At 43.6% G+C, this 72,089-nt stretch overlaps 2 long non-coding RNA genes across 7 annotated transcripts; one reads left to right on the forward strand and one right to left on the reverse strand.

Moving 5' to 3' along the window:
- Positions 1-26,374: 26,374 nt before the first annotated feature.
- Gm31727 lies at positions 26,375-48,603 on the forward strand. 6 transcript variants are annotated; one of them, XR_870269.2, is made up of 6 exons: positions 26,375-26,468; positions 26,585-26,746; positions 32,966-33,111; positions 33,913-34,102; positions 47,033-47,131; positions 48,402-48,602. It is a non-coding gene; the product is annotated as a predicted gene, 31727 (long non-coding RNA). The 6 variants fall into 6 exon arrangements; XR_870270.2 differs by having other exon boundaries at positions 48,480-48,599; XR_870272.2 differs by lacking the exon at positions 33,913-34,102 and having other exon boundaries at positions 48,402-48,603.
- A 9,279-nt stretch (positions 48,604-57,882) lies between these two features.
- On the reverse strand, positions 57,883-71,960 carry Gm31784. The gene is made up of 4 exons (XR_378835.3): positions 71,613-71,960; positions 70,093-70,155; positions 67,974-68,082; positions 57,883-58,510 (listed from the first exon to the last, which is right to left on the reverse strand). It is a non-coding gene; the product is annotated as a predicted gene, 31784 (long non-coding RNA).
- Positions 71,961-72,089: the final 129 nt, after the last annotated feature.

Below are 72,089 nucleotides of genomic sequence, written 5' to 3' on the forward strand. Positions count from 1 at the left end.
CACACACGCGCACACACACACACACACACACACCTACACACACACACATGCACTCATGCACATTTGTAAAGCTACACATGCAGTATACATGCATGCACGATTGCATAGACATGTGCACACACATGCATGCACATGTGTGAATGAAAAAGAAGACATGGAGGAAGCTGGCCCTCTGTATGGTAGGTTTCACAGCTAAGGACTGGCCCAACTGCTGATGGAAAGTATTCATGGAAAAAGTGCATTGATGCCGAACACGTACAGACTGCTTTCATCTTTGTCCTCTAAGCCACGATATTATAGCTATTTACATAGCATTTACATTATAGGCAATAGAAATAATCTAAGATAATGTTAAATGGGAGAATGTGCATAGGTTATATACAAATACTACTGCATTTTATGACAAGAGGCTTGATCATCCAAGAATTATAGCATCTATGGAAGCGTCTAGTGTCAGTTCCTGAAGATATCAAGGAAAAATCACCATGTAATTTTTTTTTCTAATTCGGAAAAAGATTTGGGATGAGACCTTCAAGTACCTTTGCTAAGATAAAGTGCCAGGTCACATGGTTTTCTTCTACCCCCCAATCAAGCCATTTATTTGCATTTATCATCTTTTATTCTTGTTATTGTCGTCTGCGTCTACAGAAGGCACTTCACGTGACTTTAATGAATGTGTTGGGAAAATAAAATATCAATGAGTCTCCAGCCACACTTAACCGAGTAAGTCGTGTTTTAAGGGGGTAAAAATTCAAGGGAGAGATCTTTATGATGCATAATTGATGTCCCAAGGTTCTTTTTGAGAATTCACAGTCAAAAGGCCTAAGGAACCAGAATGGGGCCCAGAGAGCTTAAGTGCTTGGCTAGATGTCACATCGGGCTTTTACCCAACTGGTGACATCATCTAGTGGAGCCTGTTCTCTCTGGGTGTCGGGGTGCAGGAATCATATCTGCCTTCCCTACCAGCCTGGGTTCCAGGAGAGAGGAGGCAGCCAGCGACCACACTACTCTCACTAAGAGAAAACAGGCATGGATTCTAAGGCTGCTACACAAGTTTCTGATGCTGGTTTATCTGCCCATTGCTGGCCTTGGAGCCAGCCTTCTCCTTTTCTGTGGCCACAGCAGTGTCAGAAATAAGGTGAGGTAGGTGATCACCTATCGTGCAGACACTGAGGATCTATGTCTCCATCTCAGGATCCTTAAATTTCGTGCCCCAGATGTCTCCCTTGCATTCACCTTAATTGAGGCCCTGCATGATACATGTTTAACCTGGAAATGCCTTGGGAGGCAATGAAGAAGAAGCTACCATATCTTCCACTAACATTTTTGGAAAACGAGTGCATATGAGACTTTCACAGACACAGTGGACTCTGGGAGCAAGAAATGGTGTGAAGAAAGACAGGCAAAGGAGCCATGTATGGATATTAGTGGAGTTCCACAGCACACACTGGGATTCACTATTTAGAAAGACTGAAGGCAAAGCGGGAACGCACGACGGGAGAATTTACACAGGTCGAATCGATTCAGTAACATTTTCTCAAGATTTAGTCCTGGGCATGTGGTTTAACCCGATTCAGGAATGTAGGAATATGCTCACTGGGCACTTTACAATTTGGTATATCAAAGCCCAGTGAGACTTACACCAAAGCAGACAAACAGATGTTTATCCTAGAAAACAAAGTGGCTTTCAGGGGAAGCAACCAGCAGGCTCCCATTATGGAAGCCTGGAATGACAGTGCAGCCAACTAGGAAGGAGTGCCGCATTGCATTCTGGGTAAAGACTCTCCAAATCGAGGTGTGAGCACCTCAGACTCTTTCTTGTTCCTGACCAGTAGCTGTCCATCTACCCGCAACCACCCTGAGGCTCTCAGCTCCATGTTTCATATATATTTAAATTTTTCTCTGTTTTGGAACTTCCAATGCGTCAATATGCTGCATCGTACGTGAATTGGAATAAGCCAATAAATTCGGTAGGAAGGAGATGAGCCAGCCGCTCCCCGGCACTCAGGTGACGTCATATTAGATTCCTTAACACTATTTTATTCTTCACACACATTGGAGCACGCTCTGGTGGAGAGTTGGCAGGAAGGCAAAGACCTCATTGCTCCTAGTAAGGTAAGCACTGTAGTTAAGGGTCCTGTGCTCTTTTGCTCTAACAGCATCCCTATGATGACATCACTGCTGACCGAAGCTCTTCTCTTCTAGAACATTCCTGTGATTCTTTCTCATACAGACTTCCAGGCTCCATACACTCTGACACTGAGTGACATCGGTACCCTCCGGAACCACCTGCCATAGGAAGACTAGTGACATCTCAGATATTTAGTTTAACTTTGTTTGTTTGTAGAGTGGGTTTCCCTGTGTAGCCCTTACTGGACTGGAACTCACTTTGTAGACCAGGAAACCAGACTGGCCTTGATCTCACGGAAACCTGCCTGCCTCTCCCTGCTGGGATGAAGACATGTGCTAAGATGTCAGGAACACATCTCTTGTAGGTAACAAGTTGGCGTTCAGCCCCACTCTTACCTGGTTCCACTCCCCTAACAGGAACCCAGTACGACCCTGATGCAGTGACCTCCTGGTTTTGCTTAGGGGACTCCATTACTAAGTATGCAAGGCTTGTTGAGGTGACAGGCAAAGAGGAGGAGCCAAGGCTATGCCCTCTACCCCTCTCTCCTCCATCAGACCAACCCTGCTTTCTTCTGTGGCATATATGAGGCAGTGGCGTAAGGTTATCCTGGGGGGAAAGATTTCTGTGGTTATTGGTTTGAAAACCTCCCTCAAAGTTAGAACTTCAGGTCCTCAGAAAACACACAAAGAACATTCTTTTTCTTAGTTTCAAGACAGGTTTCCAGAGCCCTGGCTATGAGAGTAGCCAGGCTTCACCATTTGTACATTCTTCTTCACTCCTTAGTACCACTCCCCGAGGATGGTCTTTCAAATGTTCTTCCAACCTGTTGCTGAACTTAGAACGCTGAGACCCAGCATCCTTTGCGGCACAGTCCATGGCTATGATTAGACCCCAAACATCTATATCCCGGATGTCCACACTAATAGGACAAGGCTGAAAACAAGTGCCCTCACCAATCTCTCTTCTTTCCTCTTCCTCCTCTTCCCTTTACCCCTCTCTCTGAGATAGAGTTTACTATAGAGACCAGGCTGGTCTCAAACTCAGAGAGATTTACCACCTCTGGGAGCTTCCGGAGTGCTGGGATCAAAGACCTGAGCCACCATTCCTGGCTAAGTGAGTTTTTTGTCTTTGTTTTTTGTTTGTTTATTTTCTGAATGGCATTTTCAAGGTCCCTCAGCTTGTCACATCTTTTCTACCACACAGCTTCATTCTGAATTGGGAGCATTTCTGGAAGGATGCATGATCTCAGAACACAGGCAGCAGCATGTGGCTGCAATGTTAGTGTCTATACCATCGGGTGACACTCCAGATGGTGAGGCAACCCTCGTGCTTCATCGCAGATTAAATCTAAAATGCTTCTGGTCGCAACATTTCCTAACACTGGAATCCAAATTTGAGTAAACATTATGTTAGAAAGTTAGTCCAAGTTTAGAAGTCCAAAAATATTTCAAGCACATTTCAACTTGCATACTTGAGATGAAAAAAAAAGAAGGGAAGATTGTGTGTGTGTGAGTGTGTTTGTGTATGCGTGTGTGTGGGGGGTGGGGGTGGGAGGGCTGAAGGAAAATAAAAAGGAAAGAAAGAAAAGGGGGTTGAGAAAGGCCCAGACAAGAGAACACTAAATAAGAGAAAGAAGACGGACTCACAGAATAAGGGTGATCTCTAAATCCCATTTCCCTCCAATATAGTATCCAAACCCTTTTGATGTAAAATATGAAATGATGCACTCAGAAGCTGAGCCTCTTAGTTAAACATGCAAAGCGCACGTCTCTAGAGTCATCATCAGCAGGATAACCCTAGAATTTACACCTTTTCTTTAATCAGTGGGAAATTATTCTAATAGTATTACGTTGGATCACTCTTCACACAGGCCATGTGTTCTTAGACAGATTGTAGCTCAGCCTGAATTTGCATATTCCATTCCTGCCTTAGTGTCAAGAGACGGAGTCCACAGACACCCTTCTGAGGCAGTAGGAAGAAGAGAGGAACCCAGAGAAAGGCCATGAGGATATTTTTCCAGTTTGGAGACTTCAGGGACCGGGTGGAGGTGGGGGAGAGTCAACTTTTCACCTGAAAATTTCATAAAATTTTATGGATTTTAAAATCAACACAAATCATATTATTTCTTATATTGGTTTGTCCCAATGACCTACATTTTACCAGCGATATTTGTTTATTTGATAACCTTTCACCTGCCCATTGCAGTCGATGCATGTGTGTGTGTGTGCGTGTCTGTTCAGTAAATTTGAGAAAAAACCTACCAGGTAGAACATTTTAATGCCATTTACACCTGTGTTGTGTCTACCATACACTAACTGTGGAGAAAGGAGTTTGTAAAGGCACCTTGGGCTGTTTTGACTTACCCTTGTTTAAAATAAGAGTTTGTTCCACAGTTCCTCTTCTGGTTTCATCTGAATGTTGCAGGTTCTAAAACTCCATTTATTTGTTTATTTAGTACCAGAATGATGGGAAACTGAAATGTTAATAAGACCTAAGTTCACCTCCCACAAAAATAATGACAATAATATCAGCAGTAATCCAGGGAAAAATCTATAGCAAGTCAGATTAAATACACATATATCTCAAAAGTGTAAACTGGTAATATTTAGGGCACTGTGGCATGACATACTCCTCTGATCACCTGTGGAGGAAAAGAACCCTGGGAAGAGGGCTAGTTGTGGAAGAAGTGGGAATGAAGAAGGGGAGGGTATATTCTTTTATCCAGTGGAAAGGAAGAAATGGCAGGTTCGGTTACAGGTGAGTCATGTACCCTTGCAGATTGTACTTAGCATAGCCAGTGCAGAGAGAGATGGAGGAGGCATACAGTGCAGAGAGAGATGGAGGAGGGACACAGTGCAGAGAGAGATGGGGGAGGGACACAGTGCAGAGAGAGATGGAGGAGGGACGCAGTGCAGAGAGAAATGGAGGAGGGGCACAGTGCAGAGAGAGATAGAGGAGGCATACAGTGCAGAGAGATGGAGGAGGGACACAGTGCAGAGAGAAATGGAGGAGGGATGCAGTGCAGAGAGATGGAGGAGGGATGCAGTGTAGAGAGATGGAGGAGGGATGCAGTGCAGAGAGATGGAGGAGGGACACAGTGCAGAGAGAGATGGTGGAGGGATACAGTGCAGAGAGAGATGGTGGAGGGATACAGTGCAGAGAGAGATGGAGGAGGGATACAGTGCAGAGAGATGGAGGAGGCATACACTGTAGAGAGATGGAGGAGAGAAAAAGAGTTGAGAAGGGATAAAGAATCAGATTGGCTGCTGGGTATGGAAGCAGGATTGTCATGGATTCATGAAATAATGTCAGACTCTAAATTCAAAGCACAAGGACTGGAAATCCTAGTGAAGTTAGAGAGGAAGCACTCAGTATAAGGAACAGTGGGAGGGTGTGGGCGGAGAGTACTTACTGAACCTCAAGATTTCTGATGTGGGACATTGTCAGGAAGTGACAGCATTCAGGATATGACAGCAAAGCTGTTTGGAGGTGGAGGATCTTTGGGTATCGATCAGGAGAAGTGAGCCTGGGTGACAGAGTTGTAGACCATAAGGATGCTGTCAAAAAGAACAGCGGTGATGCAGTTCATTTAGAAAGAAAACGGTCTGGAATAGTGTGTGCATACGAGCGCACACTTTAGGGACATAACTCTATCATTAACTTCTTTTGCTAACATAACAGAAGTTTGTCACACAAACACACACACACACACACACACACACACACACACACACACCCACACACCCCAATTAATAAGCCTGCCCTTGTACACAGGATGCAAGGCTCTATCAGTGAGCGACCTCTCATCATGTATTAGAGCTTCTAAGCACTCATTATTGTTGGAATTGAATCATCAGTGTAGTGCCTATGACCAGGAGAAAAACCAGGGGCCTGAGGTCAGCTATTCCAGACAACAACCTGAGTTCTGTCTTATTAACAGTATGAACACCAAAAGACCCAGAGAACAGAGATGTCATAGCTAAGGTTAGAGATTGTTACAGGAGCTGGGAGAAAGGCCAGTCTCTTAATTCCCAATCTAGAACTGCTTCTAGTATGCCAGGGATCTTTACTATTAATTAGAAACCACTGAAGACCAAAGCATTTCCTCCACTGACTCAACAAAATAACATCTTTATCTCGACCATCGCCTATAGCCAGCACTCCAGTTTGTGCGTCTTGGAGTTCCTCTTTGCTTTTTTCTCACAAGCAGCTGGCCAGTGGGCCTAGTCTGCCCTCTGGAAGTTTACATTCTATGCCATTCCTCTCAGTACTATCTTCCACAAATAGCATTGTGTTTCTTCACCTCAGATGACAGATGAAACTATAAATGTAGAACGATTATCATCAGAGACGCACCAAGACATATGGGAAATATTAAAAAAGAGAGTCAGGCAAGTTCCTGCACTACACTCTGTTACTCTTAGCCCCCTGGCCAGCCTGTTCTAATCTCCTGGAGACTCTCTGGCTTGGAGCTCCTGAAAGGTCTCCACCAAGCTCACTAAGTTTCCACTGGTGGGTCATTACCACACCAACCCCTGCTTCAAATCCCTCATGGCCTCAGGCAAACCCGGGAGACACTCCTAGCTACATCCTGCCTTCAAGCTATCCTGTCCAAAAGGGCCTAACTCTCTCCTGTGTTCTCTCTTTCTCCTTCCAACCTGGAAGTTCCTCCTACTCACCCAGCCATTGGCTCCTTTATTCATTAGGGGATTGGTTCACAAGGAGTCACCTGAGTTTGACTCACTCCTTGTCTGCAGCCCTGCCCAGTAGAGCAGAATTAGCATCAGAATACAAACAGGACCAGGCCCCTCCACAACAATAAACAACCATCCCACAACTGGCATGGGGGGGGGGGGCAGAGTATCTCTGTACCCCCCACTCATCAGTCCATCTTTTGGAATAAATCTCTGTTAATTGATTTTGAACAAGGAAAAGTGGAAGCATACCACATTTGCTTAGCAGTTGACCAGAAAAGTGAGCCCACATTGTTTTGGAGGAGCTGGACATTTAATCTTATTCTACTGGATCTGGTGTGATAGGAGGAGAGCCCATTCCTTTGGTCCCCTTGAGTAGAAGATGGGTTAGTTTGAGGTACATTAAAGAAGCCTTCTACACATGGGCCTGAGCGGCTCTCAACCGTGGGGAGCAGAGACTGTAACTTGGTCAAATGCTGAGAATAAATGGCCTCAAGTGCTCAGAACTGAATGGGACATCTTTATCAATACAACCCCCTCCAACAACTGAGGCTTAGGGAACATCTCTGAAGAGGAGGCAGAAAGAATGTAGGAGCCGGAGAAGGGGTAGATCATCTAGACAGGGCTTGGCTGCTGCCCTTCTGAGTTGACACCAGCAGTAGTTACCTGCACAAGCCTGCTCAGGATTAAGCCAGCTGAAATTCCAGTATCCACTTGAAAGGAACTCACAGATCCCCACAGATCTGGGGGATATCAGGGATAGGCTGTTTCTGGGAGAGAGAGAATCATTACTTGAGTGCATGACCATTGGAAGATGTTCATATATTCACCATATGTATATATAGGCAGTACTAAGTGGACTAGGTGGGTTATTAGAAAAGTAACACAAGAGGACATGAAGTTGAGGTGTGTGTGTGTGTGTGTGTGTGTGAGAGAGAGAGAGAGAGAGAGAGAGAGATCAAACAGGGGTGGATATGGTCATATTTCATTGTATACACATATGAATTTCTCAAAGAATAAAAGAAATGAGATTTAAATAAAGAGAAGCCATTCCCATGGCTAGATGGTGGTTGAAATTGAAACTAATTTTACTATGAATTACCAGTGCACATGCCAGAGACATAGCAGGTATTTAATAACATGAATATTATGGTGTATTAGGAAGGGGTGTCTGGATAAAATCTGGTAGGCTGAAGTAGGCAGCCTTCCAAACTCCTAATTCAGGAACAGTGATAATAACATGGAAGCATTAAGACTTTCCCCACTTTTCATGTTCCAAAGTAAACCAGTCCACCGCTCCCTAGACTTCATCTTCAATGAAGTCATTTCCACCTGGGAATCACCCTGCTAACCTAACAAGAAAAGCTCAGCACATCTGCGAAACTAGGGCCCAGCCTTGTTCTTACGATGATGAGCTTGGTAAACTCAGCCTCCTTGTATCATTGATGCAACACAGAGAGGGAGGAAAGCCAATCATGTCTCCTCAAGTTGTTTTGTACAGTGGTTACGGTATCCCTTCATCACTGACATCTTTAATGACTTTGCATTATTGTGCAGTTTACAAGAAACTGTGTTACACAGAAAACACTTGTTACATTTGAATTGCAGGTGAATAAATTTTGGTGTAAATATTGTTTTGCTTTTGTTACAGTTACCTAGTAAATGATTAAAATGATATTCAAACCTGGCTCGTTTGACCCTAGACATAGGTTTCCAAATGTACAAATAAAAGAAACAAAACAGAAACGTTGATTTAAGTAAATTCATATAAAGAAAGCTTTGTCCGTTAAGCTTTGGTTGTGATGCAGTTGACTTTGTGGGAGCATGAGTTCTTGTAAAGAACTTTGGCAGGGACCAAGGAATCTGCCTCTCTCTCTCTGCCCCTCCTCTCCTCCTTCCCCCTCTCCCCCCCTTCCCTCCCCACTCATGTATTTAGAAGTTTACCTAGGTCATCTGCACTTCACTTCTTCTTCTTGTCCTCCTCCTCCCCTCTTCTTCCTCCTTCTCTTCCTCCTCCTCCTCCTTTTCTTTGCCTTCTTTTTTTACATTTTCATCATAGCAGCTTGTGATTGTGGCAGTTCCAAAGCTATGGCATCACACGTCCACTCAAGACGTAGCTGGTTGTTATGGAATCTCAAGTGTTTATTATTATTTTTTTATTTTCTTAAAATTTAATTAATTTATGTAGCCTTGGCTGGTCTGGAACTTAATATATACACTAGACTGACCTTGACCTTACAGAGATCTGTTTGCCTCTGTCTCCCACATGCTAGAACTAAAGGTGTTTGCCAGCCCATCAAGGCTCGGGTGTTAATTTTATGTACATGATGGGCTCAGCTGTGCAATGAAGAGCTCCTGAACAACTTAGGTACTAGAATGAGCAACAGGATTTGTGTTCCCAGAGATGGCTCTGCCACCTACAGCTTTAGCATTACGACAATTGAAGTCTTCTCTTAACAAACACTCCATCTAGAATGCTAAGTAAAGTCTAAGGCAAGACTTTACAAATAACAGTATTAAAAATGATGGAAACTCCTTGTTAGAAGCAAAAATGATAGTATGCCCAGAGACAGTGGATGATACTGGTGAATAGTTTGTAGTAACTATTGTATACAGATGAGAACCAAGACCCAAATTAGCCATCGAGTGGAAGGACTCTCCCACCTGGAAAGAGTAATGGAGTCTTTTCAATGAAAGCAAGAACATTTATCTTTGCTTATGAGTCCAGTTATGGGGTAGAAAGATGGCTCAGCAGTTAAGAGCACCGACTGCCCTGCGAGAGGTCATGAGTTCAATTCCCAGCAACCACATGGTGGTTCACAACCATCTATAATGGGATCTGATGCTTTCTTCTGGTGTGGCTGAAGAAAATAAATAAAATAAATAGATTTTATATCTATCTATCTATCTATCTATCTATCTATCTATCTATCTATCTATCTATCTATCTAAAGAGTCTAGCTACACTAAAATACCTAGAATGATAAGTTGGAACCCCAAGTTTATATCATGTGCAATGTAGTATCCAAGTTTTTATTGTATGTTAGTGGCTTATAACTTAGGAAGTATGCAATGAGGAAAATATATTTACAGACCAGCAACTAACTTCCTTCCTTCCTTCCTTCCTTCCTTCCTTCCTTCCTTCCTTCCTTCCTTCCTTTCATTCTCTCTTCCTTCCTTCCTTCCTTCCTTCCTTCCTTCCTTCCTCCCTCCCTCCCTCCCTCCCTCCCTCCCTCCCCCTCTCTCTCTCTCTCTCTCTCTCTCTCTCTCTCTCTTTCTTTCTTTCTTTCTTTCTTTCTTTCTTTCTTTCTTTCTTTCTTTCTTTCGCTGTCTTCAGACACACACCAGAAGAGGGCATCAGATCCCATTACAAATGGGTATGAGCCACCATGTGGTTGCTGGGAATTGAACTCAGGACCTCTGGAAGAGCAGCCAGTACTCCTAACCATTGAGCCATCCTGCTAGCCTGACCAGTAACATTTTTAATTAAAAAAAATATTGTGTGTATTTTTGTCTGTGCCTATGTACAAGTAGGCCATACTGTAATTGCAGAGGTCAGAGGATAACTTTGTGGCGTAAGTCTAGTAGTTCCACTTTCCATGGGTACTGAAGATGGAACCCAGAGCCTCAGGCCAGTGTAGCAAACCTTTACAGACTAAGTCCTAGACCAGTAACATTTTGATGTGACAAATAAAGAATCCTTTGTATAAATGATTGCTCCAATTTAGGGAGCATAGACCTCCACCAGGACTCCACCATATACAAATTACCATGCAGAAATCAGTAGACTTTCTGCAAAAATGATATAACATACTGAGCATGCCCAGAAAGAAATCACAGCAGTAGTATCACTCACAGAAGCCTAACTGACCTTGGGATAAACAAAAGCCTGAAGCGAAAGACTTTTTCAACAAAACATTTAAAACACCAGTGAAAAGACATTGAGGAGGTCATTATAAAATGGAAAAACTTCTCATACTTACGCAACTGAGGAATTAGTATTGTGGAAAAATGACCGTCCTAGCAAAAGCAATCTGCAGATCCCATGAAACCTCAATAAGAATGCACATGCCATTCTTCAAAGAAATAATAAAGACTCATACAGAAGCACGAATGATCACAGATAGCCAAAGGAGTCTTCAGAAGTACACTTCTGGAGGCGTTAGTATACTGGATTTCAAGCTTTGCTACAGAGCCATCATAATAAAAACATGGTTCTGCCTCAAAACCAGACATGTGAATCAATGGAACAGATTAAAAGACTTGTATATAAAAAAGTCTTTGTAACTGTAACCACCAGACATTTGGCAAATATGCAAAAAAAAATGCATCCTGGAGAAAAGACAGCATTGTAAAACACACACACACACACACACACACTCTCTCTGGAGAAAGGACAGCATTATCAACTAGTGGTGCTGAGAAAACTGGATATCTACGTGTAAAATAATACAATTAAAGCCTTAATTTTCACCCATGCTCCCAAATCAACTCTAAAGGGATCAAGAATCTTCATACAAGACTCTGAAACTGCTAGGGAAATCAGATTAATTAGGTGATATACATGCCCAAAGAAATTTTATTTAACTGGAAAGAAAAATGACATTATAACATTTACAGGGAAATTGAAGGAACAGAAAAAAAATACATATGCAAGTTATAAACATCTGAGGATTTAAATGCTTAAATAAGTTATAAGGGTCTAAGAAATGATTTAAGATATATAAATTCAAGTTATAGAGGTATAAAATAATGTAAAATAAAAATGGATCAGATTTCTTTCCTGAAATGCTAAGATCTCAAAAGTTCAAAGTTTTAACACCGATCAGTGGAGTTCTGACAAGCTGGTAAGGCACTGGCAACTGTTATCAGTCACAAGCTCAAGATTTTAAATTTCCTTTGGTTATCGTCTAAGTATAGACTTAAAAGTACTTCTTGCTATGCTTTTCATCATGTGGAAGACATCTCTGCCCAACCTGTGTGTACCCAGCCCTCTGAACAGAGGAGAGACTGCTCATGCCTTTTAAGTCAGAGCCATACATAGCTTTTGCTGTGACTCAAAGGCACGAGTCTACTCCAGCTGTTTACAGACAACTGTTAGATGATTTTTCTACAATACGAATTTTAATACAGATTATAATCAATGCTAATGCTAATATTCATAACCTTTTATTTTTTTATTTTTTTGTAAACTTAAAGACTCATATAAACTTCAGGGAGTTGCAACTTGAACGCACCTGTCACAGGTCAAATGGACTCCAAAAGATAAGATATTATTTTAATACTTTTATAACATATATGCCTTAAAAATTCTATCCAATTATTCACCATTAGACACAAGTGGTTGATTACTGAGAGCAGTCATTGCAAAGCAAGTTCTTTTAAATAAAGTAATAGTGAAAAAAAGTTACATTTGAAACCCATTTATTCTTTAATATGAAGCCTGTTAGCAAGGCCAACCAAGCTCCAAAGAGAAGACTTTCCTGTAGGTTTCTTTAACTTCAGTTCCTAGTCTCTATCTGTTCCAACAGATCTCCACTTGGCTGACAGACACCATTCAGGAGTCAGCTGCAGACTACAAATTGTTATGAAGACAATCTATACCAGGCAAGACCCAGGTAATCCTACAAAACTAGAGAACCCTGGACTTGCAGAAAGCTCATATGAACCATGACAACATTTGGCTTCTGGTCTTTCAGCTGAGTCAGTAAACCAGACGCTCTGATGAATGTCCCTTTGCCTAAATCTCCCCTGGCTTTTGACTAACATTCCAGCCTTCCTGGGTCCTAACAAAAACATCCTAATTGCAGCTGAAAAGCAGTTCCAGGAGAGACTATGTTTCTCCTTATCCTCAACAATGACTGGGATTTTCAGCTAGGAACTTTTTTTTTTTTTTTAAAGCTTTTTTTTTTTTTTTTTTTTTTTTTTTTTTAAAGCAGTGAAGTCTGTGAGACAAGCCCAAAAGCTTGGGTGCAGTCCTGGTGGCATAAAGTTTCACGGAAACTTGTCTCCTGGAAAGTTTCTGGCACTCCATAAACAGATGTGTTTCAGATTTGTCCTGCTATAGTTGGTGAATGGTTCTGTGTGCTTTCTTTCAGTCTTGTTTTATTATAGGTGCCTCCAAGGAATGATTTGACAAATACCTAAGTTAGATTGAACTTTGCTTCCTGGCCTTCACCAATGTCCCAGGCAGCCCTTGAGCCGACCCTGGGCTTGGAATTTCATAAGAATGCTACTCATTCAGATGAAATGCCTCCAGTGTTGCTAGTTAGAAATCAGGCATTGCAGTTTGCCAGATAGGAGCTAGAAAACTCAAGGCTAATTCAAAATAGTAAACTTAGAATTCTCATTACAGACATTATTGGAAGCCTACATCACATATTAGTAGAAAGAAGGTGGGTTGAGGTTTAAGGAGGAACTAGAGTATTGTATTATTTATGAAAAGGTTAGCAGAACAGAACTTCCCTGGCGCATGTTTTTCTCTAGGCCCAGAGGAACAGCATAATTAGGTATTTACTAAGGGACCCCTGGTAGTAGATTTAACAATAGACTAGTATTGCACCTGGATGTATTAGCTGACTTTAGATAGGGCTGATCTTATCCCAGTTGTAAACACTGCCTGCTTCCTGTTAGCTTTTATGTATGCATTTTCTCTGTTTTGTGTAAAGAGCCATTATGAATCTCTGATGTATCACCTAGCTTCCTTGTTTTTCTTCTGTATTATAAGTCTGATGCTTGTTTTAAGAAATTACATTCATATCAACACTTCCTTGTGTTCGAGTCTGTTTGTCATTTGCCGCCGCTGACTCCTTGCTCACCTGAGTACCCGAACCCTGATCCTCCCGCGGGTTGAGGGACCAACCGAGTCCAGTCCTTGGCAGAAACTGTAAGACAGTGAATGATGTTTGAAAGAAAAGCATCAAACACAGAAGAAGGTGGGGCTTATATTAGCCCCCAGACTGCAAGGCTAGAGGGTTTTCAAGGGCTTTTGGTTGTGTAGTAACTTGGCAGAACATCTAATAAGGGTGGAAGTCAGTGTATAAGGCATAGACATGTCAAATTCTAGAAAGTGGGTCAAGACACAGTCAAACTTAAGTTTTACAGAAAACAGGAATGAACTTGTAATGAGTCTTAAGATGGAGTCAGGCTGGTCCATCATATAACCTTCTCCAATGTTCTGGGACTATCACAGAAGAGAGAGAGAGTAGAAAGAATGTAAGAGTTGGAAGAAGCACTTTGAAATACTGTGGTCTGGATAGGACCCATCTGTTGTAGTCATGGACCCATCGTCATGGGCGGGGGTGGGGGTAGGGGTGGGTGGGGAGAGCTCATGATGCCACATCTCTCTCTGACGAGCTGCTGGCAGTTGCTGGGCTCCTTTGACCGGTTCCCAGAAGTGACTCATTTTCTTATATAATGTAATCACTAATAAGTTGCTCAAATTACCATAAATAGTGCCCTAGCCATGTTCATGCAAGAACCCATAATTAAACTAGTGGATCTTCCCTAAAATAAGTGAATACATCAAGGGGGAACTAGTTGAAAAAAAAAGAAGGGGTTCAATAGGACAGGAATAAAGACTAGAGAGAGCAAGAGGGGTGAATCTGACCCAAGTACACCTTATATGTGTAAAATAGCATTGTTAAAAATCTCTTCCATTGTAAACATGTATGAAAATGCTAAAAATACTGATAAAAATGGCCTAATTATAAACTCAAGGTGCTTACCATCAGTCTGTAAAGGAGTTTAGAGAAGTGGGTGCCTGCTTTCCTAGGAGAGCAGCAATCTCTGCTCGGATCTTAAGGATTGTTTCTTTCAGGCAATAGAGACAAAAGACCTGAAAGGTTACTTTTCTTCAGCTTCCGATTTGCATGCCTAAGGAGTACTGGCGAGAGAAGGAACCCAAGGGCTCCTGGGCTAAGGGAGGGAGGGTAGGAGGGAAGAAAGGCCTTCATGCTAATTAGGTTTGAAAGACAGCAGGATTGGTCCAGCCACAGCGTGCTGAGAAGACAGGAACCCTAGCAGCTGATGCTTAGTTCAGACTAAACTCACTGGAAGTCCCCCGGGGAAAGTCACAGGGTAAACCTGATAGTCCCTGTCATTTACAATCATTATCAGGCAGGCTGCTTCTGTAATTTTACTGGGGAGCCAATTAACAGCTCAGGAAACTTGAGGGGGGTGATTCCCCAGCCCTCTGCTTGTTTTGAAAAGAGAAAATAAGGGCGCTTTCAAGTGCCATCTGCAGTTGCTGTCTCTTCTAAAGACACAATGCCTTCATATAAGGTGGTCACTCCTCCCGTCAGACAATTGGTTGAAGTCAATTCCTCTGTCTTAATTTACTCTTCTCTCCAGCAACCTAAATTAGCTTCCAGATAGTCCAGTCAGCCTTGGTTCATTCTTTTCTAAGCCCTGGCAATGGTAACCCATCTTTTTACCCTAGCTTGTCTTCAAGAAAATGCCTTTGCTGCATGCCACTTTGTAAACGAGTTGGGAAAGGCCAGTTAATAAACGAAGGAGACAGACAAGGAAGACCATCCATATTGATCTCTCAGCTCCGCGGTTCCCTGCCGACATCCTCGCCCTTGCCTTCCTAGTGACGTTTAAAAAAAAAGTGACGTTAAAAAAAAAAGTTTATAAAAATTTATTTTATGTGTTTGGGTGTTTTAACCTGAGTGTATGTCTTAAGTCTGTGCACAACTTGCAGTCATGTGAGTTTATTTCTAGTGATATTTTATCAGCACCTAAGTAGGTGGTTTTTGTCAGCAAGTCCCAGACATCATGCTTTCTCCAACAATGCTTAGATTACAGGTTGGGCAGCTATGTCTGATTATACATATACATACATATACATATATAGACATATACATGAGGCCCAATAAATCACTAGTTATAAAAATATGAAAAAAAGCAAAGAGATGCAATAATGAAATTATTGAAAAATCAGTGACCCAGAGAGAGCTTAAAAGCATGCAGTGGGGGGGTTATATATTATAGCATATATGATATATGCATATATATATATACATATACAATCTGATATGTATATCAGATTATATAGATATGAGATTATATATAATCAGCTATATATCAGATTATTATATATGATATATATCATGATATACATATTCACATGATAATGTATATTAGATTATATAGATATGAGATTATATATATCAGCTATATATCAGATTATATATAATATGACATGTATATCAGATTATATAGATATGAGATTATATATATGATCAGCTATATATCAGATTATATATATAATATGATATGTATATCATGATATACATATCCACATGATATATAGATCAGATTATATAGATATGAGATTATATATAATCAGCTATATATCAGATGATTTATATACATACACATACAGCCACACACACATACACACACACACACACACACACATATGCACACGCATAGATATATGTGTGTGTACATATATATGTAAAATACCCAGACACATATAAAATAAAAATAGTTACAAAATTAAAAAAAACATACACACAGTAATTCTTGTATACTTCATGATTTTTGATGTGATGATAATTAGTATATTTACATTTTCAATTGTTCATTGTCTTCTGCTAGCTGATACCAGTGATTTGTATATATTAACCTTAGGAACTTCCAAATTCACCTATTTTAATATTTTTCAGATTTCCTGGAGGTTTTTACATAGGCATTTATATAATTCTTTTCTTTTTCTTTTTCTTTTCTTTTTTTTTTTTTTTTTTTTTAAATGAGTACAGTGTAGTTGTTTTCAGTCACACCAGAAGAGGGCATCAGATCCCATTACAGATGGTTATGAGCCACAAGTGGGTGCTGGGGATTGAACTCAGGTCCTCTGTAAGAGCAGTCAGTGCTCTTAACCACTGAGCCATGCAGCCAGCCCCTTTATGTCACTCTTGAATAAAAGCTTTCGACATCTTCACTTCCTGTTATGCCCGTTTTCTCCTTAAGGGAATGGCTGGAACCTTCATTACAGCTTGGAAAGTTAACAGGGCTGTCTGGTTTCGTTATAGTCCTCTGAAGATTTGGCTTATTGAGTGTCTTCTGAGTGTCTGATGGGGTGGGGGCTGTTGTAATTGTTGAGTTCAGTTTGCATCTGTGGGGTTCCCCCCTCTGGCTACCTTCATTAAAAAAATAACAGCAACTGATTATCAGCAATTTTACGTGTGTGTGTGTGTGTGTGTGTGTGTGTGTGTGTGTGTGTGTGAGAGAGAGAGAGAGAGAGAGAGAGAGAGAGAGAGAGAGAGAGAGAGAGTACTCTGTATCATTCTCTGGAATCTTGGATGTTGTCACTCATTAAATTTTAAACTTTGTATCCATTGCTTTGTCAAAATTCTTTCTGTCCCGCTTCCTCACTGTCTTCTGTCTCCCATCCAATCGAGAGTACTGGAAATCAGTCATCTGAGATGTTCAAGCTCCTTATATACAACAGCACTTGTGTATCATCTACTCACATCCTCTGTCCATTTCAAATCATCTCTAGATTGCTTACATCCCCTAGAACGGTAAGTCTGAGTGCTCACTATCGGTGCCATTTGGCTTTTCTTCCTGTGGTCAGTTCAGTCTCTGGGTGTAGAACAGATGTGGACAGCCAGCTGTTTTTGTAAGCTGTCAGCCAGCATTGCCCTACAAGTGCATGGTAGCCTGTGTCGGATCTATTCCTAAGGCCAGAGCTTAGGTGCTTACTGTTGGTTCAGAGCGAAGTTACCATTATAAGACAAGACCGAGAGAGGGGACCGCAGGGATATGCTAGCATTTTCCCTACTTCTCAGATGAGATATTTGAGAATATATCACTTGGCTGAGATTATTTTGAGAAGCATTTTCAAATGAAAACGTTAACTAGTTGATGGCTTAATTCCTAGTTGATCTTTCTATCTCCTAGCTCCATAGAAGCACTCGTTGCTCATGTCATTCGAGGGTGAGGAAGAGTTTCCTCACCTTCACTAACCTCTCAGTAGACTTTTACCTACGTGATCATCGCGCTTGGAAAACGCATTCCTCCCTTTCTTACTGCGAAGTTTGTGTTATCCGTTGTGGCCACTCAGAACTCTCAGGCGTATTAGACACATTCTGCTATCCAGATTCTTGGTTTCTCAGCATTACAGGGCTGAGTTAACAGCTTACTCAGGGCTGAGTAAAAGTGTGAGCCCTCCACACTTACTGTTCCTCCTCAGCAATTTCATCCGAGGTTACACATTTGAATACGTTCGAGAGGTAGATGGCTCCAAAATTCATCTCTACACCGAGATCCACGCATCCAAAGACTTTACCGCTGTGACCGCTGAAATGTCACGTGACCGAGACAGACCAATGGAGTCCACATTCCTTCGCCCCAGCCCTCCCCCATCTCAGTTCATGCTCTTCTCCTTCTGTACTCAGTTGTACCTGATCAACAGAAAGTTCCTTCCCTGAGCTCAAATCCAGCCTGAGCTTCGCCTCTAATGTAGATCCCGTGCACCTACTTACGGCCCCTTGCTTAATCAACTCGAGTTTGTTCGCCTCCGCTTCATCCCTCGCAACCAGATTATTTTCCTGACTTTTTGACAGGTCCTGTTTTAAGTCAGTTTATTATGAATGACATTTTGTAAAAAGATTCATTCCGTAAGGTATTACATTGTTGTCGCTCCAGTACTCTCAATGCACAGAATAGTACAGATACTGAATTTTAAATAGATGTTATTAGTTGAATAAAGAAAAAAAAGTGAACTTTTATAATCGAGGAATCTTCTAATAGTTTTATAAAACCTCTCTTAACTAAGTCACATATAAATTTATAAGTTTGTTTATTTTTTTTTATCAGAACATGGGCCATGCAGTTTTGAACCATCGACAAGAACAAAACAATTCTGAGTAAAAGCAGACCATTATTTTATGAAAGACGACTCCATTTAAGCATCCTGATGAGTAACATTCTAATATGAGACTCGGAAGAGATCTCCATAGCCTGCTGCCTAGGAATTAACACGCTAAGAGGTTTAAAAACATTAATATGGCTCTTTGAAAAGACTCTTCAGAAAGTAGGTCCCTTCTTAATCCGTGCATTTAGAGCAGCCTATTAAAAGTTGAGTAGTTAATAGAATTTACTGCTTAAAGTTATTCCGACATTTCCTAAACTCTTTCCTCGCCACATGGCTGCATTGTTATTTTTAATCCTGCCTTTTAGTAACCCTCTAAATAACCAAACTCCAGCCTCATTAGAAAACCGTTGTCCTACCCAGGTGGTGGTATGTGCCTATTATCCTAAATTGTGGGAGGAAGAAGCAGAATGACTGAGTTTTGGGCTAACCTGGGCTGTGTAGTGAGACCTCATCTCAACAAAACAAAACAAAACAAAACAAAACAAAGCAAAACAACAAGGAAGCCGGGAGTGGTGGCACATGCCTATAATCCCAGCACTTGGGAGGCAGAGGCAGGTGGATTTCTGAGTTCGAGGCCAGCCTGGTCTACAAAGTGAGTTCCAAAACAGCCAGGGCGACACAGAGAAATCCTGTCTCGAAAAACCAAAAAACAAAACAAAAACAAAAACAAGGGAGAGAGAAAAGGGGGAAGGGAGAGGGAAAGAAGAAAGGGAGGAGAGTGCTCTCTTCTGCTTGGGGCAATGAGCAGCTCTGCTGACTTCTGTGTGTGAAACACAATAGAAGCAGGAGACTAGAGGTGTTGACACTCCGGCTCGCTCAGTGGATCCTTGAGTGTAAGCTTAGAGAAGAAGCCTGGTTTCTTCTCTATTTTTCTTTTCTTTTCTCTACCCCAGAAAGATGGCTAATGATGCCTCTCTTTCACGCCAGTGCTTGTGGCATCTGGGGTGGTGCCTAGAGCAGGTCCCCATGCCTGGGTGGATCTTGAAAACTGTCTGGGTCTTCCCTGAAATGTTAGGGACCCTAACAAGGTGCTGCATAAAGGGATACTGAACAGGAAACGCTGGCTGTGAGTTAGCAGAAGGGCAGAGATTTGACTCTGAAGGAAGAATTCTTACTGGGTCAAGGCTGCCTTTGCATAATTCTATTATCAGCAGGGAGAGGAGACATAATCATATTAGGTGCGTCTTGTCCTGCCGGATGGGGCTTGTCTTTACCTTGCTTTTGAAGTCATACAGGTTTAAGTGCCTTCTGTGAGTGACGGCTCAGAAGTGCCCATCAAGAAGGCAGGTGCTGCCCGAGCAAAGCCGGGGAGTGTTTGATGTTGACAATGACATGCATTCCTGTGCAGACAGGAGTAATCCATTTGGACACAGTTTTGTGTGTGTGTGTGTGTGTGTGTGTGTGTGTGTGTGTGTGTTGCTTTCTGCAACAGAAGCAGTTCTGTCTGGGAGGTTGACTCCAGGTAAGTGGAGCACACATCTTCTATCCACAGAATAATGGGGAATTCATGTGTCAGAGCAGCTGCATGTGCCTTCCTGTCCTCTGTATGGAAAACGGGCATTCTCTCATTCAGTTACTAAGAGTATTGACCTCACTTCATCTGCCTATAGAACCCCGGTCTCTCACCAGTTTGCCCTGAGTCTCTGACCAGCTTGCCTCTTTCTGGAGACCAATGTGGTCCACAGAGGAGTTTGTGCTCATCCCCGAGTCTTCTGACATGAGCTGGGACTTAGACGATTATGTTATAGTGGCCTAGAGGTGACTAGGGAATGTTTCAGCTCTTGTTTCATTTATTCACATTGGGTATTGCCATAATAGAGGCCAGGTGACAGAGACAGTGTAAAGGAGGAGAGAACCTCAGGGGGTTGGGGTGGGGGGAAGGACTGGGTTCCTCATGCTCTTCCCTTGAAAAAAATATAAAAGAAAAAAGTCAACTCTTTTTAAAGATACAGGCACACTTTTTAAAATTAGAGTATGTGTATGTGTGCACGCGCAAACGCATGTGTTTTCTGGGGGGTGGGATATTTATTTATTTATGAAACAGGTTGTTAAACATTTGCTTATGTTACAATGACTGAGCATAAGGTACCAGAAAAAGAGGAAGAGGAAGAGGAATTCTAAGTTCTCAATTACACGCCCCATTAGCTAATCACGGTTAGACCGACTATTCAGGCTAACCAGTTTACAAAGAGAAAATGTTTAATTTGGGTCAGTTTTAAACAGGTCTAGCCTAGGCTACTTGCCTTTGTTGCTTTGGGCCTGTTGTGGTACATCACGGGAGGAAGCTATATCAGAAAAAGGGTTCACCAAAGCCAGGGGATGGGATGCCTTCCTCTGATCATCTCAGGCACCAGGCATGCACATGGTGCACATGCATACATGTAGGGAAAACACCCATACACATAAAACGATGATGATGATGACGATGACAACGACGACGACGATGACAATAACCCACAAGTAAAGGGATGACTATGGTAGCATATTCCATTAGTCCCAGTAAAAAGAAATAAAACTTGAGACCTGTGATTCATGTAATGTATGTCAAATAGCCCAAAGAGTTGTTGTGAGCTTTGAAACCTGGGGCTGAGAACATAGCAGAACAGACCAGGACATGCCCGGGCAGGCCCATCGCCTCCCTATCTCCCACCCCTCTGACCTAAGTTAAATGTTACAGGCTGCTGATGTTTAAATGGACCAATCATGTGAAACCGCGCCAATTCCTCCCCCAGCCCCACTCCTTTTCTATAAAAAACCCTAGCTTCCAAGCCTTGTGGTTGAATCCATTGTCTCTTGTGTGAGATACGTTTCAACCCGGAGCTACCCATTAAAATACTTCGTGTTGTTACATCAAGGTGTTGTGTTCTGTTCGTGATTCGTGGGTGCATGCCGAATTGGGAGTTGAGTGGGGGTTTCCTCACTAAGTTCTTTCACCAGTAGGTGGAAGAGAGAGAGAGAGAGAGAGAGAGAGAGAGAGAGAGGCAGACATCAGAGTAAATGACAGTAGACAGAGAGGAAGAGACCTGGGTCCCACAAATTCCCTTCATGGACCTGTCACCAGTCACCCCAAGAGCTCACAACAGGCCTACCTCCTAGAGCTGATTTTCCTATAGTGCCAAGCTGGGGAAGAAAAAAATCCATGACCATTGGAGACATTCTAGATGCAAACTGTCACTTGCTGTCTCTTTTCTCACTCTTCACTGAAGTCCCACACTATCATGGACACCGAAAGCCCTATCTAGCCACAGAAGATTAATATGTGTTTTTGCTTTGAGTCAGATTTATACTTTATGAAGGCAATCCTGACTGTGGAGTATCAGATAACGATAGACTAAAGGCTATGATGCCAGAGATATTATAGGCAAGGAAATCAGATGGTAATTTAACTGCTCTTGTCTAAATAAAAGATGGTAACTTCTGAACTAAGGTGGTAAGGAAGGGATGGCGAAGGGAGGGCAGATGTGTCAAATAGTCAAGAAACAGCTGGCAGGGTTCACTGATTGATTAGGTGTCAGGATGAGGAAAGCAGAAACACGTGGTCCTGCCTAAGTTTCAGCTGATTACATAACTCACCAAGATAAGGCATACGGAATGAGTGGCGGGCCACGGTAGAACACTGCCGATTTAAGCTTAGAGCAGGTTGAGATGCCCGGGTGCCAGGTAGGCAGGACCAAGGCTTGAAAATGCAAAGTTGATCGGAGTGTGTTTTAAACGCTAGGTCATTAGAAGGTTTCACCATGCAGACAGACTGAAGAAACATAGATTGAAAATACAGTATTTAAGGGACATATAAAGAATTAATATCAGCAAAGGAGCCAGGACAATGGTTGGTTGGCTAAGTAGGAGGAGTTCTGGAAGATTCCTGAGGATATTGAGGTAACTGGTGGTGCTCAGGGTAAGGAAGTCAAGAAAGATGAGGTGAATGTGGTAGTTTGAGTGAGGATGTTCCCCTGAGTTTGAGTACTTCAGCCTTAGTTGGTGGCCCTGTTTGAGTAGGTCCAGGAGGCGTGGCCTGGAAGGAAGAATAGCGTCACGGGGGTGGGGCTTTGAAGTCTGAAAGCCACTACAGTTTCCAGTTCTCTCTTTCTGCTTCCTGCTTTGTGGTTTAAGATATGACCTTCTTTCTATTCCAGCTACCACACCCGCCTGCTGCCATGATTCCCCACCGTGATGGTGGTGGCTTCCATTTCCCTAGAACCACGTGGACAAAGAAGCTGTCCTTGTGTAAGCTGCCGTGACCAGTGTGCTAAATCACAGCCTTAGAGAAGTAACTAATACGAGGGGCGAGGATACACGCAAACAGATTTTAATTAGTTAGAGAATGAAGTAAAGTCTAGCTAGCACTCTATTCTCTCTTGAAGTCTGACAGATTCAACAAGAGTGGTTTCTCTGGTTTGTTTTTTGTTGCTTAAACTACCACGACCAAAAGCAACTCACGGTAGAAAGGGTTTATTTCCGCTTACGCTTCCAGTTCACAATCTGTCATTGGGGAAGTCAGGGCAGGAAGTGATGCAGAAACCATGGAGAAGTACGGCTTACTGGATGACTGATCAGCGCATGCTCAGTTAGCTCCCTTACCTATTCCAGGCTCGGCTGCCTGTGGATGGTTTTGCTGGGCCCTTGCACATCAATCAAGGTAATTTCGCCCAGACATGCCCATAGGCTAATGTGACCTTCACTGTAGGGTCCTCCTTTCTAAGAGATTCTAAGTTGTGTCAAGTTGGCAATAACTAACCACCATGGCAATGAGATCTTAAAAGAAGCAGTATGGCGAATGGGAGGCGGCATAATACTCTGCTTTTAACCGTAAAGTGGTGGCACATAGCAGGAATCCCAGTACTCCGGAGGCTGAGGCAGGAGGATAGTGAACTTGGAGTCTTTATTGGGTATACACAGGGCTCTTCAGACGGGTGTGGATAACATAGTGAGACCTTGTGTCAAAATAGGCTAGTAAGTAAAGAAATAAAATAACCCTACGTTACCTTTGAATATGGAAGGCTGGAATAGATCTCATGATTTCATTGCACTTTTTGGTATATTCTGTGATCTCCTCAGTAGCTGTGTTATCAAAGTCCTAACTTGGAAGCTCATACAATGTTACTATTATCAACCTAGAGTAGGAACACAACCTTTAGCCCAGCAAAGCATCCAAAATAGCTGCAGATTAATAAATATTTGTTGAATGGGTGGGTGATTGTGTAAGTGACTCAATGTATCAATTAGCCCATTGTCTCCAGTTACACCGTTAACTCCAGGGTGAAGATTGTGTCTTAGGTTGGTTTTCTCAACATGCTCAGTCCATAGGGGATGCATTGAAGCAAGTTTAGCTATGTAGGGACCAAAATGTTGATGGAAAAGTCAGGAATGATCAGATGGGGTGGATGTTTTGAGGAGAGTTTAAAATTAGATAAATCTACAGAAGATACAATGATCTCGTTCTATTTGATGTCTGGCGATTGGTGGATTAATTGAAGTTCTAAGTTAACATCCTGGTATGTGGTGTTTTCCCTTTCTTAGTGCAATGAACAGATCGGGAAAAGAAATGCCCAGAATCTCCCATTCAACTTATTCTTTAGCTGCTTGAGCCTTAATCCTTACTAAGGCTGGGATAAAGTAGCCAATTAGTGTTGTTCCCTTGCTTTGTGGTTTTCCCAGCCCTGAAGCTACCAGCTTCTCTACCAGCCCTCATACCAGTGAGCGCAGAAGAACCTTCAGGCAAGCAGCTCCTCTCTGCTCTTCTCTGAAGTGTCCCATAGCAAATGGCAGTGGCAGGAAAACGTCTTAATTTAGAGCGTTGTTAGCATAATTGATGTTCAGATGCAACGTCGGTAGAAACAAGCTCCGTTAATTGGGCTCTCAACCTACATTAGCTCTTGCGCTGCAACCAATTAGGCAGGGGCCAGAGGGCCGAAGGAGCTGTGGTTAGATCCCTGCGTGCAGAGGCTGGAAAGATACACCAGCAGGTAGCTGGGGCTGCTGAACTGCACTGATGTTGCCTGCAGCTTCACCGCAGGGGAGCCATCTGTCCAGTGAAAAACACAGTGATATGTCCTTCAATCAGTGAAAAGAAGATGGTAACATTCAGGAGACGAAAGGCTGGCCTTTCCCATAGAGGTGGAGTGCTAGTCTTTGAAAGTCTTGAAGGATTTAAATCTACCACTCGTCCTCAGCGACATTCCTAAAGAACACATTTCTATTCTTCCTGTATCTTCTGGGGGGGAAACAAAACAAAAAAACGCCCTGGAAGGGAAGGACAAGAAAACCCCGTAGTAGCTCCTGGCTTTCAAAGTGAGGCCAACCAAGGAGCGGCAGCAGCCACATAGTCTGCTAGCCGATTTAATGAAATGCAGCGGATAGGCCCTGACTGCTGCTGAGTCTGCTGCATTGGAATCTACAAGTTCTTGGGTGTTTACAGCCTGGCAACCAGAGAGGGCTTTCTGCCAAAGGTAGCTGTCCACGCATATGCCTGTGGGCCACAGAGGCTTGCTTTCTACAAAGCAGAGCAGGCCCATAAGCCTAAACCATTTGCTCTCTGGTTGTTTGCAGAAAAGTTGTTTGTTTGTTTTTTGAGGACCGGGCCTCTAACCTATACAGAAACTCAGGTCGGACTTCAGTTGGGTCTCGAGGGCAGTGTGCATCAGATATTTAACTGATCTCTGAATTGTTACAGACTCAGGGGTACATGGGTGTTGCCAGATAATGATCTCAATTGTAGGAACTCAGGTGACTCCGACTTTAGTGGAGGCTAGCAAAATCTTTCCATTTCCTCCCATGACTGAGTCAAGTTCTAAAATATCCTTTTCATCTATTTCGTACAATGAAGAAAAATGGCAGTCTGGCACAGGTCAGAAAGCAGCCATCAGTTTTCCTCCACACATGCTTCGGAGCATAATGGGGAGGAGCATTAACGCTCCTAGATATACCAAAGGCTGGCTGCCTTCGCTCTGCTGCCCTGCTCTGGGAATATTATACCTAGGGAATTACTCGAAATGACCACTTTTTTTCCCTCTTGTTTTCCCACCAGTGTGAAATGTTAGAGACATAGGTTCTTTGTTGTTGTTTTTTGTTCGTTTTTGAAGAGAAAGATGTTTTCGAAGCCAACATGGCTAAAATATTTGGATAGGAGTCCCAGGTTTGTAGCCCACAGATAGATACAAGCAAGAATATTAAAGATGTTTCTTCTTGTGTCTTCAAAACCCTTGGAGTTTTCCTCTCAAAGTCGGTCCTTCACACACACACACACACCCACATGCTCACACACTCACACACACGCACGTGCACCATGCCACAGCACAAAAGCTGGGATGTGGCCTTATGACTCCAGACACACACATCAATCACAATTGTAGAACTGGCAGCAGTCATGTGACCGTGTAAAGACCTCAACAGCCTTCTGGCACTTAAAGGAAAAAAAAAAAAACCATCTAATTAATCACAGGTGAAACAGCTTGGCCTGCCTCCAAAAGCCCCTGAGTTTACTGCCAAGCTTTGATGCTAATTTTCTTTCTAAGTAACCCCCTAAAGAAATTTACAATTAGGTAATTAAAGTAATGAATAAAGAGATACTTAGGTGGAAGGAAATTCAGGCTGGGGGGGGGCGGGGAATGTCTAAATTTACATCCTGTTATAAATGCATCGGGGTATGCATTTGTTTGTGAACCCCAACTTAGAGGGCCTCAGATGGATTTCTTCTGAAGGAGATTCAAACAACCAGCGTTTGACAGACATTGAAGTATATAAATGAAGCTAGGAGCAGGTTACTCGGCTACAGCCTGGGAGGCAGGGGGGGGGGGATATGCGTGTTGTGTTGCCAGACCCTCGCTCTTGACTTTTTCTTTCTTTCTTTCCCTCTCTCTCTTTTTAATGCGACAGTTTGTGCGCTTTGGGACACAGGTGATAGTTTCTCCACAAGCTGATTGGATGGTATTACTGGATTTCAGTGAGAGGCGTCATCTTTCTCTAGTTCCTCATGCTTCTGCGAGGGTCGGTCTTAGAGTTCTGGCTTTGACTGGATGGAAAGAAGTTGCTCCAGTGGTATGTATGTATGTATGTATGTATGTATGTATGTATTGTGTGTGGGTATGTATGTATGTATGTGTGTATGTATCTATGTATTGTGTGTGGGTATATATGTGTGTTCATATTGTCAGTGTTCAAGAGAGGACATTGGATTTCATAGTTTGAGTCCCTCTGATTCTGTTGCTTAGTATCTGTCTAAAGCAGGAGTGGGCGGTGTTAGCTAACAGCTTATTTCATTTACAAAAATTAAGTAGAAGCCCTCCATATTAAGCAGTGCATTGAAGACATTTCCCTAAATCTCCCAGGGGCCTGGAACTTCAGTCTTCCTGAAAAAATGTTGCAAGCAACTATTTCTGTCTTAATAAGTCAAGTGTGATATGTATATGTTTCTTAATAATTCAGATTCTTGTGTTTTTTTGAGTGAAAGTGTCTTTAGTCAAATTTAGGCTGGCCCTGTGAGAGGGTTTACACACTTTCTGTAAGCGCACGCAGAGCAGGCCCTCGTTATGTTTCTGCCACATCGAGTGGCTGGAGCCTGCCAGCTTATTATGGGTTGCTGTGAGCTTGCTTTTCTGGTCTATGGCAGGGCTGGGTATGTAGCTCAGTGGTGGGGCACCCACCTAGCATGCTAAGAGCCTCAGGCTTTACCTCTGAGGAGAAAAGAAGGCATGGGGAGCCTCTAAGATATAAATAAATATACTATATATGAATCCTGGAAATTTAGGTGGTTTTTTCCTATTAAGTTACATATGAACTTTTGTATCTTTTTTTTTCCTCTTCCTGAAAGTGGGGGAGAGAAGATATTTGGGAGTTTGGACTAGGAAGGAGGGAAGGAGAGAAGGAAGGAAAGAAAGAGGTTTTATAGTCTCAAGCTTTATTTATGAGCTGAGGGTACTGAGGCTCGCAGAGGTAAAGAGATTGGCACAGACACACATCCACCCAATGGGTAATTAAGATAACAGGAGTTGAAGCCAGACATGCCTGCGCTTGTAAACTGTCTGCTGCTTTCCAGCTAAGGACCTGGAGATACTAGCAGCCTGCTGAGCATCCTGTACTGATAAAAAAAGGAAAACAACAACATCCTTGAGGTAGAGATCCGTCTGAGATGCGCAGTGCTGTACCCAGGATGTGAAACACTGCTGATCGATCGATCGATCGATCGATCTGTCCGCACTTACTAATGCCGTTATTCATTTATTTTTTTTTAAAAAAAACCTTGGATTTCATTCTAGTCTTACATTTATTTAATAGATCTGTTTACTGGTCACAATTCCTTACTATTATCTTCAGCAGGTGTGGCCACAGTCAAAGGCAATATCTTGTTTTCTCCCACACAAATGGGTTGGATGATATTCTAGAGGAACTGGGTCAGAGTTCAATTCCTCAGCACCAGAAAAATCGCTGCCTCTCAGGAGGCCTCTCTGGACCTTTTTCTCTTCTAAGCTACACACACAGGCCTATAAGCCCTTCACAACACATTTGTAACTAAGGACTAAAGATGCTGTGTGTAGGAGGAAAAAAAATCAGACCATCAGTGATCCTCACTAGGGAGGCAGAGAATAAGAAGGGGGGTCATTTGGGGGTCAGTGCAGCTCCCCAGTTCAAGCCAAAGTCCAAGTCTGCCTCTACTCAGCCCCAGTGTCTTCTGGATCCCAAGAGGCCCAGGACCTGGCTTCCCTTGGAACCTGTATCTAAAACGTCTGGCTGGGGAAGTTGGAGAATCCTGCCAAGTCGAAATTAAAAATGACAAAACACCCGGTTAGATCTGAGGTGACAAGAATGAGAAATAAAAGCCATTAGAGCCCATTTGCAGAGCGCCTGCAGCCAGTCGAGTCTCAAGGCGTTCCCCTGAAAATTATTAACGGCCCGACAGTGTTTTCCGCACCGGAATCTGATACACAAAGTAACACCCTGGTACACACGCTGCACGGGGATGCTGGGGGGGGGGGATCTCCCCTCATTTATTTCACTTCACAGATTTGATGAGACGCCCTAATCAAGCTGTCAGGGTGAGCGCCACTGGAAGCAAGCTGCACTCAGAGGAGCAGATGTCCAGTTTTCTTCTGTAGTAGAGGTCAGCCAGCAAGTTGAGGACAGAGGCTAAGCCGGGTCGGTTGCTCAAGCTTTGTACAGCTAATGAGCTTCAGGGGGTGCTCGCTCTTAAAATGACTCAGGAAATTAAAAGGGCATTTTGTGATACATGGAGACATCCTAAAATGTAGAATCAGTGAACCACAACTAAAGTTTATTACATTGTTAAATTTATATTAAAGAATATACCGGGGTCCACTTGTTTTGTGTATTATCTACCACTATTCTCACACTTCAGTGGGCTCAGAAGACCTAAATTGCTTGCTATTTTGATCGTCAAAGAGAAACTTTGCCAGCTTCTATACTCTAGGTTGGCTCAGCCAGACCACTAAAACTAACATTTCTTACACAGAAAGGAAAGTAACTGGAAACTGGGAAATGCCTGATGAAGTTTCCTAGACAGATGTAGCCTCAGTGTAGACTCAAAGCATGGGAAACTGTCACAGGGACAAGCCATCTAATTGCGAGTGCAGTAAGGGAAGGCCTGGTTTCACCAACCACTGGAGTGAAGATCATCAGGTTCCATCAGGGCCTTCAGCAGTTTTAAAAAGCAGTGTAAACATTTCTTGCTTTTAGAAGTTGGTATGCGCTGTCAGCCAGGATCCCTTTTACTGTAACTGTCATGGGTAGGGGATACGGACAGCCTAGGGATGACACAGATCCTAATTACTTCCCTATCTGCCTCCAAGTCAATTAATATTTAACAAAGAGGACTTCTTCTTCTTCTTCTTCTTCTTCTTCTTCTTCTTCTTCTTCTTCTTCTTCTTCTTCTTCTTCTTCCTCTTCTTCTTCTTCTTCTTCTCCTCCTCCTCCTCCTCCTCTATCTCCTCCCTCCTCCTCCTCTTCTTCTTTCCCCTCTCCCTCCTCCTACTCCCCATTCCCCCTCCTCTTTCCACTCCTCCTCCTCCCCCTCTCCCTCCTCCTCCCTCTCTTCTTCCTCTCCCCTCTCCTTCTCTTTCTACTCTGTAGCCCTGGCTGTCCTGAAACTTGTTCTGCACACCAGGCTGGCCTTGAACACAGAGACCCACCTGCCTCTGCCTCTGGAGTGCTGGAATCAAAGGTGTGTGCCACCACTCCTGGCTCATAGCTTTATTTCTTGATTCATCATTTCCTCCTTTCAGAGAATAATTGTGGTCTCACCTGGCAGTGCCAGTTATATGGAAGATGCCTGAAACCATCCACTCTCAGATTGCTTACAGTCTTTATCCAACCAGCTTAAAATGATCATTTTCTTCCTCTAATATCTTTTTTTCCCCCCGGTTTTATGAGACAGGGTTTCTCTGTGTAGCCCTGGCTGTCCTGGAACTCACTCTGTAGACCAGGCTGGCCTCAAACTCAGAGATCCGCCTGCCTCTGCCTCCTGAGTGCTGGGATTAAAGGCGTGCGCCACCACGCCCAGCTTTTCCTCTAATATCTTATAAACACATGTCCTCTTGAGGTTAAGAAATATGTTGCTACTGTTTGAGCAGAATAGATGGCAGTTGGAGATAAAGGGCTGAGGAGACACTAGTGGAAGAGCCACCAACTTACAGGGCCAGCTGTGATGTCACTCACTCTGAAGTCAAGCTCCTATGAGCTCTAGGGTTCCAGGAGCCATCAGGATTATGGTCCCACAGGACAGATATTCATATGTGCACAGGTAACATAGAGCATATAGCATGGGTCAAATGGAAAAGACTAGACTGGATGAAGAAGGCATCAGGGCTTCATGAACACATTCACTGTGCAAGTTAACGGAAAAGGTAAAAGTAGAGTGGAGCACAAGAGAGGGGTCAGATTATACTAGTTAGAGAGGGCTATTAACTGAGTTTGCTAAGGAAAAATCCACTTAAATTATCGAGTCATTTCATTAATTCCTTAGAGTAATATCTAAAGTTAGTCTAACTGCAATAACAAAATACTTTTGATAGTATATATAAAAGAAAGTTCATTGATTTCTCATAGTACCCAGGTGCCAGCAGATTCGGTGATTGGAGTGAGCTGTTCGCTATACACGATGCTTCCTTGTGGAGCCTTCGAATGCCCACATGAGGCGCAACCCAGACCTTCAGACCTTTTTGTAGAAATTTAATATTTTGTCTATCATGGTGAAGGTCACATGACTTGGTCACTTCCCAAATGCCCAATTTCTTAATTATTAACCATCCCATTAGCCAGTGAGTTTCACCAGCAGTGTCCCCATGTGAGGTGGTGAGACAGGGTTTCTTGTCATCTCTAGGCTGCCCATATCTCTTACCCAGGACAGTAACAGTGCAGAGGATTCCTGGTTGATAGCCGGTCCTAACTTCAGAAAGGGTGAAATGTTTACATTGCTTTTTGGAATTGGAGACTGAGCAAGTCTCTTTATTTTCATTGGAATTCCCCTTTAATATAGAATAAAAGGGTGACCAGTTGGCTGGATCAGCGGGTAAAAGGGGCTTGTAGTCAAACCAGACGACCTGGGTTTGATATAAAGGCCCCCGTAGTGGAAGGAGAGACAGACTCCCCTAACTTGTCCTCTGACCTCCATGTGAGCTCTGTGAAGTATGAAGCAAAGGAAGTTTTGTCCTTTACTGTGTTTTTAAAACAAATAGCTGCTTGCCTTATCCTTCCTTTGGAGGGATGGAAGGAGGATATGGGAGGTTTAACCCTGCTTTTTTTTTTTTTTTTTTTTTTTTTTTTTTACTAGAAAAGGTAAAAATGTGGGCAATCTCAGCCTTTGACTAGTGGGACCACAAAAATCTCCATTCTTTTGGCAGGATAAAGAGCCTCTAGAGTGAGCTGTGGAATGCAGGTCAGTTGTCACCAGAAGAGAAGCCAGATCACAGAAGTAGCTTTTTGTCCCTTTAATTTTACAATGCCTTCTTTTTCCACAAGCCTTTTTTTTTCCTCGTAAAGATTTACTTTATTTTATGCATATGTGTGTTTGCCTGATGTATGTAAGGCACATGCAATACACATAGAGGCCAGAGGAGGGCACACGATCCCCTGGAACTGGAGTTTCACGAAGTTGGAGTCCCCACCAGGTCCTGGGAACCAACCTGGCATCTCCACCAGAACAGAAAGTGCTTTTTCATCACTGAGTCCCTTCCATAAATCCTTGAAGTGTGCTTTTATCCACCTTTTCATAAAGTAGGATCTCTTAGCCAGGGGCGCTGAGGTTCCAGGATCTCAAAGGGAAGGGTATCTCAGAAGGTAAAAAGTGATTTAGCCAGGAGACCTCATGATGACCACGAGAAGGAAATAGCGCTGCTCAACAACCACTAAAGGAGTATTTTGTTTTCTCTGGATTTTACTCTTTTTTTTGGGGATGCTATCTTTTCCGAGTTCTAAACAGGGTGCATCCATCTGTCAAACTGAAGAGAAATAGAGAGGCGCTCGAGGTAGCTGCTGTGCAGAAGAGTAAGTTATAAAGAAATCTGACAAAGCCTAAAAGCAGGGTGGGTGGTGTTAACTCCAACCCGTGGATCTCACCACAGTCACTTTATGGAAAGGGGACCCTGTGAGGGAGCCGCTCTACCACCAGCAATGCCTAGGCCTTTCGCTGCAGCAGTGGTCCACGGTTAACTTTGGATGTGGAGGTCTCCACGGGGGAGTGCTCTGTACAAGTCCGTGTGCTGTCCAGGATCCGTCTGAGAAACACAGAGGGTTGCTCATGTCAGTGCTTATGCCTAGAGGTCCTAGTAACTGAGACCTCTGCCAGTCCTCTCCCCTGGTCTGTTAATAGAAGGGTGGCTTCACCAGAGGTCAGAAGTAAGCATGCTGTTCTACTAATTGCCTTCCAAATAGCTGGAATGAATCTTGTAAGAAGCAGAGGACCGTCTCCAGCCCAGAAAATATCAATGGTGGTGGGGCGGGGGCGGGGGCGGGGGAGGGGGAGTCAAAGCTCTAATAGGTGTAAATGTGGATTTCTATAAATTGGACAGATCCTCCTCCGTTACGCAACCGACCACGAGTGTGTGCGACTTGTATAGGGTAACTACCCTTCAGGAAAAAGAAAAGAAAACAAAACCCTAATTGGCAGTATACTATCGTTATAATTAAAAGTCTCTTTTAACGGGAACAAAGTTTATTTCTGTAGAAACTCGGGAGAGAAGGTGCCTGAGCTCTGCACAGAGGTGCCAGCAGGTTTGAACTGCCTTTCTCTTCCCTTTCTTCTGACAGTCACAGGAAGCCTGAACCCCTTTGACACTCACCGCTCGATGACAGATCCTCCCGGAGGACTCGACAGCTGCAAACAAATGCATTGTTCTTCTTGTCAACCCGCCGCTGAAAGGTGATCCGGAGCTGTGCAGCGATTGGCCTCATTTGTGAGTGTTAGCAAGCGCGGGGCTGAAAGCTTGTTACCCTAGAAAGGGAAAGCTGAGAACAAGTTCTTCAAATCAGGCTAAAGCATCAGGGAGCTGTCAGCGGGGCTCCGAGGGGAGGAAGGCCCTGCCCCCAGCTGGGGATCAAGCTCTTGTTCCACCCTACCTCGCCCCAGCTCATCTCTGGAAAGCAAGAGTCACAAAGGTGTGCTGGGTGAGGAACCGGCATCTCAGCTGGCTTCCATCTAAGCACTGAATCACAGTGGAGGGAGAAGGCCTGTTCAGGAGTTCTTTAATCACGCACCCTTATGGAAGAACAGGTCCCCCTGAATCAAGGTGGGACCCGCTGCAGCCTCACGCTTCTGGCAATGTGTAGTACTTCATTCACTCCTATTTGTTGACCTGTCTTCACTAAACCATGAATTCCTTAAAGACCGATTGAAGGCAGGGGCATTGGCTTTGGTTGGGTCCAAAAGCTGGCTTCATCTTGTGCTCAAGGCCAGCTCTCAGATCTTTCCACAGCTCAGTTCTCTAGGAATTAAATTCAAGAAAGAAATGGGAGGTGGCTCTGGCTGAATTCTACACATCTAAAATTCATATTTAAACGCTGACTCCCAGCTGGGCAGTGGCGACACAGACCTTTAATCCTTGGGAAGCAGAGGCAGAGGCAGGCGGATCTCTGTGTTTGAGGCCAGCCTGTGCTACAGAGAGAGTTCCAGGACAGTCAGGGATACACCAAGAAACCCTGTCTTGAAAAATAGAAAAATACTGACTCCCAGTAAACTATATTGTGATTGCATTTAGAGATACGGCCATTAAGGAGGTTACTGTGACCAGGTGAAGTGCTGTTTGAAAAGAGAACAAGGACACATCCACGCACAGAGGAAAGGCCACATGGCCATGCAAAGCGAAGATGACTGTCACCAAGCCAAGGAAAGGGGCCTCCGCGGAAACCTAATGACATGTTGGTCTTGGGCTTCCGGCCTCCAGGACTGTAAGAAAAGTGAATCTCAGTGGCTTTCCCTTCCCTAGGGCTCAGCAGCCTTGGCAGCTGATACACAGCACTGTGAGAAAGAGCTCAGCAGGAGTGAGCTGCATCCCTGTGCACAACTGTGGAAAACACTTAGAAGGGGAGCTGGGCGTGTGGGTCAGTGGTTAGAACACTTGCTACTCTTGCTGAGGACCCAGGTCAGTTTCCAGCCATCCACACAGGGGCTCACAAACCATTTGTAGCTCTAGTTCTGGGGAATCTGAGGCCTTGGCACCTCTGTTGGTACCAAGTGCACGTGGTGCTCACAAATACTTGTAGGCAAAGCACTTATTCACATAAAATAATCTATCAGAAAGACCACAACAGCAATGAAAACCACTCTGTAGATGCTGGAGGCTAGAGACCCTCTGGGAAGGGCACACGCGTGCACGCGCGCGCGCGCACACACACACACACACACAGAGTGCAAACCATTTGTGGAACCATGGCATGTCCGTGGTTTTGAATGTCCCAACATCTTGGGAAGCTGATTGGTGATTGTGAAAGAGAAAGAGAATGTATCGGTCTGGTAATAGGGTTTCTGAGGAGATGGGCCCCCCATTAAGCCTCAGGAGAAAGAGTTATCATTTGGGAAAGGGGAGGCGCTCTCATCATTAAGCAAGTCAAACTTGGCTAGGATATCTGGGACGTTTCTCCTTCCTGCTCAGATCTGAAGAACAAATCCCAACGAAAATGGTAGCCGATGGCCAAGGAGTGAGGCGCTTTGGCTTCTGGTTATCAAATGTCTAGCCCTTTCAAAGCCATTTTTTTTTTTTTTAATGGAGAATCATGGACTCAGATTTTGGCTAAAACAAGTTTGTCATATTATAGATCTATGTTGTGGAGACACAGTGGTACCAGTGTGGGATGGAAGGAGGTGGGGGTGATGGGAGAGGGGGAGGGGGAAGCAGGGCGGGGGGGGGGGAGCCAACAGCCACACCCCCTAGGCTACCAATGGCCTTTTCTTTTACTCCAACCTTTTTAGTGGTTTTATTTGTTTTGGTTTCTTTGGTGGGGGGGGGGGTGAAAAAGGAGAGCAAACTAGTGAGAGGATAAAGCAGGCAACAATGTTTCAGCCTGTCTCAAGTTCAAAGCAGGAGTGCGGCAAGTTCAGTTCTTCCTGAATCGCAGCCTCACTGCTCCACAGATGTCTTAGTTTGTAATAAAAATCTCAGCCGCTCTCTTTAGCTGTGGCCCCTCCCCTCCCCTCCCCTCCCCCTCCCCTCCTCTCTCTCCGAATTCACTTTACCTGAGATTGACCCATAAAGTTTTCGTCAAATCAACAAGGTGGGACAATTTCTTGCTGAAAGAAAGGCATTCATCCAGGTCTGGGTGTTGAAGTAAGAGCCGCAGGGCAGGAGGCTGGTGGGCCAGACAAGGTGAGAAGAGAAACTGGTATACCCAGCTGCTGCAGCAGAGAGGAGTGCCCTGAAACAAGGAGGTGGAATCCAACTTGGCAGGGGCATGACACCTCAGTGAAAGATCTCCTCTCCTATGCGAGCCCCAACAACCAATGGCCAAGGGCTGGCACATCTGTCATTACAACACTGAGAGATGGAAATGACCAGTGTCAGTCAAAGAGGCCAGGTTTTTGCCTCTCATACCTGCTGCTGATAAGGTCACCTAAACAAAGCTGGGCACCCCCCTCAGTGATTACCACTCCGTTGTTTTTTTTTTTTTTTCCCCCTCTTACGACCCATACACTCCCTGGTTCCCATCTCTGGCTGCCATGGTCAGTCTCCTGCTGGAGTCCAGCCTGTGTCTTTGAACCTTCCCAGAGGATTTTGCTAACTGCAGCACAATATCCTGTAGCCTTGTGAAAAAGCAAATGCTGATAGAGAAAGCGTTTTTTTGGAGAGTCGATATCCTGAGGGGTGAAGACTACAGGGAGCAATGGAGTGAGCTTTATGGTGTTCTGTATTCCTCAAAACTTCCTGTTAACGCAAAGATGAAAGATTTGGAATAAAATCTGGTATGGCCAGAGTTCAGATTTCCCGGTTTATCTCAAAAGATTTTAATTTTTTAAAATCAAGTGTTCCCTATGTTCCCAGTATCCCGATGAAAGGGAAAACTCAGTTTCCAGCGCACCAGGGAAGCACCTGGGTATCATTTCCAGCCTCTGACGGTCCTTAATTATGACACCTGCTGGGGGCTGAATACTTACTGTGTAGCAAGAGAGCAAGGTGATGCGGGGTGGGGAGGTACTTCGCTATTGTGTTTGTCCTGTCTCTTACCTCCATCATCACGGCAGGGATGGGGTCTCCCCAAGCTAATGCTCCTGGATAGCAACATTATTATAGTGTTTTTATCAGTGTTTTCTCTCTCCCTTTGATTTCAGCAATTAAATGTAAAACGTGTTTATTTTTGTTTCCTGTACTTTGATATATCCTGCTGGGAGCCTAGCGCGCTCACTTCTTGATTTAAATTTATATATTTTTTCTCTCTTGGATTCTTCTCCCCTCTCCTGCTCCATTCTCTCATCTTCGGGTTCCTTAATTTTGTTAAGATCTTTTCATATTGGTTCAAACATCACTCAAATTCCATTTTCTTCCTATTGTATATTGGCAAGTGCTTTGTAATTAGGGTTTTTACTCTGCTGTCAACATCAATTGGCTTTTAAGGCTCTCTTGTAAATTTTTTTCCATGAGATACAAAAGGACAGAACAATTACAAATTATTTTAATGAAGCTGGATATACCTGATACTAACTCAGACAAAGACCCAACAACAACAAAAAAAGAAAGTTATAAGCCAGTCTTGCTAATGAACCTAGACTAAAAACAATTCTCATCCAAATACTTGCAAATTGAATTCAAGAACATAGTGAAAAGATTATCTACCATGATCTGGCTGGCTTCCTAACAGAGATAGAGGGATGGGTCAACATATGTAAATTAGAAAATGTAATCTACCACATAAACAGATTCAAAGTCAGAAGTCCCCTGATCACTGCAGTACACGAGGACAGGTCCTTGACAAAGTCTCATTAATTCTTGAAAATTACCTTTAAAATTATTTTTTAATAAGTCTAGAATCACAGAACACTGGCAAAGATAGCAACTAAGTTTCTTCATTGTTAGTGTTATTCTTTCTCATTGTGTAGCTGGGGAGATAGCTCAGTAGTAGAGCACTTGCTTAGCAGGCAAGAGGCCCCATGCTCAGATTTCTCATATGAAAACGTACCTAACTAAGTGATACTGGTATACTCCTATTTATTGAAGTCCAGACTTGATTTAGATGTTAAGAGCTTCTCCATTTCCATCTCCTTCTGTTCCAGATCTGGTCAAAAACTATATGATGCTTGGTTGTCATGGCCATTTAGCCTTTTCTGATTTATGGTAGATTCTCAGCTCCTCCCCCCTTCCCCCTCCTCCCCTTTACTCCCCCCTCCTCCCCTTCCTCCTCCCACCTCCTCCTCTTCCTTCCCTCCTCTCTGTCCCCTTTCTCCTCTTCCTCCTCTTCTTCTTGGGTCAGATTTCTCTACTATCAGATTACTTTTTTTTGTTGTTATTTCTAGTCTATTTTTGAAAGCAAGTCATTAAATATTGACTATGGGGAGCATTAAGCTTCATGTTTTGAGTGGATTATCTATATCTATTGATTGGGATATCTCCTTAAAGGAGATTTTCCTCATCTCCCCTGAACACTTATTAATTCAGTCATTCACTTATGTCAATGGGACTCATGAATAGATATTTTAAATTTTAAGTTATAATTTAATATTACCTTATTTTGTTGCTAAATCCTGATTTGGTTATGAGGAGCCTATTTTATTAATATGAGTTTTCTTAAATTTTTGTATCTAAAATTAATTTGTATTCAAAACAAGAACTAACTGATGGCTAATAAATATATATATTTCTAATATACATTATATTTTTCTAATATATCTATTATATATTAATATATATCCCCTTTTTACCCTCCCATATGATAATATACATATATATACATATATATTTGTATTACATATTTATGTATTATATAAATACACACACATACACACACACACACACACACATATATATATATGTATATATATATATATATATATATATATACACACACACACATACATACACACATATGTGTGTTTATTAGATGCTGGTGATACTATGAGGAAAGAGCAAACTTTCTTCACTGTTGGTGGGATATAGCCTAGATGGAAATCAGTGTGCTGGCTTCTCAAAGATGTAGTAATAGAGCCACCGTCTGAGCCATCTATACCCCGGAGGAAGGTAGGCTCTCGGCTGACTTTCTTGAGTCATCTCAATTCTCAAGCTTGGCATGGGCAAAACTAGTGCCTCAAGGAGGTCTTCAGCTGTTGCAAGAACACTTAGGGAGGGGGAGTCAGAGATAAAAAGATAAAAACGATACATATGCTTCCTCCCAGAAAGTCTATATTTACTGTTATTATCCCCATGGCCGTTCTCCAACATTCGCAATTAAAGTTAAGGCTAAAATCAGCCCTCTCCCTCAAATTCAGCCAAGACCCAGAACTTATGTCCACTCCGTTTCTCAGAGATAGATCCACCAAGGGAGAGTGTTGGGTTTTTCCCCTTGTTCTCTCTCATCTAATTAACTGCTCAGCGGAATTTACTGAAGAGTTGCTGTGCCCTGAGTTTTAGCCAGCACACAGGGCATAAATGTTACCCTCAAAGAGCTTACAGGACAATTGCATGACCCACAGAAAAATGACTTCCTGTCCCCGTGTTAAGCTCCACTTGCTCAGCTATGAGAGGACTCTCTCTGTCCCTATGAGAGGGAAAATAGTTCTGTCGGGGCCATCACAGCCTGAGCTGCATCGCAGGAGGAAAGGAACCCATGGGGAAATTGTCTTTACCTTTTATACACTGCTTCATTTAGCAGTCAATAAGCTAGATCTAAACTATTTGGAGGCGGTAGGCAATTTTCTACCACATGCTCTGAATTCCTGAGAGACCACTCACATAATGTGAGGAGATCCCCTCCTCTTAAGAAAATGGCTAGCTCTCAGCTTGGCAAGATGGCTCAGTGGGTAAAGGCTCTAGCTCCTGTGCCTGGCAAGCTGAGTTCAATTCCTGGAACCTACACCATAGAAGGAGAGAACTAAGCCTCAAGTTGTTCTCTGACCTTCACACACATGCTGTGGCATGCATATTTACCCACAAGCACACACACACACACACACACACACACACACACACACACACACACACACGTAAATATATATGAATAGATTAAGAGATCCAAAAGATGAGGCTAGATCAGTGGTTCTCAACCTTCCTAAAGCTGTGACCCTTTGGTAGACTTCCTCATGTTGTGGTGACCCCAACCATAACATTATTTTCTTGCTACTTCATAACTAATTTGCTACTGTTATGAATCATAATGAATCTGATATGCTGGACACCTGACATATAGCCCTTGTAAAAGGGTAGTCAATGCCCCCAAAGGGGTCTCCACACACAGGTTGAGAACCACTGGGCTAGGTCTTTAAGGACTAGAGAGGAAGAAATACCAGGAGCATTGTTTTGCAAATGTTGGAAGAATGTTATGTAGAATTGGAGTTGTTTGTGACAGTGACCCAGAAGATGGCAATGCTCCTCCTTTATGTAAGTAGAGGTGAGAGTGGGTAAATCCAAGATCTTCACGAGAGTTCTGAGGGTTTCAGGGTGGAGTCAAGATCCCTCTTCCATGTTTCTTTGCTCCCTTGGTCCAAGGCAGTTGCCATGGCTGCAGCTACCATGTTTGTTTTCTGGCTGTAAGACAAAGAAGGTTAAGGGAACATGGCCAACCCACTTGTATCCCATTAGTCAAAACAGAAAAGTGAAGTCACACCTAGAGACAAGAGAGACAGGAAACTGAGGCTTTGGTTGGGGGATCATGAGTTAACTTTCAAATTACCTATGAGAAAGGGAAGAGTAGAATGAATATATATGCATGCATATGTGTGTATATACATATGTGTGTGTATATATACGTGTATATATATAGATTTATGTGTGTATATGTATACATATATATGTATAGATGTACATACATACACATTCATTCTGTGACAGTTTAATAGAAGTATATAATGCATTCTGATTACTTTTATCTCCATCTCTTCTTTTCCTCTTCCTACCTTCATCAGTCCTCTTCCCTATGAGTCCCTTTTCCATGTTTTCTTTTGTTTTTTTTGTTTTTTTTTTTGTTTTTGTTTTTTTTTTTGCTTTGTGATACAGTGCATTTAAAAAGGCTATCCTGGAACTCCAAAGGAAGACGAACAGCGTCAACTAACCTAGATCCTTGGGGCTCTCAGAGACTGAACCACCAACCAAAGAACATACACGTAGTGTTGCTGATCTCCACTAGCGGTGATGCCAGAGAGAAACTCAACAAAGAACTGCTCTTTAGGGTCCTGTGGCAGCTTGCTGCTTCCACAACCTTGACTTGGGCCAGTTGGTGAGCCTTTCAGTTTCCGCAGGATTGAACTTCGCCTGGTGTCTACCCGCAGAAAGGACGGACTGTAGCTGCTGGTTCGTGCCTGGTGTCTGCCTGCCTAGAGGACTTGCCTGCAGCTGCTGGGTTATATTTTGTGTTTGCTACAGGACTGAGCTGCTGCCCAAGAAGATGGAGCTTGTCCCCCAAAAGAACTATTGCTGAACAGGTCCACTTCCCCCATATCCTAATAACTTTTCTCTTCTACAGTCTCTGCTGGTGGTAGGCTGGAGGAGAGGTTGAACCATTATTAAAAGCAGGTTGCAAAAATTTTATGCCTACAGCTATCCATATGACCATGGCTATAGAACTATCACCAGATTCTGGTAGGCTCATCACTGAAGAAGTCACTTCAGTGAAGTGACAATTGAAGTCAATGACTCTTTTTCTCCTGATGTCCTTCAATAGCCAATTCTTTCCCGGGGAAAGGTAGGGTCCCATGCTACCTTCTTCTGTCTGCCACTACCTGTTGGGGCAGGCCTAATTCAGGGGATGTGAGGCCAAGATGCAATGGCTAAGTTATGCTTAGAAGATAGTTTTGCAGCCCTTCTCCCCATCACTGGCTCTCCCATTCTTTCTACCCCCTCTTCTGTGATTGGATAGTTTCGATCACAATCATCAACCTTTACTACAAGGAGTGGCAGCAAGATACTGAAATGTTCACTGACAACTCCTTCAGGCCTATTTCCTTTCTTGGGAGCTGTCACTGCTTCCACTGCCCTGGAGAATCCTAATTAGTGACAAATGCTTTTCAGAGTTCAGCATGTATCAGACTCACTTGAGAACTGTCTAAATAGTTTGCTTAGTCCTTAGAGTTTCTCGTTTGGTGGGTCTGAGGTGGAAGCAGAGAGTTTGCATTTTGAAATGGTCCCAGATGAAGAACCACACTTGGTAATGACAACCCCAAGCAAATGGAACAAGAGGGATTTTTTTTTAAAGGCTAGAAATCGTCAAGTGTGCGATTAATGATTAAATGATGAAGCGAGCAACAGAGAATAGAATTCACAGAAATGATATCAAGTTGTGAGGATGGAAATCCTCGAACCCACCCATTAAACCTCTGCGATAGGCCTGTAGTGTAGCCACAACATCTTGGCACACGATGCAACCCAGATGCGATTGCTCAAGAGTTCTGGGTGTGACTGTGACCCTGACCTGCTCAGCTTGCCTTCTTGGAATCAGCAAAGCCTACACTTTATTCCTCCAGGTTGCTGAGGTCTGATTTCTTCCTTAGCTCTGATTCATCATCTGCAACCCAGTGGGGGACTACTGGCCTATGACCTGCCTCAGTGATTTGGCTCACGTTTCCCCTTGTGGGTGAGGTGCTGATGGGGAAAGAGCCATGGTCTGGTTCTTCTCTGCAATACCCCAGGGGAAATCAGTCACCGTGGAGCTCAGCTTTCTTTGTCATCTCTGCCGAGCGCCCCCTAATCATGACAGCTTCTTTTTGTAGGGTGTCCAGTGATGGTAAGCCAGAAGTGTCTAACCACTGATCAAGAACAATAACTACATGATCTGGTTGGTCCTCCAACATCCTTTGGCATTCCGGCTTGCTTTTCTATCTGTTCCTCATGTTTTCTCCTCTCCAGATGACTTCACTCATGGCCACATATGCAAACTCTTGAGCCTGCTTCTCTTATTGACTTCTCGGCTACTCTGGTTCTGGCCAAGGACTTCAGTACACAGCACTCAGCATGTAGGCAGTCCCTGAGTGCTGCTGGCTGGCTGACACTGATCTTGTCTTTTTTCTATACCCCATGCACATACGGTACACAGGGCTGTGAGCTTCCCTGCTAACCCTGACAGAAGCCCCGCAGATCTCAGCCCCATTGACCACAGGCCCCATACTGTTCTTTTTGCCCCTTCCCTCACCGGAGAGAGAATTGCTCAAAACCCCGGGCATACCACTCTTGGCAGACAGAAACTAAGATGGGGGAGGGAGGGTATAGATCCTTAAAGATGTTGTTGTTGTTCAAGGGGAATAGTAGCTGCCTGCACTCTACCAAAAGGACCCTGACTGTAGCAACCAAATCAAGGACTGATCTCATGGAGAGTGTTCAATAGAGAGCCATTCACACTGGGTGTGTCTGCTGCAGACAAAAATACTAGACTTTAGAGCTTCAGCCCCCTCCTCATTTGTTATGAGAACTGTCATACCCTCACTGGGAGCTCTCTAAGGGAGGCACTCGTGTGAAAACACACACACACACACACACACACACACACACACACACACACAGAAAATATAAACGCTTTCAGAAATGTACCCCTTCTTTTCCCCGTGTACCCACTTATTTTGGCATTAGAAACCTAAAGCTTGCCTAGAAAGCATAACCAAGCGAGGATTTAGTCACCCACACCTCAGGCGCCAGGCTGTCCACGGGAAAGGAAATTGATCTGTTTCATAGACTCAACCTGGCTTAGGGAGATTGGCTCCCGCGCACACTCATCTGCCTTAATCAGCCGCATTTTTTTTTCCAGTCTCATTTAACTTTTCTGGCCAAAGGGATGAAATGAGTGTGAACAATAAAGGAGAGGGGGAGGTTAATGAAAGTGTAGACGGAATTAGAGGCTCCCGAGTGAACAGGTAATTTGACTCACTGTGTATACTGCCCATGGAGGTATTCAAGGTATTTAAACAGTTGGCCTACTGATGACCTTTTAAAAATTAAGACTTCAGAGGAAAATTTTAAAACCAAATAAATTTGGAGCAACAAAATGGAACAAAATATATTTTAGTCTCCAGTCCAGGTGGCCAGGGTACAGAAAGGCTATGGTCATTTGGGATGAGAAATTTCCAGATTTTTTCCCCTTCTTTTTTATCAAAAAGTTATAACAACCCATTATGTACAAAATAATACTCTGGGTGATAAAACCAGAGTTGGAGGTACATCAAACACAGAGCACACAGAAACACTACATGTTGGATGCTCTGGGGACCAAATGGTGTGCCTGGGAACTGTGTGAACTGTGTTTCACAGAGGAAGGCATTACCTTGGGAGTGAGTCAGAAAAGAGTTCACTTGCCTGGTGAGCCCCTGCAGGGTAGAGAAGGTGACGGAGACTTCAGGGTTAATGGCTGCTTAAGGAAGTGATTTGAGATCCCACATGGGCTGGGGGGAGGGGCTTCTTCTGGCTATCATGTAACACTAAGTAAAGAGTTACAACCCCTCCCCACCCCCCACCCCCCACCCCCCCCCCGCCCCCAATCCTGATGAGAGAAACAAAGACAGAGGAATGGAGAGAAGCAAGCTTTGCCTATTCAAACTCTGGAAGGGGGGGGGGCGTCATTATTTTTACATCCCAAACTCAGATAAATAAGTGTGTAGTAAGTATAAAAGGTTGGTGACCTGTGTTGCTTCCCAGAGGGCAGCATAGTGCGATGGTATTTAACAGACTTGTTCAGGCTTAAGATTGTTTGTTTTTATTTTTTTTAGTGTGTGTGTGTGTGTGTGTGTGTGTGTGTGTGTGTGTGTGTGTGCGCGCGCGCATGCAATACTCACAGAAGCCAGAAGATGGCATCAGATCCCCTGGAGCTGGGAGATTGTGAACATGTGGGCGCTGGGAATCAAACTCTGTTCCTTTGCAAGAGTAATGAATATTCTTACCTGCTGAGTCATTTCTCCATACCATCTAATTCGGAGTGTTTGGAGATGAAAACTTGGCACATAAACAAACCACAGGCAGAAAGCAAACCCCTTCTCTGCTTCTCTTGAGGTCAAACATGTCAACCCAATGGTTAGAAAAGCAACTGCATTGTCTTACCATATTTTTGCTATCTTCTCAGACATGACTACTTAGTGGCAGCATGGGCTAGCATAGCAATAAAGGCACGGCCTTACTGATTCCCGAGCATCTTGTGGGATTATTTCAACCTAGCTTCCATGCCACGAGATGGAAAGTATAGGTATAGGGGGTAGACCAATTAACATACGTAGAAAATGACCATGGAAAAAGTGAACCCACTTCAGTTGGGAAAATAAAATAGAATTTCTGTTACTGAAAAGAGATGAACGAGAGAATAATTATCAGGGAGAGCCTGGATTTTGTCAAGAATCCTGCAGTAAAAAGAGGCAAATGCAGAGACAGAAGTGAATGCACATTGCAAATTTTAAATGCAATTTATCCTGTAACAGAGCATTTGCAAACTGAATTCAACAACATTGAGACCAAATAGGCTTTGTCCTAGATTGATTTCACATATCAAATTTAGAAATGTAATATAGCGAGTAAATCGACCTGAGAACAGCAATCACAGTCCATTTTGATAAACACAAAAAAGGCACAGATAAAGTTCAACCTGCTTCCACAAGAAACATGCTGATGAAGCTAGGATGAGATGGAACATACCTGAACATAGTAGGGCCACATACAATAAACCCACATTTCTGCAATATACTACTCAAGGTGCTAGCTATAAGGGGGTTATAGAAGAAGGAGGAGGAGGAGGAGAGGGAGAAGAAGGAAGAGGAGGAGAAGAAGAGGAGGAAGAAGAAGAGAAGGAGGAGGAAGAGAAGGAAGAGGAGGAGAGGAGGAGGAGGAGAAGGAGGAGGAGGAGGAGGAGGAGGAGGAGGAGGAGGAGGAGAAGAAGAAGAAGAAGAAGAAGAAGAAGAAGAAGAAGAAGAAGAAGAAGAAGAAGAAGAAGAAGAAGAAGAAGAAGAAACCATCTCTATTTTCAGGAAACATGATTACCTACTTAAAAGACTCTATGGAATCTACCAGAAAAAAATTTAATTTTGAGAATTTCATATAAGAATAATGTATTTATATCACTCCCCCTGCCCCTTCCAGTTCCTTCAGTACTCCCACCACTTCCTATCAAATTCATGATATATCTATATCTATATCTATATCTATATCTATATCTATATCTATATCTATATCTATATCTATATCTATATCTATATCTATATCATCTATATCTTTAATAGATTAATATATTCTTCAATATATATCATACACATACACACATGTGTATGTGTAAACACTCAGACACACAAACTACTGAATCTATTTAGTGTTGTTTGTATTGGTGTTTAGGACTGACCACCTTGATGGGATACCCAGCCTATCAGGGAGTCTGTCCTTGGAGAAGATGGTTCCCACTCTGAGCTACAGCTCTTCCTCTAGGGCCATCGGAATATTTCTGTATCTAATGAGCCTCCCATAATCCAGCTTTTGCAGAATTAATGTTGTAGTCTACATATGCAGTGCAGTCCTCATCAAAATTTCAATGATTTTTTTTCCCCACAGAAGTAGAGAAAAAGCAATCCCAAAATTTATGGAGACAGCAAGTTGCATGAATTATCCAGGACAATCCTAATCAAAACGTACACAGCCACAGGTAGCACAGTACCTGACAAACGATGCTTGGCACTGTCACAAAAACAGACATGGGCCAATACACACTTTTATGTGCAAAAACTACGCCTTTTTAAAAGTTGATTACCTAAAAGTGAAGAAAATTTATATAGATTGAACAACAACAACCAACCACCATCTTAATATATATTTTTTGTAACTTTTCCACAATAGTAAAAGAAATACTTAACAGCAGTCCAAATAACTGACAACCTGAAATGTTTTAAGCTCTAATCAAAGACCTCAGGTCAAGGAGCATGCCAGAGTCATAATTACAACAGTCAATGAGAATCAAATCTCAGGAACACAAACAAAGTGCGTGAGAGGCGGTTCACAGCCTTCAACGATGTCGCTACTAAACAAAACAGGTCTGTAGCGATTCCAGAAGAAGCAGGCAATCATAAGGAAAACCACAAACTTACATAAGAAGCCAAATGCAAATCAGGATTTTGCAAGATCTGAAGAATAAGTAGGTAAATAGCTACTGATAAGTTTAAAAGCTGCAAATATACAAAACTGATAACATATATTCACAGATTTAACAATTAAAATAACTCGAAATGTATACACATCTCAAAATCACATGATACTTAAGTAGGAATCAGTCGTTACAATTTTATGTCAAAATAAATTTAATTTTCGTTTTAAATAATTGGTGAAACCCAAAACTCTAATCTGAAACTATACTAGGAAGCATATGGGAAAAATGGGTAATAATAACTTGTAGAAAAATATGTTTCAAAAAATGTCTCAACAAAAGTAAGAATATCTAAACCAAATTATAATCATGGCAGCAGACATTAAGAATGCCACAGAGACAGAAGTAAGCGCCCCTGCCCTTACAAGGACAGAGATATAAATGGTTCTAATGTAAATCGTAGGAGATCAGCAGCGTTTGAGTGACATGCCTAATTCTGGATGATGAAGTCCCCTCCCCCTCCCCCCGCCCCAATGTTTTCCTGAGGCTGAGCCCTGGGAACTGCCTGGAGTTCTGGCCAAGCAAACCAGAACCAAATTTTCAAATCCGTGTTTGATTTTATTTTATTTTATTATTATTATTTTTTTCTAGGCAGCATGAGGAGGTGGGTGGCTAAAGAGAACTTCAGTTCACACCAACGAAGGGCAGCAGAGCAGAGCCTGTGCCAAACTGGCTCGAGGGACCTGTGCGGTAGGTGCGCTTTGGATGTAGGACCGTTTCTCTCCCCTCTCTGTTTTAATCTGACATTTCTGGCAGACTGGAGCTTACTTGGCATGGAGGTCAGCTGCTTGATGCCCACTATTTCAGCGGTGAACTAGGCAGCAGAGGCATCCTTCCCCACACACTCAGAACGAGCATCCATCAAGGAAGAAAGCTTTGCTGTGCTTGGCTGGCCAGAGCCACGGGGGTCAGTGGCAGAAAGCTGTGCCCAAGTTATGCTTAATTAAAAACAGTGCACTCGAAGAAGTCTGGCAGCCAGAGAGACTCTCCGAGCATCACCCTGCCAAGGGCAAATGCATCTCACTGGCACCGGGAACAGAGTTGACACCTCTTCAGGCTTGGTTTTAGGGAGGGCTGGGACTGTAGCCTCAGCCTCTAGGTATGCCCCACATCTAAACCACCCTTTTCTTATAGATTATGTAACATTTTCAGGGCCAATTTCCTCCCCCCTCCCCCCGCCACCAGGATAAAAATTCGATCAGCCTACAGAATGTGCCACCAAACCTTCACACAGGCAAAAGAGTTTTTCTATCAGGTGCCTGTTGTGGCTATAAAACTACCCACAATTTAAAATTAAAAAAAATATTTTTTAAGTTTTACCCTTTGGGAGGTCAGAAATCCAAAATGAGTCATATGGGCTCTAACTTGGGTGATTGCAAAACTGATTTCCTTCTGGCGGTTCAGAGGCATATGAACTTGGTGCCTTTTCCAGCTCTTGGAAACTTTTCATGCACTAGGTCTGGTGCCCTCCTCCATCATGAAAGCATATCTTCGACATCTGTTTCCCCTGGCACACTTCCCTTCCTTATATTGATCCTTCGGCCTCCCTCTAAGGAGGCCTCGAGAGACTGTATCAGGGCCATCTAAACTACTAGGATAAGTTCCTCTCTCTAGACCCTTGATCTAATTACCAGGTCGTGGGTGCCCAGATACCAGGCCTTAGGACTTGGACATCATCCAAGGGACACTCTTTTGCCTATTGTGCCTATCCCAAGAGGCATGGGTGGTGGCCAGCTGAAGTGAATCCAGGCAAGAATCACCATAGATAGGTCCCGTGTGACTAAAAGCCAGCAAGGAGACAAGAGGCCAAAGGAGAAAAGGATACTTTGTTTGGAGTGCTTTGGGAACTCATCACAGAGGGAAGAACCAAGGAGTTAGGACATTTATCTCTGGATCGCTCTCTTACACTTCCATCCACATCCTTCCTGTATGCCCACTGAAATCTGTTTTTGCTTTTCAGAACGGGCTGGGATAATGGAACCCGAGTTGTATCTATTTAGAGCTCCCCACTGAATGGATGAAACCTCCTTTCTTCCAGTTCCTTCATTAACCGGGAGGAGATGTGCCCTGGTTTCCGTTGTTAGGGCTCAGGATCTTCCTTGCAGGAGCACTGTTTGTGTAAGTATGAAGCATCGCTGGGAATTTCACTGAGTCTTCTTTGGCAAAGTCTGGGAAGAGTCTTTAATTCTTCTCTTGGTATTCCTGTTGGCTTGGTATTTTGTTAGTGTTGTTAATTCCTACTTTTACTTTAATTCGAAGCCAGGTAAATTCCTGCCGTTCTTTCTGCAAAGATTTATTGATCTAGGCACAGGAGTCTACAAAGGCATGATCTCAGGAAGAATGTGAGTGGGGAACAATGCATATCTAGATTGCAGCGGGCCTGCTACCAAGAACTAGGATTCCAGGAAACCAGTGCTAGCCGTGTTAGGGCTGTTGCTATGCTCTGGGGAAAGACAGCAATCCTGGTTGCTTCCCTCAAGGAATTTGTCGTCTTGTATGGGAGACAATATTAAGCAAACATTCATGCAACTTTTCACTCATAACTCCATGTTTTGCTAAGAGTTATGAGTAAGGAGTGCATAGTCACAAATAAAAATGGGCAAGGGATAAGGTTTAACTTGGGGTGTCGGGGACGGGCATACTGACAGCTGAGGCGTGACTGTTGAGTACTAACTGACCAGCAGCTGATGGGATGAGAAGGAAGGACGCCTTCCCAGAGCAGATTATGTCAGGATTATATGGCTTGAGGGTTTGAAGACAAGGGCCAGTGTGACCCTGGGAATACATCGGTCTTAGGGCTTCTCTTGCTGCAACAAAAACACAATGACGAAAAAGCAAGCCAGGGAGGAAAGGGTTAATTTGGTTTACCCATCTAGATTGTGGTCCATCAATTGAGGAAGTCAGGATAGGAACGTAAGAGTAGGAACTTGAAGACAGGAGTTGATGCAGAGACCATGGAGGGGTGCCGCTCACTGGCTTGCTCCTCATGGGTTGCTCAGCCTGCTTTCTTATAGAACCCAGGACCACCAGCCCAGGGATGGCACCACCCACAATGGGCAGGTCCCTCCCCCACTAATCACTAATTGAAAAAATGCCTTACAGCTGGATCCCATGGAGGCATTTCCTCAACTGAAGCTCCTTCTTCTCTGATGATCCTAGCTTGTGTCAAGCCTACACACACACAAGAAGCAGCTAATACAGTATGTGATAATAGTTCTCAATTCTTAGGACTCCTCACACAGAGTTGTAATCAAGAACTCTGTGTAATAGACCACATGAAGCTTAAGAAGAAGGAAGACCAAAGTGTGGATACTTCGGTCCTTCTTAGAAGGGGGAACAAAATACCCATGGAAGGAGATACAGAGACCAAGTGTGGAGCAGAGACTGAAGGAAAGGCCATCCAGAGACTGCCCCACCTGGGGATCATCTCATATACAGTCACCAAACCCAGACACTATTGTGGATGCTAACAAGTGCTTGCTGACAAGAGCCTGATATAGCTGTCTCCTGAGAGGTTCTGCCAGTGCCTGACAAATATAGAGGTGGATGCTCTCAGTCAACCATTGGACTGAGCACAGGGTCACCAAATGGAGGAGCTAGAGAAAATACCCAAAGAGCTGAAGAAGTTTGCAGCCCCATAGGAGGAACAACAATATGAACCAACAAGTACCCCCAGGGCTCCCAGGGACTAAACCACCAACCAAAGAGTACACATGGAGGAGCCCATGGCTCCAGCTGCATATGTAGCAGAGGATGGTCTTATTGGACATCAATGGGAGGAGAGGCCCTTGGTTCTGTGAAGGCTTGATGCCCCAGTGTAGAGGAATGTCAGCACAGGAAAGCAGGAGTGGGTGGGGTAGTGAGCAGGGGGAGGGGAGATGGGATGTAGGTATTTTGGAGGGGGAACAAGGAAAGGGGATAACATTTGAAATGTAAATAAAGAAAATATCTAATAAAAATAAATAAATAAGAAGTCTATGTAATGGTTAACTACTCGTTTTTCATAATCTGCTTGCCCAGGAAAAAATTCCTCAGTCCCATGGACAGGATAAAAAACACCACCTACCCTGACCCAATTCCATCCAACACAGTCCCTTCTCACCTGGGATTGGAATCACTCTTCCTCTGGACATTTCCCATTGACTTTGAAGATCATGGGCAGGAAGAAGTCTTAACGGAGAACAGGTTCAGATGGAAAGGCAGCCAAGGCAAGAGTGTTTGTCCGACTCTACACTGCTAGGAAGAAACAATGGAGACAAACCACCTGAGGAAGGACTTATTTCAGATCATGGTCTCAGAGGTTTTACCCCATCATGTAGAGGGAGTGTGACAGAGAATCTCAGATCATGGCAGCAGGGAACAGAGCAGATGGGAGTCGCAGGAAGGAGTCAGGACAAAATATAGCTCCCAAAGATATCAACAGTGATCTACTTCCTACCACCTGACCTTCCACAGTTACATTACTTTTCAATAGTTCGTCGAAAATATAAACCCTTCCACATGTTAAACCTTCATTAAATCAGATCCCTCCAGTAATCTCTGGAGATGATCTCTCCTACACACCCAGAGGGGTTCGTAACCAATCCCATAGCCTTTGCTCGGTCCACTCAAGTTGACAACATTATCGCTTCCAGGATGTGAAAACGTTGGAAGCGAAGACAGAGAAAAAGAACCCTGCCACCAATGTTTGTTATATGTGCATCCGTGGAACCTCATTAAATGCTGAGCAGCACACACGGACATTTTGAACCTGTTTTGTAAGTTGAAGAACCCAATGGTGGCCAACTTGTTCATGGTGATAGCTGGTGTAGTTACAATGTTTTAAACCCAGCCTTGTTTTCCAAGTGTTTGCACTTTCCTTAGATCCTATACTGTGTATCACATCTGTGATAAATCATTAAGCACAAATTAATCTTCACTTTGCTCCCCGGAAATTTTTCTAGGCTACATCTCTCTCTTCAAGTGAGCAGAATGCATCACGATAATTTGTTTTGATTTTGATTTTGATTTTTGTAGACTTTGGTGAGTTTAGGTGTGAAGGACCTGTCAAGACCCCATGTCCAAGGCAAAAGCCAAGGCCAAGTCTAGTCAGTGAACAGTCAAAGTGGAATCTAAGGCCCTGTAGTCAAGGAATGGCAGCTTTCTGTCAGGTAGTCAGCCCTCTGGCTGTTTCCACCAGGAAAGCAACTCCAACTCATTAGACTGAATATATAGTAGGGTCAGGAAAGCTCTGGCTTAATGCTTGTTAGGGCGAGGCTCCCCCAGTATGACACTAGTGCTTTTCCTGTAGACACGGCTGCCCAGACTCTACTCCAGTGACGAAATGCCCCGGGGCCCTATCTTGCCTCTGCTGGTTTTGCAGAACAGGCTAGTGTTACCCAGCAGCCGAGTGGGGCTGGAAGTGTGAGGCTCTAGACAGGGCTGAAGTCTGCATTCAGAGCTGGTTCTCCCTCAGTTTCCCTGTGAATAGTATTACACCTCCTTCCCTCAATATCTATGTAGTGTGTTAGAACTGAAAAGGACACTCTAGCATAAAGAAAAGGATGAGATAGAGGTGGGCTGGAGAGATGGCTTGGCTGTTAAAGGGTAGGTTCACAATAGAAAATACAAGGATAGATGGAGACACCAGTGGATGCATACATGTATGTGAGCAGAGAGAGAGGCACTTAGCTAGGCCAGTGGCGGCGTTGCTCAAGTAGGTAAAATATTATCCATGGAGTCTTTTTCCAAATGGGGAGACCACTTCATCCGAGTCCTTCTCCCCATTCTCCTCTAGATTTTAAGCCCAAGTCCTCATCCTACAAAACTCTTTTTTAAACTCTAGAAATTCTATGCTTATAGAAACGTTCAGTGTCTGTGCTGTTATACACGGCAGTCATGTGGCTGTTGAACCAGTGTGATGAAAAACGGAAGTCTTAAATTTTGTTTCACTTTTATAAATTCTAATGTAAACTCGGATGGCCATACGTGGCTATGGCTATTGGACTGCATGGCTTAGTGTACGTACTCAATATACTCTATATCCTCTATATCCTCTGTATACTGTATATACTCTGTATACTCTACATACTCTATATCCTCTGTATCCTCCATATACCCTATGTCCTCTATATCCTCTGTATACTCTATATCCTCTGTATACTCTATATGTCTATATCCTCTGTATGCTCTGTATATCTATATGCTCTATATCCTCTATATCTTCTATATCCTCTGTATACTCTATATCCTCTGTATACTCTATATACTCTATATCCTCAAGCTGCATAAAGACAGCAGCTGGATTCATTCAGCTTGTATCTTCAGTGCAGTCCCCGTGCCTGCCACATGCTTTTCACTTCAATGTTTCTTATCTGATCGAATGAAGAAAAAGAATAATTATATTGAAATGATCCTGTGAGACGAGGGAAAGAATAACTCCTTGTTTGAATTTTATCTTCATCCCTTACTAACTGTGCAGATGCTGCAAGTCGTAGTTTTAAATGATGTTACGATAATAACCTTGACAATAGTAATAGCTACCAGGTGGGAGATGATCAGTGTGTAAGGTATTTTATGCAAAGTAACTTAAGTGATCCTTGCAATAAGCCTGTTTTTCATTTGAGGAGACAGACCACAGGGAGGTTAATGATTTCAAACTGAAGGCCGTGACCTGTTGCTGGCTGGAAAATTAAGTTGCTCTCAACCTGTCTATGTGTACAGAACACATGTGTGCTTTTGCATGTACACACACATACATATGTGTATAAACACATCTATATGTATGCAAATTACATGTGTATGTGTGTGTGTGTGGTGTATGCTTCTTATTCAACATTTTGAAAACCAGTGGTCGAAGGAATTTTGTCAAGGCTGTTCAGCTTGGAAGCAATAGGTTGATATTTATACCCTGCAGCTGACTTGAAGTTGCATGCCTGAACTATTGTGCTTTTCAGCTGTAAGGGTTTGGGAGGCCCACAGAGTTAGTACAGGACAGACCCAGACACCAAGTTCTTATCACAAAGGAGGAGCTGGCTTGGGGTGAGACTTCCTCTGAATCAGACAGGAGTGAGTTTTTAAGGAGCAAAGGAAAAGTCTGTGCTGGGTGTGTTGGTATGACCTTATTGGACAGGTTAGCCAGTGTAGACAAATAATGAATTTGGATTGCTGGATGTTGGTGTTTAGTCTCAGGAATTAGTGGCCGAATATGGGAATGGGCCTTGGGGACTAGCTTTAGGAATGTAATCTAATGGTTTGTAGAGGGAGAGGGAAGTGAAAAGGGTAAGACCTATTTGTAATGCTTGGCCTCTTAGGTAGCCTTTCCTTAGAGATCCATGGTTTTGTAAGAAATTCATTTAGACTCTGGAAAGAAAAAGAAAAGAAAACAAACAAACAGAAACTGAATCACACCTAAACCTTAAGCACTGGCTTTGCAGAACGGGCTAGTGTTGCCCAGCAGCTGAGCAGGGCCGGGAGTGTGAGAGGCTCTAGACAGGGCTGGAGTCTGCATTCCGAGTCACTTCGCCCTTAGTTTCCCCGTGAATAGTATTACATCTGGCTATGGACCAAGGAAAATTGATCTCAACTTAAATGTCTCTTCATCAACCTGAAGGATTCTGCTTTGGCAAGGATGCTGCAGCTCATCAGCCGTCATTTGCGTGCTGACTATACAGCTAGGTGGCATTGCCCACTTGTTTTAAAGCCAAGTGGGACCATGCACTGAGTTCAGGCCATGGGTGTGTGGGCAGGAGAGTTGCTCACCACTTCTAGGGCTGGCCTCTAATGCCTCAGAACTTTAGAATCTCTGTCTGCCCACAGGCTGGGTGAATAGAGAATGTCATCCCAAGAGGATGTCTGAGCCACAAGACTGAAAAAACTTTTTCTTTTCTTCTTTTTTTTTTAAAGCCACACCCTATAATACTCTTCATTGGGATCTAGTAGGTGACGATGAAAATCTAGCAGTGGGGCAAGAAATCAAAACAAAACAAAAAATTAAAACACAACAAAACAACCAACCAACCAACCAACCAACTTCACGCAGCTACTCTTAGGCAAATGTGCTGGATCTGTGATAACTAAGGATACTTTGGAGACAGAAGAAAAATCACAGATGCCTTTCATGGTTCAACTCAAGAAGAAATAGCAAAGCTTCCTCGGGGGCAGGGAAACACGGGGCATGGACAAGGCAGGGTAAGCAGAGGCAGTGGCTGAATGGTGGCCCCTCCAGGGTCAACCCTCAGAATCTGTTAAAAGTCCTAGGAAACCTAGAAAAGCTATGTTGTACTTTTTGGGTTTCCCCCAAATGCAAGCCAGTGAGTAAGCTTGCATCAGGCAGCTTTGAGACAGGTGCTCAGAGAGAGAAAGGAACGTGAAGAAGTTACCCAGAGGGGTGGAAAGCCAAGCCAAGCCAGAAGTTTGGAGGATACACCCAAGGGGCTCCTCTCTATAGCTCCTGGGGGAGGGAGTGGGTCCGGGGCAAAGCCCTGCAGACTCCTTACACTCTGATTTCTGACCTCCAACACTCATTTCTGGTGTTTCAAGCTACTAGGGTTGTGATCTGCGCATCAGCTGTAGACTTATCAGAATTGAAAGTTTGCAGAGAAACACTCTGGAGGCTCTAACCTTGGCAATGTTCAGGTTACAGAGGGAACAAGACCAAATGGATAGGAAGACTTATGCTGGTTAGCCCAGAAGACAATTTCGACTTGGGCTCCATTGTGAAACTGTAATGGAGAGTGGAGAATTCCAGGAAGCTGCGACAGTTAGCAACAGACAACCAAGTAACCACGAAGCTCTAAGGTGCTACGAACATAATGCAAACCTGGTCTCCACAGCCCTGCCCCAGACACAGGTAGGCACGTCCACACACAGCCTTTGATATTACATACCCTTCAGCAACTAAGACAGAAGTGCAGGAACCTGAATGATGCAGATTAGTGAAAAAGGAATTTGGAATGTGATCCAAACTGTTTAGGCAAGGCTTGCAGATAATTGTGCTTTTAGCATAATAAGGTTAACATTAAATTAATAGGAAGAAGCATGTTACTTTATGCAGACACAGTGGAGTTCTTTTGGCAATGAACTCATCCTTGTACAGTGAGACATGACTGACACACACACACACGCACACGCACACGCACACGCACACGCACACGCACACGTACACGTACACGTACACGTACACGTACACGTACACGTACACGTACACGTACACGTACATGTACATGTACATATACATATACATATACATATACATATACATATACATATACATATACATATACATATTTGGAGACAGAAAAAAATCACAAATTCCTTCAGTGATTCAACTCAAGAAGAAATGTATATATAGTATAATAGTAATATATGAATAATAAATATCAATTTATTATTAACATTCATTAATAAGATATTAATAGTAGTAACATATCTTGGAGGTAAAATTGAACTACACTTTAGAAAAAGGTCCTCTGTGAGGCCCACCTGCCTTAGCCACAAAATTTGTGTTTTCTTTTGTGGAGCAAGAGAACTAGGGAGGAAAGGAAAGATAGTAAATTCACAGTAAGCGTTAAGATGAATAATGAGATTAATGATTTCTGAAGGGGGGATAGTGTTAAGGGTGGGCAGGAGGGTGTATGTATGGGGGACATTTAAAAGGCAATCAGAGGATGCATATTCCTTGGGAGACGAGTGTGTGCTCGTCTGTTTTACCCCTAGGAAACTCAGAGCAAAGTGGGACAACTGGGACTTGAACAGGGAAGCTTGGCTGTTTCCTACGCTATACAGAACATGACATCCATCAGGCCTTCAATTTCTGGTCCCAACCCAGGGCCACCTCTGTGCTACACTGAGACTATTATCTGTGAGTTAAAACCACCGGACTCACATAGAAGGGGCTGTGTGTACATGCATGCACTCCAGGGTGGTCAAGTCAGTATCTGCAGTCAGAAGGGGTTTACCCCTGCACAGCCTATAGAGTAGGTATGACAAAGGATATGAAATGAATGATCTAATGGCAGAGACTGTAAGGGTGATGCTTGGACGTTGCTAGAAAGTAACAAGACAGTGTTGTATAAGTTTTTTAATCCTGACCCGGAGTTTCTACCTTTGACCCTTTAGTTCCCGAATAAAAGACACACACAACCTTTATATTTACAATAAGCCTTAAACAGCACAAGAGCTAGGCAGGAACCATTCTATGTTGTTAGAATCTATTTTCCTATCGATAACCCTGAGTTATTACTTACCACGTTTCATCTCAGCTGCTCTTAGCTCCAATTGGACAGCCCACAGGGCCATATTCTCCTGACTACTAACCCATAGTGGCTTCTTCTTCCTCTTCATGCCTTCTTTTTCCTTGTGATTTCCCTCCTACCGCCCCCACTCTCGAAACCTAACCCCCACCTATGTCTTTTCTGCCCAGCTATTGGCTGTTGGTATCTTTATTTTCCAATCAGAAATAACTGGGTGGGGGTGGGGGGACAGGGCCACTTAGCATCTCTTTGGGGCAACCAGCCTTGGTGCCCAATATTTGGAATATAAGCAGCATTAGGCCATCCCACCACACATGTATCATTTTTTTTCATGGATTACACAGGAGCCAAGCACTCATCGAATTTGCCTGGGTTCTTTGGGATAATCAGCAGAAAGGGAGCAAACCTTGGACTCAAATTATATCCCAGCCCTGGAGCAGCTTTATTCTTACCATCTCCTGCTTTCCCTTCCTCAAGAAGAGCTGGTGAGTGGAGCACCCCATAGTGTGGGGCTAAGTGAATGAATGATTCAGTTCATTCAACACAGAGACACCCAATTGATGCTGAATTTCATTGAGAGCAACAATCTTGGCTTCCGTGTCCTGAAGAGTCCAGCTGATACCAAAGATGGCCTTCCTCTAAGTGAAAAACTCAGAGTTGACGTGGCTATTTTCAATCAACAGCAACCACTCCCTTAAGCTCCTTGGTCCTGATGCAGAGCTAAGCTTACCCATTCACATCCCAAACTACACCTCACAGGGACGTCTTTTTCTGACTGCCAAGAGATTCCAGGTTTAACACCGGATCACATACCCTTTCCATTTAATTGTTTCTATTAAAAATTTTACATGTGCAGAAAGCCTCATCGTCGTCATTCGAATCTTGGCCTGGTCCAGGGAAGTTACAGTTACAACCTCTTGTTAGGGACTGTGGGCTGAGAGGGGCCAGGGAAAGTGGGAAAACGTTAAGTGCCCAGAATTTACCCTGTGGCTGCTCTGCCCGTCCCTCCTTCCAACCTTTCTTGCTGCCAAGGAACAAGCAGAGTTAACAGGCCATATTGGGCCTCCAAGTTCAGCTTCCAGCATGAAGAGAAAAACACAGCAAGATCGCCAACTTTGCCAACTGTCCCTTTCCATCTCATTAGGTCACTGAAAAGCAGAACCAGAGAAGAACAGTTTTTTTTTTTCCTTTTAATTTTAATATTGTCAATTGTGATAAATTCAATTAAGTTACACTAATGGACTGTTTTCTGTTTATTCAGGGAAATTAAGTTGTAGCTGTCAAAGCTAGGCTCACTAGATGCTTAGTTTTGGAATAAGACTGTGCGTAGACTCTCACTATGCTAAGGAGTTCGCTCGAATATCTGGAGCAAAGCTGATTGGGTGGGGCCATGTGACTCATTTAATACCAGCCTGATCCCATCTGTAAACACAAGGGCAGGCACCTGACACGGCAGAGCAAGTTTGCTGAAGCAGACTGCACCTGAATAGACACAGGTATGTTTTCCTAAGCTTGCAGTGGGAACTCAGCATTTCCCAAAGAGTTGAGATGAAAGAGTGTGTTGCGCTGGGGCTGAGACTTGGGCAGATGCATGCGGTTGAGTGTTAGATGAAGCCGACAGAGAAAGAACCTTCTGTTTCCAGCAATTCCCTTGTCTCTTCGAAGGACTTCCCAACCCAAAGGTGCGCTCTGGGATGGGGGCCATCTTGGAGTGACAGCCATTGACTGCACTCCTGGACATGGATCCAGATGACAGTAGAATGAGAGCAGAAACGTCACCATCACTGCCAACACTTGTCATTGCTGGGTTGAAAGAAGCGATGGAGTGCAGAGTAGTCTGAAAAACCACAAAGCCCGGAGATTAAAGACACACCCTTAACACGAAGAGAATAGTATGACATACTAATTTTTGACTGTAGTGAACTTCCAACCACTTGAGACAAACATTGCCATACTCCTCCACACAGCTGACAGCAGCCGTGGATCTTACCTGTCTGTCCATGCCTTCTCTTCCTCTAGTTTTATTGGAACTGATGGTCTATTGTCTAGGTCATCGGTCCTTAACCTGTTGGGTCTCCATCCCTTTGAGGGGTGGGTTGAGTGACCCTTTCACGGGGATCGCATACCAGACACTTACATTATGATTCACAACAACAGCAAATTTACAGTTAAGAAGTAGCAATGAGAGCAATTTTATGGTTGGGCATCACCGCAGCACGAGGAACTGTATTAAAGGGCCGCAGCATCAGGGAGGTTGAGGACCACGGCTCTAGGCTTTCTCTCCTGAGTAGCTGTGCTTTCCATCAGAGTCTATCCTTCCCATCAGATGCAATCTATTACTAACTCCTGTTCCTCCAACCATAAGGCGTCTCTTGCAACCTCTGAAGTGTAATTCCATCTACAGTAGCCCAGCCTCTAACTTGCAGCTTTCATTGGAGAGACGGTGAAACTCAGAAATCATGCCTGCCTATTCCATGCTATATCCGTGGTATTTTTCAACATGAGTGTTTATAGGAAAACTGAGAACTGATATGTATGCACTTGAGGCAAATCAGAAGAGTGGAGGGAAGACACTCCGCATCAGAAACAAGTAGCTTTATCACCCGGGGTCCTAGCTAACTCTTAACCCTAAGCCTTAAGAGTATTTTATTTATTTTAAAATTTGCATTTACTGCTGTTTTGTATGTATGTCTTGCCTGAATGTCTGTGCGCCACTTGTATGCCTGGTGACCACAGAGGCAGGGAGAGAATGTTGTGTTCCTAGAACCGGGGTCACAGACAGTTGTTAGCCATCATGTGGGTACTGGGAATTGAACCCAGATCCCCTGAAAGAGCAGCAAGTGCTCTTAACCTCTGAGACAACCAGGTTTGAGAGCATTTGTAGTATTAATGTGGAAATGCTTCTCTGGTAGTTTAAATTGTCCTTGAGAATAAAACAGCAGCTTTCCACACCCCCGCCCCCCATCTCCCAACCTCCAGGAACACTTTAGGTGCAGTCCTCACTGGCCCCCATGGCACACCCTTCTCCCTGTGCTTGGGTCATCTTTGCCCAGTTAGCTTGATTTACCCCATGGGCTTCAGTCCTGAGATTTGGATCGGGGGTTCTATTTTTTTGGCTTAGGCTGAACAGGCAAGATTTTCCCTTCATCAGGCTAATGAAGTAAATGTCTTATGTCATCATTAGCGCTGGTGCTAATCCAAGCAGAACTAATATTGGTGCCGTTCCAAGTAGAATTAACCTAGCCCAACCCCCCAACAAGCCAGATGTTTGTCAGGCATTCCTCACTGATGTTAATGAATAACTCCCCGAGGTTCGATAAACATCTGAGTCCACCAAATGAACTTCAGGGACCCAGAAACAAACTGCTTGCCTAATTGAGGCTGGTCCTAGGAGACAACCAAGGTCTTAGGTATCTGGGCTGAAGGTGGAGAAAGGTTCCTTTGATGGTTAAGGCTCGTGAGTCTCATAGCTGTCTGGAGAGCTGGCCGAGTGGGGACAGCTAGCAGACGCAAGAGGTTTTCTAGGGAGCGTCCCTTCGCAGCCCCTTCTTTTCTCCTGGGTCTGCACTGACACCAGGGTTCCCTGGGTGTCTTTCTTTGGTGGAGGATGGGAGCAAGGGGTCCGTTGCAGTTCCTGTCTCTGGAGTGCCCTTGTAGGGAAAGGAGCTAACTAATGTCTGGGCGTGGATTCTAGGAGAATGTCTTCCTAAGGTGGTCTGCTTCATTCTCCAGCACCATGTAAAATTTTCCCTCACTCTTCATCAAGTACAATGTATCCATTTCAGACCTGCTCTCCCTGTACTGGATCAATGCTCCCGTAGGAATATGATAATAAGTACAGAAGCCATTTATGGCCTGAGAATTTACGTAGAAATTTGCATACAATTTTCAACAAAGCTATATATGAGGACTAAAATGTTCCCCTTCTCCCTCTTTCCCCCTCCTTCCCTCCCTCCCTCTCTTCTTTTCTTCTTTGTGGTGGTGGTGGTGGTGGGGTGAGGCATTAAATCCAAAGTGCTCTACCACTGAGCTACACACCAGCCCCCTATCAGGATGCTCTAGGGAGAGGGATTTACGCACCGTGTTTAGGATAGGACTGGACCAGAGAAGATCCAGAATTGAAATAAAGGCTAGTGGAGACACACCTGTCCTGATCACAAACGATGAGGTCACATGATTAACAGGAAGTCACTCACTTATTCTACCAGAAAAAACTAAGACAGATGTGTATAATATTTCCTACTTTAACCACAAAATCCACATGGTAGAAAAATTTACAAATGAGAAGAAGATTAAATAAGAGGGATAAAGCCTAAATAGAGAGCTTTAGGAGAATTTTTAGATTTGCTAAAATAATGAAGACACTTCACTAAAGAGATTATTGAAAAGCCATTTGCAGATGCTTAATTATTACAATTGGCTGCTCTACAGTGGAATTTATCCGAGCTGTCCCTCCTCATTGTGCTAGATTGTCTTTAGGCTCTCTCTTCCTCTCAGTGTCACTGAGATGCATACCAATGCCTTTTAATTACTACCTTCTAATGTGGATACAAAGAGAGACTTTCCTTCCTCCACCCTGTGACGGCAGCTTCCTTCTCCTCCTCCTCCTCTTCCTCCTCCTTTTTCTCCTTCTCTTCCTCCTCCTCTTCTCCCTCCTCCTCCTCTCCCTCCTCCTCCTCTCTCTCCCTTTTCCTCTTCCTCTTCTTCTTCCTCCTCCTCTTCTCCCTCCTCCTCCTCCTTCTCCTCTTTCTCCCTTTTCCTCTTCCTCTTCTTCCTCCTCCTCCTCTTCTTTTTCTAGAATTATTTGTTTTCTGTATAGGAGTACACCGTAGCTGTCTTCAGACACACCAGAAGAGGGCATCAGATCCCATTACAGAGGATTGTGAGTCACCAAGTGTTCACTGGGAATTGAACTCAGGACCTCTGGCAGAGCAGTCAGTGTTCCTAATTGCTGAGCCATCTCTCCAGTCCTCGTCTCCACCCCACGCCCACCATGGTTGTTCTTACATCCAGATGTTCAAATATCGTCTAGAGTGACTCAGACTTATTGGCTGCCTACTTCTGGGGCCCTCTCTCCCTGTGAGTCCCACCATAGAGCTAGAGATGAAGGAGGATTTGGACATCTGCACTGGAACAAGTGACATAGCACTCAAGTCCACAGGAGAACAGGCTGACCTGACCCTGTCCTTTCTCGAGCCGTACCTCCCAAATTGCTGTGAGCATAATACTGGAAACCCAGGGACGAGTTTGATTTGTCTCTATTCCATTTTCTTGTAAAACAGCACACGTGCCCTCTACTCCTGATATTATCTGGTCTACTTGATGTCTATTCTCTCTCCCCAGGGCATACTCACTGTCTCTTTCTCTTGTTGAGAGAGACTGAAACTTTTAGTGCGCTCAAACTAGAATACTTGGTTGCAGAGAAAGTATGTGAGAATAAATCCAATATATACTAAGATTTTCTTACAGGACATTAGAGCAGAGTCCCCCCAACTCCGCTGTGCCATTGCTGAATTCTTTTGTGCAACCATGTTTCCCAAAGCACCACGCTATGGTGCTAACAGTAGATGCCCTGCATCCCACTACTGCTATGGGGTCGATACCTTCCATGCAAGACTGAAATCCGATGGCCTTCTGAAACGGATATGATCAACTCCAGATATAAGGAAACAGAGGTGCCTGGGACAGTTAGACCTAAGCATCTGCAGGGCACCCCCACACTATTCACTGTCCTAGAGAGCAGGTTTCTAATCCCTTGAAGGATACTGAGGACTGTGCTCCATACTCGGTCTATCTGAGCTGTTTCGTCCATCCCTCCCAGAGTGACCTGTGAATAACAAGAGTAGGAGCTTTCTGACAGAGGAAAAATCTCGACTGTGTCTTTGGTTTTTATATTCACCCTAAGGGCCTTCTTTTCTCCTCAGCTCTTCCAATACTTGATCTTCTAGTCTTAAATTGAGACATAGTCTATAACTCTCTACATGGCACTTTATGCAAATAAATGAAAGATCAAGGTATTTTTCAAAGGTCTGTTTCCTTGGGTAGGCATGGAGAACTAATGATAGTTTTGAAAAACCTTAGCAGGGATTTTCTTTTTTCTTTTTAAACCTGTGGATCCTGTAAGGCTGAGATGTTCTTTGAGCATCTATATGCGCCAGAATTTTTTTTTTTTTGTGATGCAATTTACATATGTCATCATGTTTAATCTTCGGAACTTGGACGAGTAATTATAACTATCCTTTTTAATTGATAAGAACACTGACACTTGAAAGGCTGACAGAGATGGAACTGACATTAGAGCCTAGCACTGTCTGATGACAAAGCCAGTCAATGAGGTGGCTAAGGAGATCTCAACTCTGACATGAGATCCTAGCAGTATTTCTAAGAAAATTCTTTGTCAGGCTTCTTTTGCTTCTTTTGGAAGCTGACATCAACTTCTTCACTTGGCTACCTCTTGGCCTAACTCTGTTAATCTGGACATTGGATTCATCCTGGCAAAGACCGTGTGATGCCACCGCGAACGTTTGCCCTTTCACTCTTTAAGACTAATCCCACCCTGACTTGGAATAGTCTGTTACAGGATATATTTTAGTCTGCTGCTGTGTCACGTGCATATTCTTAGGTTTTTATTAATGATCACCTAGCCTCTTTAGCTGAGTACACCTATGGGGTTGCAGAGAAAAACAGACTGCTAAATCAAATCCCACATACCCCTTTCAGGAAATGGAGGAGAGTCCCAGAAAGGAGGAAGAATGGTTGGTTGGGGCTAGAGCTTGATGCTTGGTGCGCAGGCAAAATCTCCTCCAGAGCTGATGAGCAAGAAAGGGGCCGGACTTCGCTGCCTTGACAGGAAATGGTGTGATGCTACAGCAGATCCTCAAGAAGAGGCTAGGATGATGTCATTATGGCAAGGATAAAAAAAAAAAAAGAGCAAACCAAGGACTAGAAAGTCTTCTTCCCTCCATGTTATTAACTTAAAGCAAATGATGCACTCTGGTTGTGGGGGCCCAAAGCAGATGTCTACAGGAGTGGAAGTTCATTTGAAAGCAGAGAGTTGCAAGTAGAGGTTATACACGTGCATTGCTGATGTATCCTCGCTGTCTACTTTCTTCTCCCCACTGTGTCCTTCTCTATATCAGAAGGACAGAGCATGAGGAATGTTTACTGTGCAATCCGTGCCTATGACTAATACCCTTAGTCCTATCAATACACATTCACAAGCCCACAGAAGTAGTTCAATCAATGTGAAGACCACTACCTCTGCTTGTTATTAAATACTTGTTATGCCTAGTTATTATTACTGGTTATACTTATGAATTTGCAACATTAGGCAATGCTCTGGTCATGAAAATAATCATCATTGTTCCTTCACACGTGTGCAGCATCTAGGTCTTAAATAATCAAATACATGTTTCCATTTTCATTGTTTTAACAACAACGACAACAACCCATCTCAATACAGTGATTAACATATCCTTAACTTAATGTGGAAACCTCTGGTATCCCTAACCTAGGCACACACAAGAGAGGCAGCAGCAGCTACCTCCACGCCCCCTGTGCACCTCGAAGCGTCTGCCCTCACCCGTGCCGATCCTCACACTCAGATGCCCTTGGTCCCTCTCTTGTCTTCACAGACTGTCAGCTCACCAGCCTCCTCTGATCTCTGCCCTCCTTTTCCTCCAAATTAAATCTCAACTTTTTTGTAAACCTCTGTGAAAATGACAAACTGGTGCCAGAGCTGTCTTTTAATACACAAAAGCATAAATAATGCCATCCATCAGGGCTGTCACTCAGAAAGATGGATTGCTAGTTGTCCAGACCCCCGAATGACACCAAAGCCAAAGTTAGAAAGTGTCTCACTTCTTTACATGTTCTCTCTCTCTCTCTCTCTCTCTCTCTCTCTCTCTCTCTCTCTCTGCTGGACTGCTTGATTCTGATTAATGGTCCTGTCAGGGTGGGATTCTACTTGCTCGGATAATGAGTCAAGAATGTATTCCCTGTCACAGGCACAGCAGATGTCAGGGGCAGAAGGGCTCGGGGATGCCAGAAACAATATACAGTTTCCTCCTAGTCCCCTGACAGGCCAATATGCTGCACAAGGTCTAATTTATGTAGACAAAATGCAGGCGGGGCCATAGCAACCAGAACTGCCCCCACAAAGTCCTAGCTACAATACCGCTTGCGAGCAGGGCCCACCGGCCGGGGTGGGCAGCAGTAACTGGGTCATGCACACCACAAGCGGACTCAATACTGCTGCCTCCAAAGGCCTGGACGCACCAAGAGGCCCAGGACCCTTTGACTTCATTAAGCTGCACTTTATATCATTATAGGAAGAAATCAAACAGGGCAGAGGGCTTCTGTTTCCTTCAATGGCTTGATTAGTTTATTCACTGTTGGGCTTGCCCACGATCGTCCTGGAGCTGCTAAGGAAGGTCAGGTGCTGCAGCCGGATGCCCTCCCAGTTGTGACTGCACTTGCTGGGTCTCTGATGTTCACGCACTGACACTGACTGTACGGAGGCCTTGTCATTCTACTGGTTCTTCAGGAAGCAGAGCAACTCTGCAGCAGGAATAGGGATGTGCCGTCTCCAGCCGGAGGGGCTGTGCTTGCACACAATCAACCTGTCCACATAGATTTTGTGCATATGTGCGTCTTGCTTTCTTGAGAAAAATATCCCGGGCTGTTTCATGAGTTATGACATTACAGCAGTATGTGCCTCCCTTGGATATTAAAATAAGACCACATTCTCTTGACAAACAGCCCCAGCAGTTAAACGCTAAGGACACACTAGAATTGGATAAATCAAAACCAGGCAGGGGACTGTCACCTCACTCAGGTTGCGAAGATGAGTCTCTTGTGTTTACCAATCTCCATTTTAATCTGAACCGTGTCTCAAGAGTTTTCCATTAAAAAAAAAAAAACAAAGCAAACAAACCTCAAAGACACGCTAAAACTAAAACTCTATGTATCAAGGCTCTCCATGGCTTCTAGACTTCCTTTCTACCGTGGGCTTGTTTGATCGCGTCTCTGTCTTACTTTGTTTCTGGTCTTACACATTCAGAGGTAGCAAGCATCATGATTGGGCTTCAAAGCCTGACCAACATGTCCTAAGCCCAGGGGATCTTTCTTTCTTTCTTTCTTTCTTTCTTTCTTTCTTTCTTTCTTTCTTTCTTTCTTTCTTTCTTTCTTTCTTTCTCTCTCTCTCTTTCTCTCTCTCTCTCTCCCTCCCTCCCTCCCTCCCTCCCTCCCTCCCTCCCTCCCTCCCTCCCTCCCTCTCTCTCTCTCTCTCTCTCTCTCTTTCTTTCTTTCTTTCTTTCTTTCTTTCTTTCTTTCTTTCTTTCTTTCTTCTTTTCTCTTTCTTTCTCTCTTCTCTCTCTCTCTCTCTCTCTCTCTCTCTCTCTCTCTCTCCCTTTCTTTTATTGGATATTTTCTTTATTCACATTTCAAATGTTATCCCCTTTCCCAGTCCCCCCCCCAGAAACCCCCACCCCATCCTCCCTCCCCCTGCTTCTATGAGGGTATTCTTCCACCTACCCATGCACTCCTACCTCCCTGCCCTTGATTCCCCTACACTGGGGCATCTATCAAGTCTTCATAGGACCAGGGGCCTCTCTTCCCATTGATGCCTGACAAGGCCATCATCTGCTGCATATGTGTCTGGAGCCATGGATCCCTCCATGTGTACTCCTTGGTTGGTAGTTTAGTCCCTGGGAGCTCTGGGGTGGGGGTCTGATTGGTTGATATTGTTCTTTCAGCTGACCTTTCTTATGGTGCCTTTCTTATTTTTTTCCAGCATGTCTATCCTCACCAAGTTTCCATTTTTAATTGAAAAAGCACACTGTCAATCCAGAAACTGAAGTAGTGTTGCAGAAAAGGGATGGATTCTAGAAGGGGTCAGTTAAGGCTTTGCCTGGTTGTGGGGATCAAGCCTTCAGGCCAATTACTTAACCTCTCTGAGTTCTGTCTTTGTGAAGTGTGACTGACACTTGGCCAGCCGGTGGCACTTGAGATCATGCACGTACAGTGTAGAGTATTTGGTCCTTCTATTGGTGTTCACAGACAGCCAAGTAGCAAAGAGAAGGTGGCATTTTGGGTATGCATGTTGCCCCCTGGCCTAGCATCGATCCTTTCAAAGGACAGGCTGGAAACATCAGGGCAAGCTGAGGGAATTATGTAGATCTAAGACAGTGTCTCAAGGTACTGTCTGTCTCCTCCCACTGGAACCATCCAAAAGCCCATCCCATTCCAGACATAGCTCCCCACGACTGCATCTTTCCTACAGATGTAACGTCGCTCCTCCTGGATTCACGGCACTAGGGATCTGCACATGTGTGACACTGAAGCGAGCACCTGCAATTCTTCACAACAGAGAGCAACAGGAGAGAAATCAGAAGCAGCTCCCCCCAAAGTATCCACCTCTCGCAAGGTGAAAAGCATAAACGCGTGCAGGCTGATGAGGAAAGACATGTTGCCTCGGGGGGTGTGCAAAAAAAAAATCCATTTTTTTAAATGACACACGTGTTTATTTAAATTCATTTCCTAAAGGGCACATAAAAGATTCAGCAGTACTGACCCTGGGTAGTTACCTACAGAGGGAATCACACTTACCTTGACTGTGTATTGTTTTTATATTAAGGTATAATTTAAAAATAAAATAAATTAGAAGATCAAATTAAACAGAACGATCTGATTCATTTGAACTCACCTCAGTGTAAACGCTCAAAAGGCTGAGGGTGTCTATAGCTCGGTAGCTGAATACTTTTTTGTAGGATGCCCTGGAATCTATCCCTACGCTGCAACAGAAGCAAACAAACACCTGTCTATAATGCCCTGGAATTTACTTGTGAAACATCATGCCGAAGCCAACGTTAGAATGTAAATGAGCCCTACTTTATGAAAATTCGGTATGTGAAAGCCGAGACATCAGCTAGTGTTCTGGCAAGAAGAAAATTATGGTAAAGGACCTCTCAGGACGGAAGGGCAGATGTGGAAACAGTTGACAGTGCACAAAAGTCCCAGGGAGAGGTCACGAAACAGATGTGTGCAAAGCTTTACAATTATAAAAGGATTTCCATGCTACAAATGGCTCTTTGAGCCTCAGGTTTCTGCAACATGTTCCTGGATTTGGATGCCGCACTGAGGGGGCCTCAGCAGAGCACGGAAATCAGCATTTGTGACGGTTGAGGAATATCACCACACGGTGAATAATCTGGGAGCTGGGTCGGCAGCCGGTGGCCGCCTCCTTCAAAAGATAAGCCGCAAGAAGCAATTTCCAGGCAACTTGTGGGGAAATCACTTACTTTGTAAAATGAACAGCTTTTGCACCGGCCTGGCCTTTGAGCGTGCCTGTTTTGGTTTGTTTAAGTGGAGGTCATCCATCACACGCTACGAAGTCCCAGAGCAGAGGCGCTAAGCAAGGTCAACAGAAAAAAAAATGCCAGAGTGAGCACATTGGACTAAACACCAAGAATAGCAGGAAGGGAAGTTCATTTCAAGTCCTAGTTTCTACATTATTTCCAAAGCCCTGCCTGTCCCGGTGGAAAAGGATGGTGTGGAAGCTGCTCCCATTGACATCAGACCCCCGTCTAGTGTGTACTAGCTGGTGGACCAGCTATTGTGGTAGAACCATACAGCTATCCGACTGGCTTATAAGGTTTAAGTCTTACAGGGACGAGGACCGGTCTGTTATTCAGTCATTTCTTCTGCTCTCTAAGGTGTCCCTATGAAGTCCTAATGAAAGGAACAGCTGGCACCCAGAGCTGGCTTGTCTCTGGTCACAAGCGCAATGCACATAAGTGCTCCCTGACCCACAGTTTTGCTCTCTGGAGTTTCTGTTACCCAGAATCAAGTATGGCTCAAAAGTCTTATGTGGAGAATTTTTAAAAGGAACAGTTCTTTTTTTTTTTTTAAATTGTTGGTTGTTCAGAGTACCAGATGCCTTTTGTATTGTCTTTCTCTGTTCTTCCTTTAATATGGTTCATCTCTGTCAAATACATCCTTGTACGTAAACTTCCCATCCATCAGTCACCTAGTGGCCGTCTCAGTTGCTAGACTGACTCAAGATAGCATATGATTGCATTCAAATGCTCCGTACTTTGCTTAGTAAGGGGTCCCAAAAGGCATAGTGGGACTCGCAATTTAGATATGCTGAAGAGAATCTAAAAAAATGATTCTTTTAATTGAAAATATGGAAATACAATACGACATTTTGAAAAAGATGTCACCATCAACAAATTTTTGTTACAGTACATTGTTGTAATAGTCCCACTTTTTATTATTTTCATACGAGTAGGGTTTTAAAATTAGCCTTTTATAGATCAAGCATAGCTAAAAAATGTCCAGAAAAAGCTAGCATCCGCAGGGTTCAGCATCCTCTAGACGTCTTGGAGCACATGCCTGTGAATGACAGGGAGGGTGACACTGTATGGTGTTAGCTGTCCCTGTGTCATAGCTGGGGTCCATGAATTCGGATGTAATGTTTTAATAAGTTTTCCGCCCTATCTTCCAGGCTAATTCAGGTCCAACTTGTCTGTCTCTGTGCAGTGCCGCAACTACTGTGTGGGAAGTAAGAGATCAACTATGAGGCCACGTTAGGGTTCCCATGCTTTCTTTAATATCTAATTCATCGTTAGATAGACAATTAAAAACATTAACTTTTCCCCTTTCCAGGCAAACTTTGCTCACTTAGGACCTCGTACCTTCTCTTAACTGCAATTCTTTATGACCTCAACAATCCACTCCTGTGTGGTTCCTACACAGCGGACTGCATAGCTCTCTGGGGTAGAGACTGTCTAAGTGCCCTGTGACCTTTGAACGTGATTAGGACTAACTCCTTAACACAGCACACAGGATGTCTGAGGTATACTGCAATCCCTGCTTCTTACATTACTTGGCCCCCTCATTGCATAGAATCCATGTAACTCAAGCCGGTTCACTACAGGCATGGTTTTTCATGCCTAACTTTTTGCCTACTTGAAATGTCCTTTCTCCTCTTTCCCATGAGCGTAAAGTTATTGTTTTAGACCCAATATCATTACCTCCCTAATAAAGACTGTGTTGTCTCCCACAAGCTCAGCTTCACTAGAGGGAATTTATTGCTTCCCTATACTTCCATAGGGTTCCAAAGTGGCACCCACCACACCCTTGTTATCTTGCTGTTCGACTGTCTCTCCTGTCAATTGCATGGGAGCCTTATTTGGCAGCTGTGTCCCCAGTGGTGAAATTACATGTGAAATATAGACGATTGTCAGCGAATATTTTAACAATTTAAATGAGTGAATGGGAACGTCATGCCCTGCGCCCCGTGTTTACCCTGCCGATCCCCACGAGCTGGCTAGTTATCCCCATCCATCCCCACGAGCTGGCTAGTTATCCCCTATCCATCCACAAGCGCTTCCCAGATGTGTAAGAGACGCTCACCTGGTTCTACCGCCTCCCTCCACTTCTGCATGGAGAGTGAATCAATCTCAGGCTAGCTTTCATCTGGGAATAGAAAATAAGCCTCATCTCAGACTCTGTACAGCCAATTAATTTATATGGGAAGGTCTGAGGCCCCTACTCCTTGGATAAAGCAGGAAGAACCTAATGGAATCTCCCAGCCTGTCTCACCACCTGCTTCAGCCTGGCCTCTGCAACCCAAAGACTCTCCTGTCCCAGTCATGAAGACTGTCTGCCAAAAGACACCATGTTTCCCTTTAAAGGCCCGTGTTCCCACTCAAATTTTCTTAATCAAAAGCAGTGATCTACTCTTAAACTTAGAAAAATAAAATTAAATTAAATCTGTCAGGCATTTTTGTTAGGTAGGGCTTTGGCTTTATTTTATCACTTTTATTACAAGTCTTGGGCTCATGGAAGAAATGTCCCAGGGCTCTGGAGTCCCAGCTTCCAACCTGCAATGATGGAGAGGTGCAATTCCCAGTACAACCTGAGAGGTTCAGGTCCCCAAACCTAGAACATGCGTGGGTGATCAGAAGCATTAAGTCCCAATGCTTAAAACTAACATGTTTGACCTGTAATCTGGATGTCGACTCTACCTGTGCAGATGTCGAATGCTTTAGAGAAACAAAAGTTTACAACATGGGAGGGGCATTCTGCCAGCTTATACCTCTTTGGATGGATGCCAGCTATTTTTATACATAAGAAGTCATTGTAGTTTGCTTCTCTGATTTCACTGTGGAAGCATCCACAGTATTGCTACTCAGTTACAGTTAAGACAAATAAAGATGAGAGAGAGAGAGAGAGAGAGAGAGAGAGAGAGAGAGAGAGAGAGAGAGAGCAAGGAAAGAAAACAATAAAAACAAGAGGCACTCACATATGTTAGAACTAGAGAGCATCTAGTTTATTACATACATTATATTAACGAGGAGAGTGGTTGCAAGGACGTCTTGACCCCTAAAAGGAGGTCAGATTTTTTCCGTGTCATTTCGATCTTACTGGGCAGAGAAGGTATGAAGCAGTAAGCAGGATCAGAACTGGACACAATCTCTGGCACAGGTAGATAACAACACAAGCTCAACGAAAGAATGCTCAAGTCAGCTCTCAGTGGGATAAAAAACAGCCCACTATTTCACTGCCTTCTGGCAAATCCCCACAGGGAAAATCTGGCCCTTTTTTAATGTTCTAGTTTGAAATACTTTCATATTCATAGAAGACATAAGCATAATACAAAGAATCACTCTTTACCCTCTTTCCTGGATTTGAATGCTTCCTGCATTTTGGTTGCTCTTATTGTTTGGATTTTTTATTTTTATTTTTAATTTTTTGGTCCCTGGTGGTGGCATCTAGGACCTTGTACATACCTGGCAAACACTCTACCATTGGCTATTCTCCAGCCCCTAGGTGAGTCACTTACCTTATTTATGATCTCTCCCGACCTGCATTTATACACACATATACCATGACTCTTTAGCCTTATGTTGAAAAAAAAAAACCTAACTTACCTGTAAGCAGGAGGTATGGATGCTGGTCACATCTGCATCTCTTCCTGTGCAGCATCAACAGAGAGACATTTGAGTTCAACAAGATATGTGGATGGTTTCTGGCATCTTCTCACATTCACCATCATCAACACCCCTGATTGGCTCATGGGTCGCAAGCACTGTGATCTATGGTATGATCAGTCTACGTGGCTAGAAAGGACAAGCTGAACTTGCCAACACTCCAAAACTAGACTCTACCGCCAACCAGAATCTTGTGGGCCTTTGAGTTACCAGGCCCACTGCCCAGCATGGTGGTAAAACTGAGGAAGCAGTAGGGACCCAAAGGAAGCTTTTATCTTTCCAGTATCTATGAATCTTGCCATCTTGAGAGTCATATCTTATCAGGAACACAAGGTAGGTAAAGAAAAATGGAAGCAAAGTGAACAATTTTGGAGAGATGGTTGGACCAACAAGAGTTGTGTTGGATTTTATATATTG

Source organism: Mus musculus, chromosome 8 (genome assembly GCF_000001635.26).
Source record: "Mus musculus strain C57BL/6J chromosome 8, GRCm38.p6 C57BL/6J".
NCBI lineage: Eukaryota > Metazoa > Chordata > Mammalia > Rodentia > Muridae > Mus > Mus musculus.